The 71804-nt window shown below is 40.5% G+C and overlaps 1 protein-coding gene and 1 long non-coding RNA gene across 3 annotated transcripts; one reads left to right on the forward strand and one right to left on the reverse strand.

The window, feature by feature from the left end:
- Positions 1 to 11969: 11969 nt before the first annotated feature.
- Positions 11970 to 17852, reverse strand: LOC130264828 (uncharacterized). The gene is made up of 4 exons (XR_008842519.1): positions 17605 to 17852; positions 16606 to 16905; positions 13640 to 13733; positions 11970 to 12320 (listed from the first exon to the last, which is right to left on the reverse strand). It is a non-coding gene; the product is annotated as an uncharacterized LOC130264828 (long non-coding RNA).
- Positions 17853 to 17877: 25 nt separating this feature from the next.
- On the forward strand, positions 17878 to 50988 carry RAD23B (RAD23 homolog B, nucleotide excision repair protein). Of its 2 annotated transcripts, XM_056513375.1 has the most exons (10): positions 17878 to 18075; positions 30481 to 30562; positions 33051 to 33130; positions 35384 to 35631; positions 38625 to 38680; positions 42384 to 42511; positions 46820 to 46943; positions 47524 to 47651; positions 48129 to 48296; positions 50077 to 50988. In XM_056513375.1, exons 1-10 carry the CDS (start codon positions 18010 to 18012, stop codon positions 50188 to 50190), a joined length of 1194 nt encoding a protein of 397 aa, XP_056369350.1. In that variant the 5' UTR covers positions 17878 to 18009; the 3' UTR covers positions 50191 to 50988. The 2 variants fall into 2 exon arrangements, with proteins under 2 accessions (XP_056369350.1, XP_056369351.1); XM_056513376.1 differs by lacking the exon at positions 48129 to 48296 and having other exon boundaries at positions 17905 to 18075.
- The last annotated feature ends 20816 nt before the right edge of the window (positions 50989 to 71804 follow it).

A 71804-nucleotide genomic window follows, 5' to 3' on the forward strand; every position in this document is an offset into this window, starting at 1 on the left:
CTCTGCAGCTACTTCTGCAACCTTTAGCGTAGGGGTATAGGACCATCAGACATGCAAGAAAAAGAGAAATAAAATTTAAACTGAATAGATGAGCTATGTATAGGTGTTTATTTAAGTCACCACTAGAAATGTACAACAGGTTTGTAATCACACTAGTTGTTTTTCATTCATTGCACTTCTTCTGCAGAAACCAGAGGTGATCATAAAAATGATGTAAAGGCCCAGATTTGAGCAGGACTTCAAACTTCCATGGAAAGCAGTGCCTTAGATTAACATCTCCATCCTCTGTTTCACCATCTCTTGAATACTTCCATCAAGAAAAGTCCACCTCTTTTCTGGATTCCATGGCTAATTACTCTCATAGTGATTTTTTTCCCCCTCTGAAACTGGGGAAGGTATCTACATATATCCAGTTTGTGGAGATGGTCCTTAAATGAACTCTCTGACACATTTGTTGGTCGTTTCTTCTCAGCAGAGAGACCTGGGGGCTGATCTCACCCACGATGACTGATACGAAGAGGGCACAGAGTACTTCTGCTTTTTCTGTGGGCATTTTTAATTAACCTTCCATCCCCATTCAGCAGCACACCTGCAGCTTTGCCGTGCTTCCATTCTGTAACAGAGCAACAATTTGCTGTGTTTGACATCATTTGCCAATTTGAGCTCTGGCTGAATTTTTCCTCTGCTAACTACATTACTTCATGCAGAAGCACTATTTCTGTCTTTCCTTGTGCTACGCTCATCTTTTCCGTCTCTCTCTTTTGCATTAGAGCTCCTTCAGTAACTCACTGTTTACAGGATGCTCTCCTGTTATGGCTGTTCCTTTCTTTGATGAAGAGTGTAGGCAAATTTTATGCCTTGAAACTGAAAATATTCCAGTATTCCTGAGCTCCTCTGCCCTCCAAGTGGCACAGAAGGATTGGTGGCCAGGGCAGCACTGTACTGTTTTCCCAGCAAATACTGAGTTAGCTGGAGGAGGGACAGCAGCTTGCATGTGCCATTTGAGTGAGCTGCTGATAATTAGATGAAACCACTTCTGACAGAGTGGGGGAGGCTTTCTTGAACAAAGGCCTGAGAAGAGAGCCTGTCCTGCCCGTGTAGGATTTACTGTGCATCTGTACACCATTTTTCTAAGAAATTGAGACTGAGAAGCAAAGAATCAGAGAGGTGCTTCTGAGAGCTGGTCATTCCTACCTAAGATATGCTTAAGACAAATTTATGACTGTGGATGAGAACCTGAGGCTTCAAAACATGCAGGAGAAAAAGATCCTTTTCACAGACAATTAGGGAGGAATAGAATTATGAGCCTGAGCTACCTGCTAAAGGAACAGAGAAGGCCTTTTAATTGTCATTTACTCTGTGTATTTGGCATAGAGACAATGACAGCTGACTGAACCTTCCCTCCTAAGCACAGTTACAGTCCTGCTGTGCTGCCTCCAGGACAAAGAAAGAAGCTGAGGACACCAGTACAAGTGATCCTCACCTTTGTTTGACCCTCCCTACCTCTTCACTGACTTTGGTGACGGCAGAGAAAGAGCTTGCAGATAAAATGTGCTCACAAATCCTGCCAGCAGAACTGGTAATCTGGCTATTACTATTGTGAATTTCCTAAAAAATTGAACCTCTGGGGAAATTCACTGGAGCAGGAATTCTGCTGGAACAATACCAACTCTTTGTTATTTGTAGTGCAGCAGCACTGGGGGTTTGGATGGAGCTCTCTGACCATTCTCAGCCGGTAAACCCCATGTCCTGGAAAAGCAGTGAGCGGGAGGGTGAGGAGCTGCCCCCTTGGAGCTCTGAGATTTCACACAGACCACTGGCAGTGAATCCAAGTAGTGAGACCTTGCCCAGCAGCCTGAATCAAAACCTGGTTCAGACAGATTCCTCTCAGCTGCCATTCCTTCTTTTTCACACCTGCATTTTGTTCTGAAAGCAAACTTAGGCTTCTGGTAGCAGAACACTGAGCCAGCCACATGATCACCTAACTTGGCAGTCCTCAGTACTTATTCAATATTTAACAAGCAGCATTTCATATTATGTTTTCTACAGTTGTTACTTTTGTTCACCTCAATGGTGTAGTATCAATTAAATAATTATGTCTGTTAAGTGAATAATCAAATAAAATTAAATATTTTGAAGCATCATTCAAGAAGGAGTATTATTTGTTTTCTTGGGAATGTTATGCAAGTATGCAACCATGCAGATATGCATTAAATTAATCTTTTTAATAACCAACATATTATTTATTTACTAAAAATGTGATAAATCTGTCATATTACATATCTGAAAGAAACTATTGTTAACCAGGATGGATAACCTCAGTGAAACAGAATTAAGAATAGAGAATTAGAACAGTTTGTAAGAGTAGAGTCGATAACAATAGAATTAGAATTAATACAAGCTGTAATTTCTAAAGGTATGGAAAACAATCACAGAGGAAGACACTTGAATGTCCTGTACAACCTAAAAAATCTACTACCCAAAACCAAAGTAACACTTCAAGAACTCCTTAACAAATACCTTTATCACAGAACCTATGCCACTGAGGGATGGAAAAGTTGTTGATCCAAATGTTGTTGTTTTGCCAACATCAGTAACTGAATTTATAACAGATAAACTGGAACAGGCAAAAATTACTCGTCCAATGTCTAAGTACATCTTGAGCAACCCATAATTATGATACTCAAGAGAAATCCCATTGCCAGAAAAGGTTAGCTTCCTATCTAATTTAAGGCCAAAACCCCTAATAATTTAATAATTTTCCTTGTTCTGTTTGCACCTATTAAAAGTGCTTCCTAGGAAAGAAATGGCACAAGACACTTTCTATGAAGACTAGTGTGTGTGGTATTAGACACAGACAATCAACTGTCTTTTTCTATTCTGGAAATGAAAGAGAGAATGGGTTATACTTTACTTATCAGAAGAACTGAAATTCCTTTATAAATTCCTTTCTTCTAACAAAGTATAGAAATCAGAATCAACTTTGCAACTGATTTAATTAGACCTTCTATATTCACAATGGACTTTTTGTATTAGTTTTTTTTAAGATATGTAAGCAGTAGTTTTTTACTGAGTATTCAATATAAGTTATTGAATGCTATACATAAACTGTGAAGTCTAACATCAGGAACCAATACAATTTAAGAATAATATTACTTTAATACATTTGATTAACATCTGCTCTTTACCCAAATCAGCATTCATAATAACTAAACTTCTGGAGAACAGATATTATTCTAAAAAATTAACCTGAGAAATCAGACCTAAAGTGAGAAATAAAATGAATCCTCACTCGAAAGCATTATAAGAGAAATTCTTTTTTTTCTTATAAGTACCCTGAAGAAGAAAAGTAAATCAAACTTTCGGAGAAAGATCACCAAATTTTAAAAATGTTTACTTGTACTACTATCAAAAGGTTCTTAACAGCAGGCCAAATGGAAGCCTACTAAAATAATCACGTTTGCAGCAAGATGTCAAAGAACCAAAAGAACCTGGTCGAGGTTCGAGAGAATGGTGATGTTTCTGGAACTTTGATGCCATCTGCTGTTCGGGTAAAAAGAGTGTGGTGATCCCGAGATCCATGCAGCACTTCTCCATTCCCACATCAAAAACTAACCATGGGCTGGCTCTGCAACTGCCAGCTCCTAACAAAATTACAGCAGAATTAAAACAAAAAAACAACACCCCCAATAGTTTCTTGGGACAGGGCAGCTTTCCAGGGAATGGAAAAAAAAAGAAGGGTGAAAGAGGGATGTACAAGAGTAAACTGACACCTCAGTTCCATGCAAAGAGGGAATAACTTTTTCAAAAAAGAGGTAAGTGGGCACCAATTTCACAGCTTTCAAAAAAGTTTCTTCAGCAAGATTCCTTTCAAGAAGTTACCTCTCTGCTTGGGTCCTAAAGTTAGGACATGAGTCTATTTTTAAACAAGATGCTTACATTGCAAAGATGAGAGACATGAAAAGAAGCTGCAACAAAACTGCAAGTACACAGATGGTCTAAAATTTACATCTTACCTGTAAATGGCAGGATACTGACAAATAAAACTCCAGGGATAAAAGATTCCAAAGGACTTTATGTCCTTTGAAGGCCCACAAAAGTGAGATTTCTAGTCTATTTTACCTGACTCCAGATTTCTGCTGTGCAAGTTTGGACTTTCACACTGACAAGTTCTGTGACATTCACAAAGCAGTAAGGTTTCTGTGACACTCCCACTTCAGAGAGCAAATAGCAATGTCACCTGCCAGAGAAAAATGAGGCAGTGCAGTAAGTGAGCAGTAAGATTTGGGAATCTCCTACCTGAAGCAGCAATCAGATAATTGAGAAATGTATGTTGAGGCACCAGCTAACTATTCCCAACACAATACAGTCAAAATGTGCATATTAGAAAAAACAGCACTTATCATACTACAATTAAATTTTTACTATGGGGGTGAACAACATTGGCTTTTATAATTGTTTTCCTTGGGGAATGCAGACAAGAATCTTCATGCTCAGCCAAATAATCTCCACTGCAGTCTTGGCTGTGGAGCTTTTGGAGGGTCCTTTGCTCTGTCTTTTTTTTCTCCAGCAGGGTATCGAGAGTGTCTTCTGCAAAGCTGGAAGTATCTAATGAGATCCCAGAACAGCCTGAACCATGGCAACCACTGCAGCAACTGTACATGGCTGCTGTTTTGAATAGCTGGGGCTAATATCACTTGGGCTTCCATACAAAAGACAAATCCTCTGCCCTGTTCTCAGCAGGTAGAAGATGTTTAATGCATCCTGAGTGCATTGGGTGGCATGTGTACATGGATAAGCATGTAATTCACATGAGCTGACTGTCTCTTGTGCTTCACCTGGAAACATGAAAGCCCCAATCCCTTATAAGAAGCGGCACACTGCTAAGGGTTGTGGTTATTTGGGTCTTTCAGCACTCAATGTGAAGTGCTATTGAACACTTACTAGTATTGTTCCACTGCCAGGTTCTTTCTGTTTTCCCCATTCCTCTTCTCCTCCTCTCTGTAAGTGTGCACACCTGTGGAAGCAGGGTCCTTTCAGTCTTTTCTCTTACAGCAACCATGGAACAGCAATGATCATGGGAACAAATAATTTTTATAACTCCTGATAACTCCTTTGATTTCTCTCCTCAGTGCCAGTTAACTTGGACAGCATGACCTCTCCATAGGGTCTCACTGAAGCTTGGTTAAAATCTACCTGCTTTGCCTGATCTGAATTTTGACCTTTATGCTCCACTTGAATGACTTTATGCTTAGTTTTTTTAAAGTTCTTTCCTCAAGCAAATTATCCCTTTGAGGCCTCTTGCACTTCTAATAATCTTATTTATATGTGACAATTGTAACTACCAATATTTGTAACCTGACATGCAAGTGAACTCTGCATAAATCCTGAAAGAGAATTGCTGTTGTTTGGTCCTTTCCTTGATGTCAGAAAACACCATTTAGCCAAGAAAGTATGAAGACAACCCAGCAATACCAATCAAATTTGATTTTCCCCTTCACTGAACCTGTTTTCTGACAAACAATTAGTGAATGACTATTACTTCTTGTTCTCACTGGCGGTAATCTAATATCCTCTTTCATTTTAATTGAAAAAGAAAAAAATACTGTAAAGATAATTTTCAAGTCATTGCACTTTGCAGAGTCTGCCCTGATGGGAGATGACTGAGCCACATCCAGCTAAAATCAAAACCATTCACTGCCCATCTACTTTGGGCAGGATTTGCAGACGGGTCTTTTTACCCCAAGTCAGGCATCCTACCCACTTCTCTGAACCACTTCTTAAACTTGCAGTTGGATGCTACAGAAGAAGAAAAGAAGAAAATATTTCAGCCAGTTGGGAGGAAAGAGGAAAACACATGCTACTAAATCCCAAGGAAATCAGCCCTCTGCTTTATTCATATTTGATTCCACTGGTAACCATGGGAAACCAGAGCCAAACCTGGTACCCTGTTGTGTACTGCAATCCCTTACTACAGTGCAGAGACAGAAGAGCTGTAATGAAAAAGGGCATATCAATTAAAGGTGGCTCAGTTACCACTAGAAAAGGCTTTACCTGAGAGGTTCAGTAAGAATCCAACCCTATATATGAAGTGGCCAGGTGGACTTGAGAGAGACTGCAGCACTGCTTGGTAACAGCACCCTTGGACATGGCATTTTGCAGGGACCTGGTGTATGTAGCCTGATTAAACAAGTCCTGGTGAAAAGCTGGGTGTCAGAAACACATCATATACTATCTGAAGATGTGACACTGCTGTTGGGAGAGATGGAAGACCCCTCTGAGTTAAGAGACTACTGCTACCTAGAAGCTGAACCTTTTTTCCCCCAAGGTTGACAAGTAGAAGGAACAATCTGTTAATCTGTTTTACATTTCAGCCTTTCACAACTCTGTAATTATTCCGTCTGCCCTAGCTCAATTGTTTGATGAACCTTGAAATTTGGCTGGTAAGTAGTGCTCAACAGGAATGTGTGCTACAGCCAACTTAGAATCTATGCAGATCTCTTAAAGATAGGACCCAGCACACTTCTCAGCCACCTAATGAAGCAAGGCAGTGCTTCCCTGTGAGCCTGCTGCCCCATTAGCATTCAAGAACTTGCTGTGGCAGTTGTGTGCAAATATGCCTTCTTCAAAAATTACATTGATAATATAAAAGTGAAGTGCAGAACAGGGATGTGTGTGTGTGTCTGTTTGTGTATGTGTATATCCACTTGGGTGTTAGGAGTGTCTAGGCACAACAGCATTTAGTCCAAGTCACCTGAAGCAATCCAAAATATAAAAATAGTCTTGACACTAAGAGCCATCAAAAAATACTGGATATTCTGATGATGCCATTTGCATAAATGAAGCATTATCCACATAACTCAAGGCCATCTGAGAAATAATTAACATTACTGGCACGAATGGCAGCCAGTGCCATCGTAGTATAGCAGATAAGGAGCTGACTCCAGGAAGAATAGGAAGAGCAGGTGCAGAGAGAGAATCTCAGCTCAGTAGTAAGATCTTTGAGAAATTCTCCGAGTACTCGCTGTGAGTTTCCCTTAAATGACAGTGTTGCAAAACGTGGAAACACCTCGCAGAAATTTAAGCGTATTACCTAAAAGTTTAGAGGCACTGTTCAGGTGGAAAACGATGTGCCTCTGAAAACTGTAAGAATGTATATAAATGTAAGCAGCACAGACTCCCAACCCTTTGGCAGCAATAGTAAGAATTTCTGTGAGATCAGAGGTTGAAAATCTCTGAAAGAGACAGGAAAGTGTGTGAAACTGTGTCCTAAATGTCCTAAATGTATCACTAAGAAGACAGAGCTGTAAGAAAGTCAAGTGGTTCCACAGGGCAGGTGCAAAGCAAAATCCAGAAGCACAAGCCACACTAGTGAGATGCTGTGTCGGCTCCAGCTCAAGTTCAAGAAAGATTAAATCAATTCAGAACAATTGCAGAGAATCACAACTAAAATATTAGTGAGAAAGAAGGCAAAACTACAGAAATTTGGCATTTTTAGTCTCATAATATGCAAGCCAAGAGTAATAGAATTACTGTACATGAATAGAAATGAATGCTGAAAACCTTAGTGATTGTGCTGGCCCTAAACCAAACAGGTTTCATCACAAACACACTATACAGGAGACAGAAAGACATTCAGTTTCAGGAGAAGCAGTTTCTGACTCATCAAAATTAACTGCAAGAGTCATATGGAGTAAAATACCCTGAACAAAACAACAACACAAAACCAACAACAAAATCCCTGATTTTATTATGTCTTAAGATATTTCTAGGAAATATGGATTCATATTTGATATGCTGGCCCTGTCTCATATTCCTGCATTCTACATTTGAGATAGAGCACAGTGTGGGGGACAGTACTACAGTGTTCCTGCCACCCCGGTCGAATTTCTGGTCCCTAGAATTGGTTGTCCCAGGGGAAATCATCCTCCCTGGCACCTGCAGCAAGGGAAAGGCTATGAGGAAGATTTTTGGAGGATGTCAAGATAACATAGATGTTAGATGTACCAACTGGGATTATGCTGGTCTGCATGTGCTACCTAAAAATAAGGAAAAACTGGTATAGTTTTTATATAGGGCATGGCTGTAATGATCCAGACAAAGGGGAGCTCAAAATCCTGGGCCAGGGTGGAGAGTAGAAATAAAAGAAAAAGAGAAAAAAAAAGTATAAGTGTTGAGGAATATGTAAGCACAATGGAAGTTAGGAGAGGTTATGAAAGAGATTATATTATTCCTGCTAAGGTGTGCAGAGGTGCTAAGCCAGGGTTCAAGAAGCACTTCTGCTGCTATGTAAGAAGTAAATCAGGTAAAGAAATTATTGACATTGGCAGCAAATGCAGGCAAAAATTAGGTACTTGGTGCCTTCCTTCTTCCTCTCAGTTTCCACTGACACTGTTCTCAGGTGTCTTAGCTCAAAGGGATGAAGAAGTGGAGTTCAGGAGTCTCCTAGAATATTTTACCTTATACAATTCCACTGACCTGAGTGGGATTTGTCTGAAGGGGGTTGAGTGAGGCGGCTGATGACAATGTGAAGCCACTCTCTGCCATTTTCGAAAGGTTGTGGAGCTGGGGGAGGTCCCTGATGCTTTTATGTGCACCTAAAAGGCACCTAATGATTTTATGATTCCCAGGGCTCCATCAGATCACTCTGCCTGGGGCAGACAACTCCAGGCACATGAGTTCATTGGTTGATACCTCATATCTCCCTGGGAGGCTGCAGTGCAAAGTCCCACAGGCTCTCTCCACATCCCAGCACTTCTGGCCAGCCCTCTGGACTCCCCTGATTCCTCCCACGAGGAGATTTTCATAGAATCTTGGAAAGGTTTGGGTTGGAAGTGACTTCTAAGATAATTTGATTTCATCCCTCCCCTCCATCCCCAAGAGCAAGGATGCCATCCACTAAATCAGGTAGCTCTGGGCCCCATATGGCCTGGCCTATACGTTCCAGGTACAGAGCACTCAAAGCTTCTCTGGTCAAACCTGTGTCAGGGCCTCACTACCACCTGAATTAAGATTTTTCTCCAAATATCTGCCTTCTTTGAGCTTAAAGCTACTCCCCTTTGTTTTATCACTACATGCCCTTGTAAAATATCTATCCCTAGGTCTCTTGTAGCCTCTTTAGGTACTGGAAAGTGGTCTAAGGTTTCCCTTCACTTCTCCAGGCTGAACAACCTCAGCTCTCTCAGCCTGTGTCTCCTTAGCCCAGGTGCTCCAGCCTTCTGAGCATTTTTGTGGCCCCCTCTGGACCAGCTGGTGCCCATCTTTCTTGTGTTGAGGAATCCAGAGCTGGATGCAGCTCTGCAAGTGGAGTTTCATGAGGGTAGGGTAGAGAGAAGAATCACTTCCCTTGACATGTTGCCCCCATTACTTTTGGTACAGCCCAGGGTGTAGCTGGCCTCCTGGGCTGCCAGCCCACATCACTGGCTCATGTCCACCTCTTATATCTACCAGAACTCTGAAGTCCTTCTCCACAGGGCTTCTCCAAATGAATTCTTCTCCCAGTCTGTGCTCATACCTGGGATTGCCCCACCTGCAGCACCTGCTACTTGGACTTGCTGAACCTCACTAGGTTCTTTGGGCCCTATTCTTGAGCTTGTCCAGGTACCCCCTGATGGACCCATCCTTCAGGTGTGTTACCACCTCCCTCAGCTTGGTGTCAGCTGCCAACCTGTTGAGGGTGGCCCTGCTCTCCCTGTCTGTGTCAGTTATGAAGGTATTGAAGACCCTCAGTCTCAGGACACAGCCCTGAGGGAGACCACTCATCATCAGACTCCAGCTGGACACGGAACCACAACCACTGACCACAACTCTCTGGCTGCATCCATCCAGCCAACTCCTTCTCCAGTGAATCCTTCAAACCTAGGCCTCTCCAAAGGCCTGACAGAAATCCAGGTGGATGACATTGGTCAGTCTTCCCTTCCTGACCATTGCAGTCACTCCATCACAGAGGGCCTCAGATGGGCAGGGACAATTTTCCCTCAGTGAAGCCATGCTGGATATCTTAGAACATCCCCTTGTTTTCCATGTGCTTCCTACCATTGCTTCCATAAGGATCTGGTCCATGATCTTCCTAGGCACAAAGATGAGGCTCACTAGTCTATAGCTCCCTGTGTCTTCTTTTCTCCCAGTTTTAAAAAAAGGAGTGATGCTTCATCTTTGCTAGGCACCAGGGAATTCCCCTGACTGCCATGATTTTTCAAATATGATGGAGAGTGACTTGGCAACATCAGCCAGTTCCCTCAGGACTCTGGGATCTATCTCACTGGGCTCCACAGACTTGTACCTATTTTCTCTCCTATCTAGAGTGCAGAGAGGTGGGCAAGGGGATCCCTTCTTAATGGGAACCTGAAGGGTGGTTCCTCAGCACTCACCAGGCTTCATTGGGACACTGTGTCCTGTTTGGGGTCCCAGGCAGAACTGACAAACCAGAAGAGCTCAGGGGAGACCACCAGAACTGAAATAATCACCCTGAGAGGAGGATCTGTGGGGCTGGAGCTGGTTCAACATGGAGCAGAGAACGGTTTGGGGCAGCTCACAGCACACCCTTGTGCCCGTGGGGATGAGATCAAGTGGGTGGGGCCAGGGTCTTCCCAGTGAAGCACACTTCCCAGCAGGAGGGCAAGAGACAGTGACATCAGCAGAAACCAGAGCAACATCGTTAGAAGGGGAAAAAATTAGAATAATAAGCAGGAGCCAGAGAAGACTACTGTAGGCTCTCCAGAGGTTTTCAGTTTGGCTGGACAAAGCTCTGAGCATCAGGATCTGAATTCATCCTGGAATCCATTCTTCTCCTCCAAGTAATATTTCAGGGTAGAAGCTACCCATATCTGTGTCAAGTACAGTGCTTTTGTGGTCTGTGACCTAGGAGTTGGTATTGTTTTACGCAAGGTTTTATGTAGAGTAACAGAGTAAGTACACATCCAACAATTCCTGTTGAATCCAGAGGGCTCACACTCCCCAGCTGTCAGGTTACACATATGCTAGGAAAGCAATGTACTGTAGCAGCTACATTACTCCACAGCAGATGGCCTGTACAAGATATGAACACCATGACAAAAGCTTCAGAGCATAGCACTCTTTTATCTGGCAGTCAGTAAAGAAAGCAAAGTGTTGGAAAGTGCATGCTCAAAACCTAGTAATATAAAAGTCCATAGTCAGGTTTCTGTAGAAAGAACTGTTTTGGTGTTTAATTCCTCACACTGGATAGATTGGTCTGTGTGTATGGCTGTTCAGCTTAGGCCAAATTTGTTTATATGAGCTTTAACTGCATTTTGATTAAATTAAAATACTTTCAGATAACCACAGTGATGACTGCAATATGATTAATGACTCATGCAAAAATTATTGGATCTAATGTACTCGTAGTAGGCCCAGCTAGATCTGTAGGATCTGATTCACTATTTTTCAAATAAATATTATTCTTGGAATCTATGTTCCAGATTAATTGCTGATGATTCCTGATGCCATTTTCCTAGAAGCTTTATATAGAGCACTCAGCAATCCATTCTGCAACTGCTCAGTCCCATCCTGATGCTGGTAAGACTCACCCTGTGACAACTTTCAATAGCAATGGGCTATCCTGGCTGGCTGCAGTATTTGCCATTCATGGCTTATGCAATTCTTGGCTTTGCTTTTATTCAAATGTTTGGTCTTTCCACAGCAGCTCTGCAGAACCACAGGAGGACAATGTACAGCTTCCGGCTCCCGTTTGTCCTTGTTATTACAGGACAGGCAGGGACACAGACATGTCAGAAGCTCAAGCAAAGCAAAAAATATTAGAATAGCTGGCAAAGAGTCTGCACTCTGAAACACTGTAAAACTCCCCTAGAGCCACGGCAGCCCTTCCTGCTAACACACACAGACATCAGATAACTGTCTTCAGAGGCATATGTCAAATCCCAATCATTTTTATTCCCTTCCCTTTCAGCCTGGCACTCCAAAGAATACAGTGATTAAATAAGGATATTTTTCATGGGTAAAAATATTTTTTAATTGCCAGATAAACTCTCTTGAAGCATACAGAATTCAATACCTCCCTCTCTTAGATGTCATTTTTGCACACACAGATCTAAAGACTTTGATTCCAATCCAAATCAATAGTATGTTCAAGGCACTAACACTGCTGGGATATGCTTCCAAAGTCACTAGCCACAGCTGTTAATGGCTGAGCCATTCCAAAGCCTGGAAGACCTCTTCTCTGAAATGCTTGGGGCAAAGAAGTAGTATGCGGCCTGGTACTCAGCTTCAAGTCCCATTTGTCTTTCTCAGCAAACCTCATTTCCTGCAGTTGCAAAATGACACTGAAATGATGGCAAGGGAACCTATAAACAAACAAACAGACAAACAGATACATGAAGGGGTTAGATTCCAACTGCAAACTCAGTTGTGAAGCTGGACTATGCTCTAGGAATAGCTCCTGGAGGCAGCATGCCTTGCAGACACACCCTGGACTGAGATTCCCCTCCAACCCCTCATCCCTTACTTCCTTCACAAATAGTATAAAATAAATTAACAGTGATTTCAAATTAAGTTCATATACTTACTATAGTTACTCCTAAATCTCTATATAAATGAAATAAATTAAAGTAAAAGGCTTTGCAACTGAATGAGAACATTTATTATATGTTTAAGAAAAATTTGCAGTCAGCTGAGAAATCTTTTGTGGGTTTCCCCACACTTGGTGCTGATTTTACTGATGGAAAATATCTAGATATTCCTAATAAAATTACTACACCCACATAATTAGCATAATAAATATATAAGCCTGTCAAGATGATAGTCTAATGCACTTGCCATGTTGTTATTTTATAGTGAATTCTAAGTATTCTTGGCAGCTGTGTGAGTGTCAATCAGGATAAAAAAATAACAACAGGGAAGCAATTGCTCTCAAAATAAAAGACCTCAAGTATGAACCCTGCATAAAAGAAATTTTAGTCCCTTTTATCAATAAAAACTGAGTTTCATTTTGATCTCATACTAACTTTCCATCAGCGTGTGCAATAAAAATGGACTGTAAGTGCTTCTTTGCAGACTCCAGTGCTAACATCCATGGTGTCCAAGGGCTGATGGGAACTCGAATGGGAATTTCCATGCTTCTGAGCTTGCTGCTGAAAATGCACCCAATGATTTCCCTCATCCAAGGCAGTACCACTGCTTCAGAGTGTGATGCCTCCAACTCTGAAGGATCCAGCCCCTTTTGATGACCCTTTTTTTCAGACCATGAGGCATGCAGGCATGAGAGATTACAGATAAATCCAAAGAAAAGCAAGATCCAGACCTTCTTCTTCTTGCATTTGGTAGTGGCTGAAGTGGTTACAACCACCTTGCTGCATGTAACTGCTGCCTTCAAGTTCATTGCCTAATACCTCATGGTCTAATTAGCTGATTAACCTGCACAGCTGCACTTTAATTTTGAGACAAACTGTGTGAAGTTGCTTCAGTGTTAGTGCTTCAAAATAAATGAGGATGGTTGAGGAAGAGTGGTAGCAGTTTCACAGTGCAAGTAAACCCCCAAATTATTTCTGTACCAAAAGAAACAATGCTGCCACCAGGAGGCAGATAAAACTCCAGAGTGCATGTGGCATAAGTTTAAGGATGAATTAATGAGTTACTGCAAACTGGAATCTAAGTAGAGGTTCACCTGCTCCAGAGACGTACTTGCAGTTGATTCAGCCTTCACAAAAGGTCCGCTGGTGCTCAACTAATTTGCGATACGGGGAAAGCCAGTGGGAGATCTGTATGGAGACATGTGGAACAGCAGAGACCAATCAACTCAATGGAAAATCTCACCCTAATGGCAAATAAATACTACAGCCTAGGACACCTCTCATTAATTCATTTCTATTTCATGTCCACAGCCAGTGGGAAAAGCCTACTTTTGGAGTATTTTTCAGGGATAGGTCACTTATTGTGAAATAAGTGTGAAGTGCTGCCTTTCATTAAAGGTAAGGTCATGTTACTGCCGGTCAGTGACAGTGCTAAATTCCCTCAACTCTCCATTACCAGCATGTGTTCTATTTGATCCCAAGCCCCTCCAGACTGACCTTCTGGAGCTCTTCTACACATCTACCTGTGTAACAACTCTTCCTAACCACCAACAGCAGCTCAAAAGCTCACCTCTTCCTTCCATTACTCTGTTATCCAGACTGACAAGCATCTGCCTGGAGTACTGCCCTCTGCATGCCTCCTCCCAGATCAACATAGCCAAAACAAGTTGCTTTCTACACCTTCAGGGCCTTGTTCAGGCCATTTCTGTCCCTGCTGTCTTGTTTTTGTAAAGCCTGCACCCACCTCAGAAGGTCTGAAACAGAATGTGCTACTTTCTTGCAGGCACCATTTCACCCCTTGCTTCCCTAAACAGCAGTTTGGGGTGAGAGTCACCTTCATATTCTTTATTTGCCATCAGTCCTAGAATCTGGGTAGGACTTGAAGAAATTATAGCAATGTTAATAATGATGGGCAGCCTTAATTGCATACAGGCATGTAAGACAGTGGGATGACCCAGGTAACAAAGAGGGTGTGTGTATTTACTGCATCTTAGTGCAGAGGTTGAATTCACTTAGCGAGAGCACTGACTCGAGTCTTTGCCTCAGTGTTTGCCTCTGAAAACCACAGAAACTTTTCCCAAAATAAGCAGACAAACTGCAGTATCATGCAACAGGCACTTCTTTTGTGGCTGGAAAAGTGACATGCACATAATCTGAGGTGACAACACGCAGACATGTGCACACTGATACTGTTACAACAGGTTCCGTAACAACCAGGGCCCTTAAAACCACGAGTGTGCTAACAGCTGTGAACAAGTATGAGCAAAGCACAGCTCCTGGGAAGTCATGGACAACCAAAAAGAGCTGAGGAGGGCTAAGCCATGGCAGCACAAAGCTGGAGTAAGTGCACCAGAGAGATCAAGTTACTTGGAAGCAAGAATACAAAAATGCACCATCATCGTATGCATTTCCCACCAAAACATCTTTCTAAGTCTTTGGCTTCATTTCGCATCTCTCTCAAATCAATCCAAGTTTTTTTCCTCTTTGCATATGAGAGGTTTGTATGCTTTGAATCAGCATATAAACTGTTGTAAATGAAGCTAGCTAACTGTGATGCTCTAGTCTGAACACAGGGCAATTACTCAAAATACTTCAGACACAGAATAAAAAGAAAAGGAAAAACACCAAGAACTGGCTGTCAAGGAGAAAGACTATGAAACTAAATGATGACAGTACTCTGGGTGAGAAATTCTGCAACTGCAAGAAAGAACTGGAGAGCCAATTCATGCCAGATTTTATGGAGCTGAATGGGCTGAGATAGAGGAAATACCAATAACCTGTTTATTTATTATATTCCCCATACAGAGAGTTGTCATAAGTTCTTCAACCACTCAGAGGAAAAAAAAAAACCACAGCTTTATTTTTTTTCCTCATTCTATTTCAGAACTCAAATAAACAGTCAGGAAAAAACTGCATCCTTAGCCATTCACAGCCTCTGGAGTTGTTTATTAAGCCCCAGTTATTCTGGTGCTTTTAGAGCAGAGCTAAGCAGCCACTGCACAAATGAACCCTTAGCCCTGGGCAGAACTGCTTCACACACTAACCAGGAAACAGAAGTCAGAATGAGTAGTTTAACTCAATCTGAGCTAAAAGAGTAGCGAGACTGACACAGCCCCTCAGCATGAGGTACTTTAGTTTGCATGTGAAGCTCAGCACTTACATATCTGGACTGCTGAATGAAATGTTTAAAAGAAAAATCCCTTTTATCTTCAAAGTATAGACTTAGGTAGCAGGCAATAGTGAAAGTGAACAAGCAGCATATTTTAAGTTTTAACCACCCAAGCAAATTGATATTTTCTCTCCCTCTCTTTTTTTTTTTTTTTTTTTTTAATTTTTTTTTTTTTTTTTTTTTTTTAATTTTTATTTTTTAAATGCCTCTCCACACAGAGCAAGCAAGTTATTCTGTGCTGTCAAGAATGCTGGATTCCTACTAGAAACAGTCAGTGGTTTCTTTTTAGTTGCAAAAGCTGCAGGAGGCTCTGGCTGTCTGGCAGCTGTGTGTCATGAGCAATATACCGGCAGAAACAGCACCTCCAGCCCTGTGTGTAACATGTCCCCATTCCCTCACTCCTGCAGGGAAAGGGGTCTCCAACTTTCCCTCTGCCTGGCAATGCTGTCTGCTGGCTGTGCTGCTGGGAGGAAATGGTGAGAAAGCCAAGCCTCCTATAAAAAATCAGTTAGAAGATGGTTCTTATTACAAGCATCAAGCTGACAATGTGGCAGGCTAAAAATTCTCTGGCCATTACACAATCCTAGGAAATTTGGAGTTTAACTGCAATTAAGTCAGCCTGGCATCAGCACCCGCTTTTGCAGAAAGACAGCTTTTATACAAAGAAAATCCCTGGGCGATCCCACACCTGCCTACAGAAGAGGCTACAAGGAGATTTCATGCCTGATGATGGAAGAGTTAACACGGTGCAGGGGAAAGGGTCTCTTTTACCAGCACAGCTGGCTCAACTTTAAAGTTTATTTGTAGCAGCCCTACTCCTAAGGAGCACCAGAGCAAACACAGCCCTTAATAACCCATCAATGTATGTAAACTGCAAACTACTAAACTCACCAAGAGCCAGTAGCATGCGCTCACAGCCCAGAAAGCCAAATGAATCCTGGGCTGCATCCATGACCTGCATGGCCAGCAGGTCAAAGGAGGCAATTCTGCCTCTCTTCTCATTTTGTGAGACCTTCACCTGCAGTGCTGCATCCAGCTCTGGGGTCCTCAGCGTGAGACAGACATGGAACTGTTGGAGCAAGTCCAGAGGAGGCCACCAAGTTCATCAGGAGCACCTTCCCTGTGAAGTCAGGTTGAGAAAATTGGTCCTGCTCACCCTGGAGAAAGTGAGGTTCCAGCATCTGAAGGAGCCTACCGGGAAGTCAGAGAAGAACACTTTGTTGAGGACTATAGTGAAAGGACAAGGAGGGATAGGTACAAACTGAAAGAGGGGAGATTTAGGTTGGATATAAGGAAGAAATTATTTACTGTGAGAATGGTGAGACACTGGAACACTCCCCAGGTTTCCTGGGGGGGATTGTGGATAACCCAACCCTGGTGGTGCTCAAGGACAGATAGGACAAAGGAACCTTGAACAATCTGGTTTAGTGGGAGGCATCTCTGCCCACGGCAGAGGGCTTGGGACTAGATGGCCTTTTATATTCTATGAAACCAACACTGGTGGAACTTAGGTGCTATAAACCTGCCAGAGTGTATAAATAAACTTGTGTAACAATTCACAAGAGGTATGTCTGCTTCACTCATTTCAAGAAGGACATTGAGAGTCTGGAGCATGTCCAAAGAAGGGAACTGAGCTGAGAAAGGGTCTGGAGCCCCAGGAGAGGCTGAGGGAACTGGGAAAGGTGCTCAGCCTGGAGGTGAGAAAAGGAGTCTAGAGGGGCCCTTCCGGCTCTTCACAACTTCCTAACAGGAGGGGGATCGGGGTCTACTCCCAGGGAACAGGGACAGGAGGAGAGGGAACGGCCTCGGGCTGAGCCAGAGGAGGTTTAGGTTTGATAACAGGGAAAATTTCTTCACAGGAAGGGTGAACTGGACATCGGAATGGGATACCCAGGGACGCTGCAGAGTCACTGCCCCTGGAGGTGTCCCAAGCGTCACTCAGTGCCACGGCCTTGCTGACAAGGCGCTGTCCCGTCACAGGCAGGACTCGATAACCCACAATCTCTCAGTTTCACCCTCACTCTCTGTATCTCTCTCTCTCGCTCTCTCTCTATATATATATCCGTATTTCTGCGTCTCTTCCCGTGCCCCTCCTCCCGCTCTCCCCGCCCTCAGGCGCGTTCGCGCCTGCGCTGTGCCGAGGGCCTCAGGCCGCGCATGCGCGCCACGTCTCCCTCCCGCCCCGCCCAGCCCGGCACCGCCTCCCTCCTCCTCCTCCCTTTCCCGGCCTCTTCCCCGCCACCTCTTCCCGGGGAAGGGACGAGGGCGGCCGGAGCGCGGCACGTATCCGCCGCCATGCAGATCACGCTGAAGACGCTGCAGCAGCAAACCTTCCGCATCGATATCGACCCGGAGGAGACGGTGCGGCCATTCCCGGGCTTCCTCCCCGCGCCCTGTTCCCCCCGCCCCCACCCCCGAGACGCGGCCGTGGAGAGGGGTGCGGGAATCTGTGCCCTCGCTCCCCGGGAAAAAAGGAAGGACAGACCCCTCCGGGGGAGGTGGCCGGAGATTCAGTGAGGGGTTGTGGCCACGGGGGTGATGCGGTGTCCGCCCGGGGCGATTTTGGATTCAGGGCCGGGGGGAGGGGGTGAGCTGAGCCGGGGATGATGAGGGACCCCTTTTCCTTGGGATGCTGGTGGGTAAGAGTGACTTCCCATCGCCGAAGGAAAGGGGCTGCCGTGGCCTAACCTCCGGCGGAAGGACTTTTCCCCCCCTTGTTTTTGAGGAGAACGCCCCGGAGGTGGGAAGGGGAATAGCTCTGAGGTGGAAAGGAGAATAGCCCGGGGAAATAGCCCAGGAGGGGGAAAAGGGAAATAGCCCGGGACGTGGGAGGGGGTGTAGATATCTCACGTAGTCTGGGGGAGGAGAGGAGCGCTATAGGAAACGAAAGTCTTTCCTTTCGGGAAGCGGGGTGTCGTGGGTTAGCAGTCAGTGGGGCACAGATCGCTGCTGGTTTATATTGGGAGCACTGGGAGAGGGGATGTTGCGACAGCATCCTTTTCCCGGGGTGGGGCTCAGGGATGCAGCGGAAGGAGAACGTGGTGGTCCTATCCTCCCATGGATTCCCACACGGGAAACGCTGGGAGAGCTGTGGGGCTTTTCTTGCTGGAGCAGGAGCGTGATCTGGAGAGGGGCTGGTGTTTGCCCCCAGGTGCATTGCTGTGTGCCCAGGTGTGTGCTGTGGAGGTGGCAGAGTGCGGGGAGGGATTTTTGTTCAGCCTCGCGGGGCGAGCTGCAGTGATTAATCAGTCTGCACTTAGGAGGGGAGGGAGTCCAGGAGAGACTCTGCTGACCTCGGTGGAGCTGGTGTTGTGGTGTGTGATGAGGCTCATGACAGCCTCATGGCCCCTCCCTGATGCCTTTGGATGTGAGTGAGGAGGAGACATGTTTTCCTTCCAGGTGAATGTTTTCTTCTGGCACACGGGAGCCTGCTGGAAAACCCTCCGGGAAATGCAGCATTCTGAGATGAGAGGAAAGGCCTTAAGTGAGCTGGCAGGGTTGGAAGTTGCCTTGTCACTTGCCTGAGCAGGGATGGTCACTCTGATAGCCAAGTCCAGACACACCTGTGGCCTTGGGTTAAAAGATCTGTAGAGGCTCGCAACTTTCCTTTCTGGCAGCCTTTCCTGTGACAGGTGGGCAGTGAAGCTCTAGAAACTGTGGACCATTATATCTGCTTTTATAGAGTCTGTTGGTTTTACCCTCTTCCATCTTCTGAAAAATAAAGGATGACAGTTGAAAGTTGGAATACGAACTCATTTGGGTTACCATTGTGACTGATGGACATGGCAAATGCCTAGGAGAAGCATGGGTCGGAAACCCTCAAATATTTAAAGCATAAGTCTTTGCTGTTACTGAGAATTTTTTTTTTCTCTTGCTCTTTGCATTCACTAAGGTCCTGGGAAGTAAATTCAAGGAGAGGACTGAAGGAATGCTGCCAGTCAAAGCCCTCACCAATTTATGAGACAGCAGAATGCAATGATTACAAATTGGATTATGGGAAATGAGATGACACCCTCTGTTTATGAATGTATCTGCTACACTAGCTCAAAGTAAAAATGTTCCTCATGAGCATAACTTCAGTTTTTGGCCAGGAATGGGTGATAAGACAGAGGAAATCTGGTAGAATTTGAGGAGTACTTTGTTTTAAAGAGAGCAGGATAAAGACTTGATCTTAGTATTAGCTGTAGAGGTGAAAAATGTGTTTAAATTTCCATGGCACATTTTTTAGAAAATTACAAAGAAATTACTGTTGAAAATGTCAAAAATCATAGAACTTAGTAAAGAGAAGCTCAGCTTTGAGCCCTCAGTTGCAAACTGAATCTTTACATCAGAAAATGCTTTGAAATATGCTGTGGTTGGAAAGTGCTGCAGAAGTGTGTGCTTTGAAGTTCTGGGTCAGATTTTTTTGGAATACACAAATTTTAGCTAAGTTTGCTGATTTCTTAGGTTAATATCCTGAGACCTTGAAACATGTTTCATGGAGTTTGGGATATATTGCTCTTAGTCTTTGGGCAATGTGTGTGTTTCTCAGAGGTAGGCTTGTTTACTTGGATTTCTGCCGCATGCTGTGACTAGGCCAAAAATCATAGTTGCGATAGGCACAGGGAACCTGTTGCTCCAAAGTTGGATTCTGGTTCTGTAAAATTGCTTTTGTCTTCTTAGCAGTTTTTCCTCTTACTCTCAGTACCAAATAAATCTAGAGAGACTTAATGTTACTGTGCAAAGTAGCATTCTGGCAAGATTTAATGCTTGTAACTGAGAGCTGTTGTTGATAGGAGTATTTAAGCCAACCTCCAGTGAGAATTTGAAGCAATATACTTCCTAATAACTAATTAGCTAACTAATTAGCCTTGCACAAGCAACTGGTCTTTTCTTTTTTTTCTGTTAAATCACACAATTGAGTTTTATTCTTGTCTTTAATAGTGTGACTCTAGTTTTGTTTTGGTTGTGTTTTAAAACGTTGGCCAGATGAATATTTTGAATGAATAAAAACTGTACTTGAAGCTACTTGGTGAAGCACTGGGTGAAGACTGTCAGGTACTCTGACAAAAGAAGATGACAAGATGTATCCTCAGGCCCTATTATTGGGTAAAACATGTTATCAAATGAAATTTTTGCAAGCCTGGCTGGTTTTCCTTAAGTTTTGTGATGCACCCATCAAGTTCCTCACAAGGGTGGGTTTACCCATTGTGGTGATTCTGGTGTTCCCAGGGGGGCCAGGGCTTGAGTCTTCAGACTTAACCAGGGTGAATGAAAGCATGTATCCATCTGCACAAGCTGCTGCTTCTTTTTGTTGGCTTTCTGTGAGAAAGTAAATACATTAAACATTGTGTTAGGAGCAAATAATAAGCACTGTCTGACACTGATGTAGACCTATGAAGCCACATCTCTTGTCTGAGATGATACTGCTGACACTGTAGCCTTCTAAATGTAGCACTTCTGTCATAGTTATCACTGTGTAGACACGAAGCAGGGTTCTAAAAATCTTCAACAAACATTCTTAACTTTTAAAGTGAAACTCCAGGCAAAAGTTAAATCTGTCCTCTGTTGTTTTTGGCTCCCTCTGTGCTGTTAACCTAAAAACCTGCTTGTCAAAATGCAGAGAAGTGCAAGGAATATTCAGGATGTCAGCAGTCTTTCGGCTGCAGTCGCTGTGTCACACAGTATGGGCTTTCACATTTCGCTATCCACCACAGCACTTGAACACCCAGGAAAAGCCAGCTTGTTTAACACCATGTCAGCAGAACACTTAGTTGTGGAAATTTGAGCTTCTGCTGTGTTCTGATGTGTCCTTAGCATGTGTGTGCTTTATTGTCAAATGTGTTTATGGAGCTTTCTGGATGCTAACGTTACTGTGTCAGAAGAATTAACGTTGTAACAGTTCTGGAGGGATCAGAGACTATTGCTGAGTGAAATGGTGAAGGCTGACTCCAGGGCTTGTAACTTGTGAATGAGGTTGAACGTGTTCTTGACAACCGCCTCCCTACATGTGTTTCAGTGCAGGTTAATCCTACAGCAATTGTGAGAAAGAGGATTTTTGTATTTCCCTGGGAGTTTATAGTTTTAGTGGTTAGAGGAAAAGTGCTCAGTTCAAAATCCAGAAGCACTCTTCTAGGTTAAAGATGTTTTTCTGTTTCAGGTCTTGATATTTTTTTTTTTTAATTGATCTTTGGGTTGTACAGTAGGTATCTTTCTCCCCTTCTGGAGGATTGTTTTGTTGTTCTTGCCTCTCTTTAGGATTTTATCATTTTTGTGTGTGTGTGTGTGCTTACACAGGCAGAGGAGGTGTGAATTTGTAGGGCTTGTGCTTGCTGCTTGACACGATTGCAAAATTGTAACTTCAGAGATCGCTAGAATAAGAGTAGCTGCATTTTTTTTTTTCATTGTTTTCATACTTTCTTCACAGACTGTAGTATTTTGGAGTTATGGTCTGTTACAATTCATATTTGTTTAATTAACTCTCTAGGTGCTTTTTGCTACTGCTTTTCTTTGGTGGATAGTTATTTTTTGTTTCCTGGTTAGAGTTAGGATTTTCAAGCAAGGAAGTTGTTCTGATTCTTGGCTGAAGAGGGCTAGACCTTCACGCGTTCAGGAATATTTTCTTGAAATTTTAGTGAGTGTTTTAAATATAATTCCCAAAGAAGTTTGGGGTTTGGGCAGGATGACACTTTATTTTTTTTTATTTTTTAAAACTTAAATTAAGCATAAATTACTTGATACAACTAAAATTATTGTAATCATATTGTAGTATGTTTTAAATGTTACCCATTTTTCAAATGCTGTGGCTCTGCCCATAATTTTTCAACTATTTTGTTGAGAATGTTCTCACACAGTTTAGCTGTCAGCAAAGAAAAGTTAGCTTTGTACTTTTAATAATTTGGCAATATTATGTGCTGTATTTCTCAAAATCTAAACTTTCTTGGGCCACCATTCCTAAGATGGCCAATATACGGAGGAGTTGAATATAGAGATTGTACACACTTAAGAATGGTTTTATCCATGTATTTAAGGTGTATTTTTCTGGTATGGTAGAAAGCAAGGATTTCTGTCCTTGATACAGATAGCAACCGGCTGGAAGGTGTTCCCTTTGAAAGTTGGGGAAAGAGGAGAATACATTTTAATTAAAAATAATTAATATGAGCAAATGATCCTGCTATTGTCTGGAATCCCATTGCTGCACTTGTGCATAAATGGCTGTGTTTACTGACAAACCTTTCAAAAATATTTTCTTTGAATTCCTGAAACACAGGGAGGGGTATCAGTAGGTGTGAGGTAGGGGGGTGTAAACTTACAGTACTAAAGGGTACGGCTGGCAGTGTTTTCTCCCACCAAGGTTTGTGTCTGGTCACTATTCCTGTGGGAAACAAATCTCTCTCTATTTCACAGGCCATGGTGATGTGCAGCATGGCTTACCTGGAGCCTGCAAGGATGGCTGTCTTCTGCGTGCTGCCTACAGGGAGCACCAAAGAAACAGGAAAAGGAGAGGGAAGGGCTTGCCGTGGCTGTGAGCACGCAGTGCTGTCTACACACAGACTCTGGTTCTCCCTCTCTTTGTCTTTCCCTGTGTGTTTGTGTCAGAGGCACCCCTCCAACTGGCTGGTCAGCATGCAGTGTTGGAAAAGGGTTTTCTAGGTGTCTTTTTAGAATTGATTGAAGTGGCTTGTCAGTTTTCTTCGTACTCAAACAACTGTGTCACTTTTATACCTGTAAATTGGTTTGTGAGGAATATGCCTATTGTAAAAATTATCCACCCGAAGCTACAGGAGGACTTTTTGAGCTAATCAACAAGACCATGCAAGAGTCATCACTCAGAATGTAAGCTTTCTTCCTGAAACAAGCCTTTGTGGCTTCAGAGGCAGGACTGTCTGTCTTGCTACTTTTCTTCAAGCTGCAGATAGCTGAAAGCTCTGGTTTAGGTTGAAATTTGTGCTCCTGTGTTAATACAAAGCTGCATGAATGCAGCTGTTTTAGTCACCTTTTTGTATCAGAAAATTGGCCCAAATCTTGGTCTCCTTTTTCAGGCAGGGCTTAGATCAATTTTGAAATGCAGGCAGAAGTGTGTAGAGGCCTGGAGGCTAGCTTTGATATTAGAAATTATTTCTATTGATCTCTGGTCAGTGCATAGCAATTACTAGGCTTATAAATTTCACTTTTGTGTAGATGAGCTTGATTTTTGTAGAGATAGTAGCAGAGAAAGTAAATGTCAGGGCTAAATTTGAATTTTTACCTTGACGGTTCCAGACTATTTTTCTTCAGAGTATGCTTCTTCTTTCTTTGTATGTAAGCTTCAGCAGCAGTAAATACAAGAAGGAAATAAAGGACCTTATGAATGTTTTATCCTGTCTGTTTTTGAATGCTGGAGTAATTATAGATGTCTTGTTTATTTGAGTACAACTGGGTTTTTTCCAGGCATTTACTAAGCTTGTAAACCTGCCTGGATTCACAAGGCCTTTCCTCTCCTGCGGTTTTTCCCAATTAATCTATCTGTTATGCCTTTGAGGCCTGAAGTAGGGCAGTGATCTGTTCATGTAACCACCATGATTGCCTTCTGACTAAATACAAGTGTCCTGTTTAGAAAGACAATATAAGAGAGCATTGTAAATGGAGTTTTGTGCCAGAAAAACCTGCTTTTATAATTTGTAGAAAGAAGTATCTGGAACCAAATGCATTCTTTCCAGTAAAAGTACTGTAAAGCATTATGAGCTTAGTAGTTTCTTATCCTCTGCATGTTTTCAGTAGTATGCACAATATTTGTCATTAATCAGTTGCTGATCATGAAGTTTGATTAAGGACAGTAAAATCTGTTGCACTGGTCAGCTTGTTGCTTCATTAGCAGGTTTATTGTCTGATACATCTGCGTTGTCCTCACCTAACTTTGAGCAGTGTCTATATAGCAGTATAACATGTGGTAAATATTTTTGCAAGGCCAGTGGTAGGAGAAAACTTAGGAATATTAAGCCTAAATTCTAAACAAGTTTTCAGACTATGATGCCCTCCCTTAGGGAGAAGGAAAAGAGCAAAGCCCCTTGTAGTAAAAGCTTTTGTCCTTGTCTAACTATGACTTTTCCCAAAGTCTGGGAGAAACCGGTTAGCTTGCTATAGAAAAAGCTGAAGAGTGGTAGAGAATTATAATGTAGATTTAAAGGAAAAAACCCTCTGTGTAGCATTTATTTACAAAGAGAAGCAGTTCAGCAGTAGGTAGGTTGATAGTGAGGGTCTTGCAGAGTTGGTCTTGGGAACCATCTCTTCACAGTACTTTAGTTCATTTGATAAGAATTTGAGTACAAATCCACAGAAGCAAGATGGCATTGTCAAACACGAATTTTAGCAGTAGTACCTGGATGCCTAAATGAGGGTCAGACTTTGGTAAACTGCTCTCAAGTGAGCAGCATGGATTAATTGGAATCAGGTTCATTGAAAGGTGAAGCTCTGAAGATCATGGATCATGAAACGTCCAGGAAAAGTAGTGATGCTATTCTGCTTCAGGTGTGCTGGCCACCTCTTCCCAAGGGCAATGAATTTCTGCCTTTGGAAAGAAGTGCCTGGAGCCTGTAGAAAACTGTGACTCTGACATGAAAGAAAACTAAAGAGATCTACTTAGCTTAGCTCACAAGTTCTGGTGAAGCATTGTGTAAATCCTTTACGCTGGCAAGCGCCAAGGGGTGTGGGAAGGCTACTCGTGTAAATTGTAACATCAGCATAAGAACAAATCAGTATTAAATGAGTGTGCAAAATAATTTGGGCTGGAAATTAGGAAAAGCCTTGCAGTAATCAGGGTAAACTTTGTAGCTGTGTTGTGGTAGATGTAGCAAACAACCTTTTCTGTGGGTGCATCAAATTCATGATGAAGATTATGGCATGGAAGATGGGTTTGTGGCTTGATGTCAGAAGGGATCCTTTCCAGTTTTGTATTCAGTTTCTCCCAACATCCCAAGAAATTCAGCAATTTGTCTTGCCTATGTAATTATACATAATATGTATTACACTTTTTCATTTGGATTTATAAAATGGGTCTCTGAATAAGCTGATGATTTTTGCCTCTTTTGTGTTAGCATTTATATGAGGTAGGAGAAATGAAAATTGCTGTGTGAGAGGGAAGGGGGAGGGTGTGTCATCATTGGAAGCTATTTGCCCAGATGGAACCCAGCGTGCCCTGCTTGCTTGCCTGGCAAAAAGTGACTCCAAGGAACAACTGGGAAACTCAGTACTGGTGATTTCATGAAACCCATTTTTAGATGCCTGTCTGGGATGCAACTGATGACTGGTATTTCTTTGGAAGACCTCAGTTTTTCAGTTAGGAGTTGATCAACTCTAGCTCTTTATTAAACAGATTGCATGGCATATATTCTCAAGGACATTGTATTCAGTTTCTGAGAAGTAGGGAGTGTTTCATGTCTAAATTCATAGGGGACAGAACAAAATCATCTTGACTTGTAAGTGTGCTGTTGCTGAATCTTTAGGATAGCGTGTTGTAGGTGAATTAATGCTCATTCTTAAAGGTATCGTCATAAAGTACAGGCTCTGTTTATTGTGCTATGAAATTTTATAATGGCACAGGAAAAATGGGATTTGGTGAGGACTGAAATACATTGTAACCCCAGTCAGATTGATTTTTCTCATAAAAACAGATCCATAAACCAAACCTTCAGTCTTCCTAGCTTTATTCAATCATTATCTATGAATGGTTTCTCATTTTGACAGATCAATTTGCTGGGTATACCAATGGTAGTGCTGAAGTCTAGGTTCTCAGCAACCTAATTTGCTAGAGACAAAGTTTAGGTTGTTGCTTTGTTCAGCAGTTCACTGCAACAGCAGCTGGAAGATGCAGCTGTCTTTTCTGAAAAGCATTGAGAGGGCTTCTTTGTGTTTTTAATTCCTCCTTGAAAATGGAACATCTATGGTTTAAATCTAAATGAAGGTGGATCAGACTACTGTCTGATATACAGGTTGTTGCACCATCATGCATTTTCTCCTCTTAGCAGAATTAATGGCACAGTAATTTTTTGCTATGCCTTCAGTCACTCCAGTTAGAACTACAGGAAGGAATTCTTTGCTGCTGGAATGTTACTGCTGAAATTTATGTATCTGATTTTTTTATTCTGAGAATTGAATGATGTATTTCTGGCCTCCTAGGCTGGCCAATGATGAAAGCCAGAAAAACAGGCAAGTGCTTTTTATTTTAGCCTGAGTGTTTCTTCAGCTCCTGTCTCTGATAGGAGAATGATGAAGTCTGCAGCTGACTGCATTTTCTTGCAGGTTCAAGCTCTAGTAGTTAAGAGTTCGTTTAAATCCTCTTGTTTGTTCCATTGAATAGGTGTGATGTGATCAGTTCATTGTATTCATTTGAGATATGACAGATTCCCTTATCTAAATCACTATTCTTTATAAAGCAGTTAAGCAATGCTCTGAAATATTCTTGAATCTAATCTGGAAACTACTTGACTATTTGGTGTATTTTCAGTTTTAAAGGAGCAACTTGAATGATATTACTGAAATTTAATTTGAAATTCATAGCCAATGGTGTGTTACTGTTAGTTACCATAGCACATTGGTATCTTTGGATGGCAAAAGTTTTTGAATAGGGTGAATGTCCATTTAAATGAGAGACCTGTATAAATGATCTTCCCCTTTGCAAATGGCAGAGTGTCCCTGGGCATAGATAGCAAAATACTGTAAATTGGCTCAGTTATGTTAAGCCTTATATTTCTTTTAGATTTTTGTAAGGTGTCAGCTGGAGAACTGAAGTAATTTGTGTTCCACTTTCAGATATAATCTCTTCTTAAACTGATTGATGTATGTGCCAAGAATATAGGGGAGAAAATAAAGACCAGCACTGGAAACTAATGGCCTTTTCTCCTCAGGATTCCAGTCTTTTCAAGAATTAAAAAGCTAATGGTCGCCTCTGTATTGGCAAGCTTTAGCCAAAGATTGCCTCTGTTCTTTGGGAGCAAACCTGTAGTTTGCTTTTATGTTCAGAACCACCATGGTTCTGTAATCTCATGGTATTTTTTTTTTTGTATTGATAACTACTTCAATAAATACCAAATTCCTTCATGTGGATCCAGCTACTGCATATGAGTTAGTATATGTCTTTAGTCTGTTCTGACCTAGACGACCACAATAATAAAAATTCTGTTAGTATTAGTACGCAGAGAGGATTTTTGGATTGTGGGAGGGGACTGTACAGCTGAAGCACAGTCACCTGAATGTCCCAAAAGGCTGAAACTGCTTGTGGCTGTGGAGTTAATTTTCCCAGGTGTAATCCTGTGGAACATGTGGATGCCTGTTCTTGGTGGTCCTCAGCATGTGGAAAGTGTGGACCTGCTGGAGCTGGTCCAGAGGAGGCCATGAAGATGTGCTGAGAGTGAAGTACCTCTCTTATGGAGACAAGCTGAGAGAGCTGGGGTTGTTCAGGCTGGAGAAGAGAAGGCTCTGGAGAGACCTTGGAGAACCTTCCAGTGCCCTTTCCAGAGGCTTGTAAGAAGGAAGGAGACAGACTGTTTAGTAAGCCTGTTAAGAGTAGGTGTAAAGAAGGGATTCTGTACAGTGAGGATGGTGAAACACTGGAACAGATTCCCAGAAAAGGTTTTCTTCTCGTTTCCCTTGGCCCCATGGTGTAAATGGAAGTTTGCCTACATCTGGAGATGAATGCTATCTGCCAAAGGGATGAAAACATAGTTTTTTGCAGACTTATGGAAGGGGGAGCATTACGAGAGGTTTTGGAAGAAGGCAGTGCCTCAGGTCACTTGCAGTGCATCAATCACAGCACAGTAATAATAAGGGGAAATGCTGCACACAGGTGGTCAGCAAAGGCAAATGAATTCTTGGATCCTCCTACAGTAAATATCCTAACTCTTTTTCATGTATCCAATTATTGTGTAGTAAATCAGTATGTGTGTTCAGTGTGTCCTGACCTAAACTTTTAGCTGTTCAAACATTTATGTTTGAGAGAACATATCTTGGTTTTGTTTGTGAGGCAAAGACTGTTGTCTGGAATAAAACAATAGAAAATGAAGAAGATGAAGTAGACATTTGAAGCCAGTACCTTAATGGATGCAGTGGCCATGAAACAAACTTTAATTTTCTCCCTCAAAATAGACTGCACAACTTGGTCACATTGCAATATTTGTTACAGATCTATGGCAAGCATGGTAACTGGGTATAAAATAAGTGGCCTTGAGTCAGTATCTTTGAGTGATTTGGTACAAGTAAATAAGTATAGAAATACATAAGGAGAGTGTTACAAAAGAGACATTTGGAAACATAACAGGCTTTTAACCTTTTTAACCTTTTTTAACCTTTAACCTTTTTTAAATCAAGGGATTAATTTTCCCTAGTGCATGCAGGACTTAAATTGAAGTTGTGTGAAATATTAGACATTATTATTAAAGTTTAGGAAAAAAATCCTTGATGACTTATCTGTGGTGAAGGAGATTGTTCAGTAGCAATGTGACTTCCATCCTTAAAACTGGGGGAGGACTTAAGAAATTATATTTTTAATTTTCAAGAAAGTATGCATTGAAGTATCCATCTAAGGATAGGACAGACTGTTGTTAAGTAAGTGCATGGGAATGATTATGCTTTCAGTACACTTTTGTCAAATTCAGCTGTTCTCAGGACTTAGGGGTCCTGCTGCTCTTAGTTTTGCTGTGGGAAAGCAGCTGGTTGGAGATTGATTCCAAAGCATTTGGCAGGTGCTGGGATGGCATGTATGACACAAAATACCAAAAGCATCCTTTCTTCATCTGCTGGGGAAAAAGAGCTGGCTCCCTATTTTTGTTTAGTTACACAGAGGGAAACACTTTGTTGCATTCTGTATCCCTGCAGTTTCATGGAAAAGGTTTTATGAATATTCAGGAAAAAAGCCCCACAAACCTTTAGAAGATGGTGATAACTTGTAGTAATAAGCTCATAACAGGTTGGTTGTCTTTGTTTTCTGTACACTTGTTTGTCTGAAAGATAGCAAGAATTGGTTGTGTGTGCAGGCAGTTTGTCTTAAAACATGACTGCAGATATGTCAGTACAGGAATACTTTTACAGGAGCTTATTTTACCTCCTCAGGGTATCATTATGGAGTCTTTCTGGAGAACTGAGAACATTCTTTAACATGACGACTAGCAGTGCCACTTAAGCTATTGGTGCTGTGAAAATGTGGCTGTTGCATCAGTGGTCCATGCTAGCAAGTAAATGTGTAGGCTTAGAAATGCTATGTGAAGTTCCAGAAATTGTGTGGAGGGGGAGGAGTTGAAAACAATTTATATAAGAAAGACTTCTGAATATTTTGCACAAGTCCTTGCATATGGGGACTTCAAGGTTGAATGCCATGGTGATCTTACCAAAAAAAAAAAAAAACCAACAAAACCCAGGCATTCCCTGAAAAGTGATTGGGATGATGAAAACCTTCAGCTGTGTTTATAGCAGATGTACCCTCTGCATTCAGGGAAAGAACAGGGCAAATGGGTCAAGAGATGAAAACATTTCTATTCCCTAGATTTCTTAATTTACTTTTTTACTGTGTTGTACACTCATACTAATAACTTCTCATGGAAAAAATAATTACCTAATTTGATTCAGCTCAGGAGACTATTTGGGAAAGGGACATGTTGCTCTGCGAAGTGGGTTACAGTGACATATTCAAGAAGACTGATAAACTTGACATAATCAAGGCATAATTGAAACTACTCTGCAGTATATAAAACTTAAGGTATATTTAATTAGGTTTGTACTGTGAACTTTGTTTTCATTAAGACTGTTTCTGTGCTTTAGGTGAAGGCACTGAAAGAGAAGATTGAATCAGAAAGGGGGAAAGATGCCTTTCCAGTAGCTGGCCAAAAACTAATTTATGCAGGTAACAAATATTCTGAAGATAACTTATCTGGACATGTCTTTTTTTATGTTGTTGTTTGACTTGGATGTGAATGTTAAGACTTCTAAGAATTCTAAGAACTGAAGTACAGACAGGAAAAAAATTCTCACAAACACAAAAACTCAATGTGAAAGGGAACTCTTAATTTTGAATTAGAATGTATTAGGTTTTAATACATGTGTGTATGTCATCTTTGCTCTTGTAACATGGTGTCTTGGGGATATGCTGAGTGAAAAAGAAATAGATTTTGTTACAAGAATTCAAGATTTAAGCAGGACAAAGCTGCTGTTCTGGCTTAATTCTTTTCTTGTTCAATTTATGCTGTGTGTAGCTGAAGCATTGCTGTATATACCTCAGAGAATTAAAAAACCTTTTTTTGTTGTTGTTGTTTTTTTAGTTTTGTTTTGTTTATTTTTTTAATTTTTATTTTTATTTTTTATTAACAAAAGAAACCCACCACCAAATCCTCCTGTACAAAGGTACATTCAAAACTTCTAAGCTTCGTCACTAGAAATGTGTATTATGTACTAGCAAAAAGCAGGCTAATGTCAGCTTAAAATATGAAATTAACTTTATTTGAGCTTTATTTTACTTGCCTGTTCATTCTGGCGCTAATACAGAAACCCATTTTTTTGTTCTCACTTCATGTCAGAACTTTGGTGCTATTACAGTACTCCCTCTAGTGTTTTTTTTTCCTCTAAAACTGAGCTTGAAGGAAATTTTGGTGGACTTTTCACTTTTGTCATGTACTGCTTTGTAAGAAGTATTGTCTTTTTCACTTATAATAAGCTAAAGCTACTGTTAACAGTGGAGAAATGCTAATGGGAGATAAGTTGCGAGTCTCTGTGTCTGTACAGCTCCTCTGGACTATGTCTCATATCAGATTTTATGTCCCTGTATCAAGAGCATGAAGGTCAAAGTCTCATGCATAACCAAGAAATGTGAACCAGGCAGAAGGCTTTGTGCAATGTGTGCAACTGAATGGCACTCTTAATATTGTGTTTCTGTGATTGCAAAAATCAAAGATTGCATGAGATTCTGTGACATGACTTGATTGTTTTCTGAAGCCAGAATGTATCTGGAGTATTGAATAATCCTCACAAGCCATAGGAAATACAGGAAATATGATTGAGAATGTAACGTTATCCAAAGATGGATTCTCTTTTTTTTTTCCTTTTTCTTGGACGAGAGATATGACAGTATATTGATGACATTTTTACTTTTAATAGAATGAGTGGTAGAATTTTTGTAGTTTGGTAAAACAAAGTGATACCCCCAGCTGACTTTGATTAGAGAGGCTGACATTTACATTAGAGTGAGGTCTGGAAATACTAAGAGTGGTGTGCTCTGAGAAGAGAGGATGTCTGTATATATACTTTCATAAAGTATATATATTACATACATATTTATTAAAGCCCTTCCCAAAGTGCCTATAAAAATTTTTGAGTAAACCCTTGTGGGTTCTGAATCAGATGCTACAGATGTTGCTATTACTGCACTACATGTAATACTCCCTTGAATGTTAGACCTGCAAGACTGGTGGAACCAGTCTTTTAAGTCCTGAATGCCATAAAGTGTATGTGTAGCTTGATTTCCTTGCAATCATCAGGATAAGAATGTGTCCTAGTTGCAGTCCACTAGACAGTTAGTGAAATGGAAGTAGTTTGTAGCACATCTTCAGAAAGTTAATCTGTTTAAATTGTAAAATATTCCCTGAAAATTCTGTAGTAGAAATCAGTGCTATAAAACTCACTGAAATGTAGACTTGATTTCTGATTTGTCGTGCTACCGCTAAGTCAGCTTATTCTAAGAAAAGGCAAAAAGTATGTGACTTATTGTGTTCCTAAGTTCTTGTAGAAACGATGCAAATCTATTTTGTCACAATACGACTTCTGGTTATGTAACATCAAAAGTCGTCGTAAAGCAAATGTTTCTCGGTTTGCCTGATAGCTTTTTCATCCTTCTGTCAAGGTGGCAAGTTATAGAATGGTTCTAGCCTTGTCTAATGTTTTAGCCTTGCAAATTGTTAAAGTTGCAGGGTCATACACTTGTAATTGCAGGTAATGCTCTTATCTGGAGAACAAATGGAAGATAAGTAGAAAGGAATTTCCCTTACCGTGTAAGCAGACATAAGTTACTTGGTTAAGCTTTTTGTGTGTTAACACCTTTCCTCTGTATTACATGTATCATTGTTAATGATCCAGTGAATCTTTCCAGATATAATGCTTTTTTTTTTAAATGGTTTTATAGCATTTTCAACACGTAGGGCCACAGCCCTCAAGCTATCCACTACTCTGTATATCATATGAGCAAAATTGTAGCTCTACTGCCAAAACTTAATGACAAAACTGCTTTTTGTTGGGTTGTTTAACATTTATAAGTCTGCATAAAACATGTTTTCATGAGGAAATCCCAAGATCACCTATTGGTTTGCTAAACAACTTCTTAATTTCTGCCTGTTTAATTCCAGGTAAAATCCTTAATGATGAAACTGCTCTTAAAGAATACAAGATAGATGAGAAGAACTTTGTGGTGGTTATGGTGACGAAAGTGAGTAATCATTCCTTTTGAATAGGAAGCTTCATTAATTTAATTCTGTTTTTTCTTGTGATGAGTGATTGTATATGCCCATCCATAAAATCAGTGGAATTTCATCATATATAAATTCAGGTCAACAGTAAAAAGCTTGTGTGAATAGATAAAAAATATTGCTTCACAGTCTTTGTTTGCTTAGGCTGATTTTTCCTGCTACTCTGTGCTGAATGTTTGTAGCAAAGAAAAAATTGCTAATGGCTGATTTTACTGTTTATTCTTTCTTGTCTCTCTGGTTTTTTTTTTCCCCTTTTATTATTAAAAGGATGAAGACAACCTATGTAGTTTGTTGTTAAATCCTCTGTATGGGGCTCTTCCAGTCTTGCCATGTTGCTTTTCACAGTTCATGGCTTTTTCTTCTGTCAAGCTCAACAGCATAAACCAGTAGAGACAGGGTACATCTGGCAGTAAACAAACCTGTAGGTTTTGAAAGACTGCAAGTGCAATTTACAGGGAATGACTGTGACACGTGTTTGAAGTATTTCTTCTCTGAACCACTTGTCAGGCTGCTTCCAGGAATCAAGCCAGTGATTTTCCAGGCATTCCAGACCACTGCAATCTGAATAAAACTGGCTTCATCTCTCTTTTGGAATATGAAATTAATTTTGAAGCTAGAGTTCTTCCTCCTGACAAAGAAAACATATATTCTGCTGCCCTTTATCTCTATCTGGCAATATTAAACATAATTAAACATGTGGGCTTGTTAAAGATAACTGTTGTTGCTGTTTTCCTGAATGAACAGGTTTTTAGTCTGTGGTTTGCCACAGAGGCATTTATCAGTACAAGAAAACCGACATAGATCAGATGTCAGAGTCCAGTTTTTCATTTTTTTGAGAGCAGAAGACTCCAGGGAAGTTGTGTAATTGCCACTCGTGGAAGCATTCAAGAAACGTGTGGCTGTGACGCTTAGGGACACTGTTTAGTGGTGGATGTGGCAGAGCTGATTAAGATTCTATCATTTTAGAGATCTCCTCAACGATTCTACAATTCTAAACACAGATCTCGGTGAAGAATTGCAAAATTCAATATATTCTGATAATAAAGGACCTGTAGTTTGAGCATTTCTTAAGTCTTACTATCTTTTTGCTAGTCTCAGAGCTCAATGCCCTTTCCTCATTCTGTTGTAGGTAAGACATGCCCAGTCATGTAGACACAGACTGCTAACTTTCGCTGATGCTCAGGCATTGCTGTATTAAGGCTTTTGGAATACAGCAGAAAATAATCTCCCTTGCACTCCAACTCTATCAGTGTTTTTCTTTGAGTGCTGATTAAAATGTTTGCTATGCCCATCATGTTGGAAGCTATTAATTCTTAACCTTGCGTCTCCATGCAGACAAAAGGAGGAAGTAAATGTTTTCTTCTTCAACCAGGCAATGTCTGAAAGTGGTGCACCTTGAATAAGTAGTTTTGTTAAAGTTCAGCTGTTTCTCTTGGAAAGGCAAAGATTGGGATCAGCTTTGTCAGTCCTTGGGACTATTTCTGTATAATGGGATTAATACTGCACCCGAGAGAAATTCAGGTTTCCGATAGAGATGTGAAGATGATTTCACAATTGCATACAAGTATTATTCACTCTAAATATTCTGCTGTAAATTTGGTAGTCCTTCATTCAGCTGTATACTTGGTGTTTATTTCAGAACTGAAGTATTTGAGATGTTACTATAGTGCTTTGAATACAAAGATTACATAACTAAAACGTTTTGTGGGTGAAGTTTAATTTTGTTTTGCATCTTGTTTTCCAGCAAACATCATTCATAATGAAATGTGATTTCTGTCTCAATCACTTTTTTCCAGATCTGAGTGGTGAGAAAAGCTTACACTTGTTCTGCAGATGTTCTTTTCGCAGTTCACTTGGTTTCTTCTGCAAAATGTGCTTTTGTAAAACACAGGATTGTTTTCGTACAATATTTTAGTTTGTTTATTGTTTTAAAATGTTGCGGTCTGTAAATATTTAGATCTTAGCATTTCTCTTTATCCTCAGAGTGTGAGCTCTCAGGTGTGTAAGTACTTCAGTGATGGTCTCAGTTGCTTGTTTAAACACAGTGAAGGGTGTTAGAAATTTAATGTCTTGCAATGTTTTAATGTCATGCTTGATGTTGAGGCAGCAGTATCAAACACAAATGGTCTTAACAGGACTTAGTGGGTTTCCTGTAGAGAGCCATGGATTTATAGGCTTTGTTCTGTGCCTGAACTCTGTTGTCCTCCCCATAGCCCAAAGCAGCAGCTGGAGCGACTCAGCCATCAAATGCCACTTCCACTGTTGGCTCAACAACTGCAGCTCCCACTGCGGTTGCTGCACCAATCCCTGTTCCTGCCCCTGTGCCAGCTCCTGTCCCTCCACCACCAGCATCAGATGCAGTGTCTTGTGAACCTGCATCTGTGAGCGCTCCAAAAGAGGAGAAGCCAGAAGAAAAACCACCTGAGGCACCAGCTCCTGTCAGTCCATCATCAATTGACAGGTATGAGTAAGCCTCCAAAAATGGGTTCCTGTTTTTGTTGCTTCTAGTTTTGATTTTGAGTCTCTCCATTCTATATAATTTTTCTTCTTTCTTAAATGTAATTTCAGTCTCTGACTGAGGTAAACATTACTGATTATAAGAAGCACTGCTCCTTGTTTCTGCCTTCTCTTGTGGGAGGTGTGGTCTTGGTAACAAAGCTGTGGAGGGGACAGTTAAATGGTACAAGACTTGTTAGGCATTTCAGAGTTGGTATCCTGCCAAGTTTCTATTCAGACTGAGGATATTCACCTGCAGTGGGGATCTACTGCTCACAAAGCTCTTGAAGTCTTAAGAGGAATGTGTCCTGGCCTGCTCATAACCCTCTGATTGTGCTTTGGATCATGTTGATCAGATTCAAACCATAAATTCTTTATTGCTGTATGAGTCTCATAATATCTGGAAAGAGCTTTTTCTTACGAAATGTAGGATGTGGTATTGTTCTTAATCATATAATGCCTTAAAGCAACAAGGTTGGCTTATTTTTCTGAATGTTCCTCAGACCTTTTTCAGGAAAACTTTTCACCTCGATTTTCCACAATTGAGAAAATTGGGTGGAAGTTAGGTTTTATCCCTGTTGTAGGCTGTTGCCTTTTTTTGCTTAAGTTGCTTAAGTACTGAATGGGATTAAAATATTGTTAACTGGAATTTAATGGTCCCTGAAGTGCTGCGTAGCATCAAATCTTCATTTTTCATACTTTTAAAATTATTTGTTTGTTATTTCTGGGAATAATGGTGCAAAGACAGTATTTTTCAAGTGATTGTATTTAAACACCATCAAATACTGATTTGATGATAATGAAGCAAGACTTGCAATTGCCTATGTCTCGAAAAACTCATCACAAATTTCTTGCACGAAATACACAAATTGATTATTTAATTTTGCAATTCTGAGAAATTAGTATCTCTTAGAAATGGAATGCAAATGAAGCTTCATTTTTCAGTCAAATTAACTTAGTTGTTAAAAAATACTGATTAGTGGATTTTTTCTTCTTTTCCCTGCTCAGTTTGTCCAGTAGGTTCAAACATCAGTCTTCCATGCTGAAATAATGTTTTTCATGTACAGGTTGCAGTTTTGTAAAACTGCAGTAAGGAAGCCTCAGTGTACACACTTAACAGGGAGAAACAAAATAATTTAACATAGACATTAAAGTTATCACCTGCCTTGATTTCAGTGAGTAATGTTTGCTTCTGATTTGCTTTAGAAGTTAAATTACTAAGGCAAGATTTATTGACCCAAGGCCAGGCCAGCTGGTGTCCTGCTTTGCCTTTGATCTTTTTTTGATTGTAAATCTTAACCACTGACAGATACTAATGAAGCATTATTGTTGGAACAAATTATTTCTTGCATAAATCTTACAGACATCTCTGCAAGTGCCTTGTTGGATTTTTAGTGGCATCTTCTGAAAAAATTCAGATCAATCTGAATTGCCAGCTCTGGTAGCCTGATAAATGTGAGGCTTCTGCAGCTCCATGTCTTCTAGTCTCTCAGGTTATCAAGACTATGTATTCCCAAAATATAAACACTATATAGATATAGATATATATATATATATAAATATATGTCTTGCTGCTTAGATCTGCTCAGGCAGGGAAAATCCCAGCACTCATACAAGATACATCAGCCACATCCTATTCACCTCTGGCTGTTTAGAGCAAAGCCCACTACTGCAAAATGAATATGTACAAAACACAAATGGAAAATATGAATTTCTGTTTTGATAGCTGGCCCCTTAGAGTATGGAAAGTATTTGGTACAAGGGCATGGGGACTGCCTGAGCCCTGCAGCCCTATTCCAGGCCCTGATACTCAGATTCTCATTGCCTGCACATGCACACAAATACACAGAGGGCTCACCCAGGACCTGGCTGCAGTCTGTGGCTTTCAGACTTACATAGTGTCTGATCTCAGCAGTTGCTGGTTCCACAGGTGTCCGGATCCCCCTGACTCACCATTTCCTGTTCCTGTGAGCACTTAGAATTCCACATACACACATGCGTGTAAAATAGAGACACACACACACCCTACATTATGAAAAACCTTTAGAAGTAGAATTTAATAAAAAGACAGGATGGGTGGGTGGTGAGGTGCAGAGCATGGCCAGTCAAGTGTTTCTTGTATATGACTGCCCCCTTTTCTCCTCTTTTCACTCTCTTGACCCGTGCTTTTCTTCTGCCTGGTACCTTAAGCTTTCCTTTCCCTGCATTTGGTTCTTCCTCTGGATTTCGCCCCAACACTTTTTCCTGGCACCCCACAGTGAGTTGCACCACCTCTAGGGTATCCTTGAAGGAGCCCTGTTGGCCCACCCTGGGTGTCACCGTGAGAACAAGGGGCTGATGCTTTAGTTTTGCAGCCCTGGGAATGGGTCACCTTGGCTGTGGCTGATTAAAACTGGTATACCTCTGCCTAGTGCTGTGCCTCTGTTCCTTGCTGTTCATGGAGGTGAGCCTTTAATCCTGTAATTTAACAACTTTGATAACTTGAGATAGAGTAATTGCAAATTTTAGGAGTTTATATTCCTGGGAAAGTAGTATACTGAGATTTTAAGTGCTTGCCACTGACCTCTTTGGGTCCTCATTGAGGTCAAACTGGTGACTGTGGGGAAGCAGTTAGTGAGACTACTGTGTGCTTTTGAAAATCCACCTTGTTCTCCCACCCTTTAAAGCATTCAAGCAAGCAGATGGCTAATCCCTGAGCAGATGGGCAAGAGCCAAACTTCTGTGGGGTAGTGGGGGGAAGGTTGGCCTTGTTTTTAAAAATGCTAGCATTGTAAGTTTGCAAAATCTATTCTCACTATAGGACCAAAAGAGAGCTCTTTGGAAAGCTTTGTTGGTTTTTTAGAAACAAAAGGGGCTGTTAGAGTTACAGCTGCTGCTGCTTTTTTTTTCTGCTTTTTTTTTCAATATTGAGTTTTCCAAAGTTTTGTAATTACCATTGCACTTGTCTTCATCTTACAGTACAACAGGTGATACATCTCGATCAAATCTTTTTGAGGATGCAATAAGTGCACTTGGTAAGTGGAGAGTTTTTTTTAATGTAGACATTATTTTGGTGCAGCAGAAACATGACGGATTAGCAGATGTTGACATTTTCTTCTCTCTCTGTCATTGTTAAAGTTATAGTCATAGTGCTCTTCTCTATGACCTGAAGTTGATATCTTGGAACCAGCTTCAAGAACTACTTTACTGAAGAATTTTCCTCTTTATGTATTTTTATTGTGTAAAAGGAAGATCCTTGCACTTCTGCTTTTTTATGCCATTTGCTTTAATTTCTCTTTTAACTATTAACTTTGAAGTAGCTTGGATAGAAGAGTAGATTTAAATTGTGTGCGCTTTTCACTTTTGCAACCCAGAGTGCAGGGCTGATAAAATGGCTGCCTTTATTATTCACCTGTTCCAGCTTTGAAACTACTTTGCTTTTTGGCATGTTGAGATTAGATAATTCACCAGATCTGCTGTCTGGGCTGAGAAATGAATGCCTTCATGTATTTGCAGTCAATTTACTTTTATTTTGCCAGTTTAAATAATCTTTGTTTTTCAGTGGAATACACAGAATAATGACAACTGGAAGGTCTGCCCCTCATTTATGCTGATTTGGGTAGCTAGGGAATTATTAGACAAACCCAAAACTCCTTACTCCTGCTGAAATTTTTGGACTGTTTTGGAGTATAACAAATTTAGGAGGACAAGGAGGACATGGGGTTTTTATTCTGTCTTTTGTCTTTGAATATGAAGCTGCAATTTGGTACAAAGAATTAAACCAAGTAAAGAATTTCACTTACATGTTGATGTTGATATATTTGGAGGCAGGTGCTGTGATTAGGCAGCCCAGGGTGATTTAGAAGCAGCAGTAACATTTTACATAAATTAATGGTAGCTAGTAGATTGAGTCTGTCCAGCTGCAGTTTAGATCTCAGGTGTGACATACTGTTTTAAATTGTGTGATCCAAAATAGCTGCTAGATACTGATAGCAGGAGACAGAAATGTAACAACTAGACTGGTTAAAGTGATTGCTGCTACCAAAGGTGCTTCCTTAACCATTCTTAGTATCTTAGTAGCCAAGATGAAGTCATCACCTACACTCATATGTGTTAACAATGTTGATCAGCAAGTTAAATGAAGCTGGTGGTCTAGATTCAAATCTCTTCAAAATTGGGGAAAAATCAAAAATATTTCAAGAGCATCACCTCACAATCCATTTTATGTGAGTTCTTTGGTTGGGTTCTGATGGAGTAAACCCATGTGTCCCTGACATGTTTGGAAATAAGACGTATTGAGTGTGATTTTCTGGGTGAGCATACTATAAGTGTTATCAGGCAAAAAATTTTAAAGGGCAATAGGCATGAACTCTGTGGTTCTTTGTCTTTAAAAACTGTCCTGAAGGGAATTTGCTTCCACAAATGGATGGAGTATGTTTTCATATCTTAAGTTGGATCCTATATGTATTCTAAACTACATTATCTAAAATTAATTTGCTTGTCTTTAAAAACAGTGTTTCTGTGATTTGCTGTTGTTTTCAGTTAAATGCTGAAAAGTGATGTGGCTTTTTGTGCTATGTGAAGATCTACATGTCTTGCAGTCCTTATGCAACCACATCTTTCACAGGAGCAGCCTAAGATTTCTTTAGGGCGCAGGGTGAAAGTTGTTGTGGGAAGTGTGATGATCTGGATTTGACAGTTAATCCAGCTTTAAAATGTTACCTGAAGGATAAAAACAAAGAGCAGAATAAATTCAGTATTGACTTCAAACATTTCCACTACCACTAGGGACAGATGGGCCTGACTCTGTATCATGACATTGCTGGTGTGCAACTTCTGAATTATTATTCTTTTGCAACTTGTGAAGTAGGCTGTATGGGGTACATGTACCTACATTTTCAGTAATTCTGTTTTCCTCCTTTGAATTTTAATTATGCCTTAGGTAGCAGTCTGTGTGGAGCAAGCCAGCCGTTTTGCATCTTTGCATCAAATCTCTTATATTGTTCTAGTCTCTACCTTGCTGATATTGAAAAAGCAATGCAGAAGTGTTCGAGTAGCAACCAATTACATCACCAGCTGTTTTGTTTGCTTGGTTAGTTTCTTAGGAGTAGTAAGGGTAAACTAGTGATGTGGAAAGAAGAATTTGAGAAGTCGCAAAATCATTGTGTTGGGATAATTATTGGCTTTTTGCTTCACTGAAGATATGTGTAAAGTATGTGTCTTTATAGCAAAGCTTAGGTGATGTTTTTTATTTCACGTCTGAAAAATGCAGGTAGATGTGAAATGAATGATCTTGTAATTCTGTATGAAGACATCAGGAACTTACCATTCCTTAAACTTAGGTTGGCACTATTACTTTGAAGCCCAAATAATAAATACTAAAATTATCCATTGTTTATGGATAATGTACATGTACCCTTGGGCTAGGACTGTTTTATTGTACGTTCTTTATACTGCCTGAAGTCATACACCCACTGATTATTTAGAAGTACACGTTAAGAAACAGGCAGTAGGTTGTATTAATGTTAGCTTGAGTTAAATACATTCCCTAAGGGAATAAAACATCATGTTTTCTTTGGTTCTTTGAACTATGATTTACTTGCCTTAACAGAGTAACTCTTGTATTTGTTTCCTTGGGGGTTTTTAAAATATTATTATTAATATTTTTTTTATGACAACTGTTAATTATTTAACTTTCTGTTGCTGCTAGTTGCAGAGTCAGTCAGCAATAGGATTTCACTGAGATGAGGAATACCTTTATCCAGGGAAGGAGCTGCCTGGGTTTGTTTGTATTTTTTTACCCCCCAGGAAGATTATCTTGAAGATTTGCCTGATTACAATATATAATAGAATAGTTACCTTTTTTTAAAATTATTATATTTTCTGCCTGCTTTTGAGACAGGAAAATTAAATTAATTATATGAAAAGAGATAATAATCTTCCTTACAGTGACATTAGTGTAGTGAAAGCCCTTAAATTACTCCTATATAGTGTGTGTACCTTTTTCTTGATTGCTGCAGGTGTGGGACAGTTGTCATCTATTTTTGCTGTAAGATGTGGGGGATTTGATGTGATGGATGTCTAGTCAAATGTTAAATTGAGTGAGACAAGAATTAAGTGAGAACTTGGTTTCCTGAGCCCCCACTGAAGTCTTGAGTGACTTTCCTACATCCAACTTTCAGGTCTTTTGCATGATTTGAGTTGGTCCAAGTTAAGTTGATTAAATTACTTTAATCATCATGGCCAGCATGTAGCAATATATAGCAATATAATGGTCATCACTAATTGTCATCTATCTAAAAACAGCATAGCAGAAAGTCTTTATTTGGAAAATCTTCATTGGCTAATAATTTGACAGGTAGATTTCAAAATAATACATTTTCAAATGTAAGCTGCAGGAGACTTCTCTTGATTACATCAGGAATTGCATATTAGCTGTGAGGATGCCCTTGACCTTAAATGAAAACTGGAAGAGAGAACAATACTTCAATTACAAGTACAGAAGTATCACAAGTTTTCTTCATTACCCTCCACTATTTCCAATCAAATTCATAATGAAACCATTGAATATATTTGGAATTAAAGCCACGGAACATGCATGTTTAGTATGAAGTACTCTTTTCAATGAACGACCAAAATCCGGGTAAAAATTGCACTTATCCATTGAAGCTTTTGTGTGTGTGTGTGTGTGATTATTTTCATCTTATTTCCTTAAAATGGTGGTCCTGTGACTTCTAGTGACTGGTCAGTCCTATGAGAACATGGTGACTGAGATCATGTCCATGGGCTACGAGCGGGAGCAGGTGATTGCAGCACTGAGGGCCAGCTTCAACAATCCTGACAGAGCAGTGGAATACCTCCTCATGGTGAGCACTTACCTTACCTGCACCTTGTTCTTTGAGTTTCTGTTTTCCACTCTATATCTTTCACTTTGATTTTGGTTTTACTTTGAACGTTACCCAGTCACTGAGAGTGGCGTTTGCCATCTGGAAAGACGAGATTGAAATTTTGACAGACACAGTGTTATAGAACATACTGAAGTAATCCCTAACCAGCTCTGCCACTTTGCTTTCATTTTTTGTTGATTGATATGTGTATGTCTGTAAAGTATGTCCACTTACAGTGATAGCTTTAACTGCCAATGGTTGGCTCAGTGGTTTTGTGTCACCTCTTAGTGACAGCATTAGTTGATTAATTGTACTTTTGTATCTATTTCTTCACCCTTCCTTAGCTTCCAATTCACTGTTTCTGCTAATAAAGCACAGTGTTCTTAATATACTTTCCAAACAGAAAGGTTTGAGAGGGTTGTTTTTTTTTTTAACTTAGCTTAATTTAACTTAATTTTTCCTTTTTCATTTCAGCAGTGTTTTAGATAAGAAACAATTGTCATTTGATAAATAAAGCTTGAAGGTTTAAATAAACTTCATTGGCATGAGAGGAAATAGAAGAGTAATTTCACTTTAATGAAAACCCTGTGAGTTGTTTTAGGGGATTTTTGGATTATTTCTTGTATACCTTAATCTGACAAGTGAATTGTAGCCACCACACAATCTGTCTTATTTGTTGCTTAATCAGTATTTCCAGTACATTTAATTTTCGCTCCGGCATACAGTTTTTTTCCCTGATGAGGTTTTTCCTTTTCAGAGAACTGAACTTTATTAAAATCTGGCAACCAGATATCTTGACCTAATTATTGCAAAATACATGTGGATTGAATTTCTGATTGATTGATAAGAAATCTGGCATATTTACTCTCCAGTTATAAGACTTTAATTTTGTTTATGAAGTTTTCCTTAAGTAGTTACAACTACAAGCATCCCTGGCATGCTTCCTACTTACATTAATGTTCCCAAGACTTTGTAATCTTCAGATTTTAAAGTGACAACAAATATTTGGAGTACAAGAATGTGAAAACTAGCATTAGGCTGAGCAAGGGTGAATGCAATAGCTTCCAACTCTGTCATAAGTCTGCAAGTTCAAATATTTGTTTTTCTTGTTGTAGAAATATTGGGTTTACTGTTCATCTAGTCTGTAAATACACCATGAATTCAGTGCCTCCCCTAAGTGTTGGGCCTGCTGTGTTTGTGGCAGTCCTATGCAATGTGCAATTCTTGTGCACAGTTTCTGGGATTTCACTCCTCTAGTTTATTTCTATTCAGGAGCTCCAGAATAGAGATAGAATATCCCTGTGATGGAGCTACATGTCTGCCAAATGCATTGGCTGCTATGAACAATTAATTTGTAGTCCTTCAGTAGGTTCTGTATATAAAATGAGTCCCTCTGTTACATAAGGTGTCCTTTTATGTTTATCCTTAACTAGAAATACCTTTTTTTTTTCCTTCCTCCTGCTGGAAAACAGAGTAGGGAGGAATGGTCTTGCTCTTGGAGACTGTATTAGATGGCAGACTTTTTGCTGTCCTTCTAGGAGAGTCCTTTTGCTGTAAATGGTCTTTATAACTGTTCTGATCTGCTGGGGTCTGAAGATGTTCCTTACTGTCCTTCTGCATAAAAAAAAAAAAAGTTCTTTTTTGTTACTATTTATCTGATCTGTTGATGACACTGTTCTTTGACCCTCTGTACTTGCCTGCAAACTATCATCAGCACTATCTTTTATGTAGTCTGTGGAGTAGGATTAATACATTGAGATCTATAAATTTAACAACACTGTCCAGGTTGAAAGAACCTGGGTACAGCAAGGGTAAGGTGTTGGAAAGGGCTTAAACTGTAATTAAAGCACAGATGTTCTTCAGATAAGCCCTGAAGATTCTACTTGTCTATAGCTCTGTTGGCAAGCTCTTCAGTTTTCATGACTTGATCATTGAGGATTATAGATGTAATCCTGCGTCTGTGACCTGTGGTTGTAGAAGGTGTTGCAAAAGATGATCTTTATTTTTCTATGCCCCAGACTCATCTTTGGAGGCATTTACATTCAGATCTCTCTTTCAGCTGAAGATTTCCTAATCTCTAGTTAGGAAGGAGTTTTGTCATCTCTTCAGTAACCAGCTTCTTAGTTTGGGTATTTTTTGGGAACATTTCTTTAGTGTAAGTATAGTCAAATACTGAACATAATTCCTAGAGAGAGGTGGTCAATGTCCTGTGCCTGTCAGTGTTTCAGAGGCATTTGGACAGTGCCCTTTACAGGCTTTAACTTTTGATCAGCCATGAATTGGTCAGTCACTGGGACTAGATGATCATTGTAAGTACCTCCCAACTGGAACTATTTTGTTCTCTATTCTGTCCAGAAGCTGGACCTGATGTGATTATTGCCCGGCCGAGAGCAATGTCAGCTAACTGCTGTACTGCTCAGTTAAACAGTAAACAATTGTTTCATTCACCATAAGGCAGCAATGGACTTTTTTGCTGCGTAAGCAGTATTTGCATTCGGAGTGGCTTGTGTGTTTTAACACCATGCTTTATTTTGTTGTGTAGCTGTGTGAACAAGGTCCAATACACCTCACTGGCATTGTCTGATTACAACTGTACAGTCTCTGTTATTTGAAGAGTGTTACTTCAAGGTTGTGTTTAAGAGTTAATATGATGCTCAAGACGATAAATAATTTCTAAGTAAATTAGTTTGAACTAGTTTACACAATCCTTCCATTCAAGAGCAAACTTAAAAGTTTAAACAAGCACATGTTGTTTGATCTGGACACAGATTGCGGTGATGACTTATGCCTGTGAATAGGTGAAATCAACTAGTAATTTCATAAGATTCACCAAGTTGTTACATTATACTTGAATTGCCAGAAGTGACTAATTGATGGAAAAGATATTCAGTGCTCTGTAAGCCACACATAAGGGAGAGTTACCTCAGAATTATACCATGAATGGAGCCCTTCTCCACCTCAGTGAAGGGAAGGATGTGCAGCAAACTTACTGAGCCATGTGCAGGTAATGAAGTGTATGACAGGGAAATCTTGTATTTATTCCCCTGAGTGGCTTCAATGTGCACTTGATGATCAGTTGATTTATACCTTGATGTGCTTCTTAATAAACTGGTAAGGCAAGGAACATTTCTTGGAGCACTGTCCAGCTTTCTCTTTCTAGATGTGCCCTTTATATTAGCTGTATATTTGTGCTTTTTGTTCATGTGTAGTGATGAGCATACCATGTGAAGATCATGTTACAGCAGGACTTTTAATCTACATTACCTACCAGTGATTTTTATGGTAGGCTTGACAAACCTCTTCATTGTCTGGTTACCTATAGTTCTGTAATATTTCCACCCACTCAGTTCCTTATGTTTTGTGGTTCCCCGACACAAGGGTGACCCTCATTTGAGTAACTTCTCTGGGCTGTTCCAACAGGGTTTCTTGTAAACAAATCCTTTCTGTCTATCCCATGAGTAAGTTTCCGGGCTTCAGAAAGGTTGGTTGAAAGGACAGACTTGGTGCAGGAGTTCAGTGACAGTGAGGAAGGCAGGGTTAGGGTAGGAAGCTTGAAGGATTTCCATGCAGGAGAAAAGTAGTAGAGTGAGGTATCGTGATTGCATAACTTACATTCTGGTTTATCATAAATTGTGTTTTAGCTTTGTCCATTTCAGCCCTCTAAACAGTCAGTTCCTTTATAAAGTACTTGCACATAGTAAATAATGGGCAAGTTACTTTTTTTTTTTTTTTTTTTTAATATTTTATTGCTAAAGCTGGGTGACATACAAATCTTTTCACCTTTAAGATACAGTAAATGACAGCTTTTCATTGAGGAAAGAGGTCCCAAGAGCTGTGTTCTTATATCTCTTCTCAGTTTTTTGCCAGTTGTATGGAATTGTTAATCTTAGTTAGCATTTTGTACTGCAATTTGTTGCTGTAATGTCACTTTTGCGAAACAGTATAACATATTTTTTAATTTAACTTTTTCACTCGTATCAAATATCTTTAAACAGGATTCAAAGCAAGTATTTTATATTGGACAAAGTGTGTTTTAAAGCGATGCAGGGCATGCTTTACTGCCTTTTTATACAAAACACACTTTTTTCTTGACAAAAAATAAAATTAATATTTTCATGGTGTTCTGACAGTTATAAATGCATAACTCACAGGATCTTGTCTTGTATTTGCAATGAAAGCATTAAGTTGTTTTTTTTTTTTACCCTTCATTCTGAAGCTCAAATACTGCATGCAGTTGAAACATATCTGTTAGAATTCTGTGGGTAATGATGTGAACTGTGGCTTTAGGGTATACCTGGAGATAATCAGGCTGTGGCTGACCCCCCTCAACCACCAAGCACTGGTGCTTCTCAGTCTTCAGCAGTGGCAGCAGCAGTAGCAACCATACCCACGACTACTAGCTCACTAGGAGGTAAGAAAGGCTGTATTTGAGAAGATGTGATAAACAATGTGCACTTAATCTCTTTTTCAGTCAGTTTTGAGTTCCAGGTGCTCATGAGCTGTTCAGAGGGAATTGTATAAGAGCTGTTAGCGTGGAAATGCCAGGCGTGGCACTTTCTTTGGACAAGTGGCTTGTCAAAAAATTCAGTGAACTTGCACAATTTCTTAATTCAGTATTCTGCATTCTTAAGTGCAAGACCACAGATGGGTATGGTAGAAATAGTGCGCAAGACACAAGAGTCAAGACAATGGATAGATGTCTCTGATTGAGATTAACCAGAGATGAGGCATCCAGAGGAAAGTGTTGGAGATAAGGACAAGGCTCTTGGTTCTTAAGAGAGGACTGAGGGAAAAGGAAATGCATTGTTTAACCTTAGAATAAAGAAGTTTTGCTTAAAGCTAGAGGAAGGAAATTCTTCTTCTCTTCAGTGAGTGGCATATTATCCACTTTCATGTCCTCTTTCTATCTACAGCTACAGTGCAGGTATGCATTTAATTAAGATCCTCAGTAACTTTATAAAAACATATTATTTCACTTGTCTTTTTTTCAGGGCATCCACTTGAGTTTTTACGAAATCAGCCTCAGTTCCAACAGATGAGACAAATTATCCAGCAAAATCCTTCTCTGTTGCCAGCATTGTTACAGCAAATTGGACGGGAAAACCCCCAACTACTGCAGGTGGATCTTAAAACAAGAAAATAATGCTTTCGAATTCTGACTTAGCTTTAAAAGAGAGTTGTATGTTAATGTTGTCTGGGATATATGTTAATATGTATCCCATAATGATGTTATAGGATATATGTTATAATACATTACTAACAATTGCAACATTCTATTGCTGGCTTTTCAGCAGTTGTTGCTGCACAGAATGTATTTTCTATGATATTGGATACAAATTTGAGATTTATAAGAGGTGCAGAGGGGGCGAGGAAGATGGAAGGATCACTGCAGTTGAATTCCAGTTGAATTGAAACATTAAAATTGCATTTGTTATGGTTAGATTTACCGATTTTTTTTATTTTTTTTTTTTTTTGTGCACTTTTAACACATCTCTTTGACTTCTTAATTCTCTGAAAACAGATATTTTTACTTGTTGGCATGCTTTAACATCAGTTGTTTAAATACGTGTTTCTTTTATTGTTCTGTGCAACACAGCAAATAAGCCAGCACCAGGAACATTTTATTCATATGTTGAATGAGCCAGTTCTAGAGTCTCGCCAAGGCAGTGACGATGGTGCCAGCACTGGAGGAATAGGAGATGCTGGGAATGCTCATATGAATTACATTCAAGTAACACCTCAGGAAAAAGAAGCTATAGAAAGGGTGAGCCTTTCTTCTTTGAAGTTCTTGTTGCTGTAGGGTGTTGACTCCAATGCGTGCTTAAGACACACCTAACTTAAACTTTGTTTAGCTCAGTAGTTCTTCATCGTATTTGGTGTTTCAGAGCTGTTCTAGCCTTATTTCAAGTCATATCTCTTCTTGCTTTATAGCAGTTGAGTCTAAAATATCTTAAATCAGTCTTACTGAGAAGAGGCAGAATATTTTAAGTGATCAGAGACCATCCTGGCATAATTGATGACAGAATGGATTTCCCTCAGAAATTATTCGGGAAGTAATTCATCTTGCAGAAACCTCAGCCAGTATTGTTCTAGATCATGCCATGACAAGCAGATCTGTATCCTTGAGCACTGTGTGCAAAGTATTTGGAAAGTAAGAACACTCATAGTTAAGTAGATTAAAGTTGGAGTCAAAACTTTACCCAGTTATGTCTGTCTATGAGAGTTAGTTAATTATAGTTTTCTAAAATACTGGTAAAGCATGAAAGTATAGTCTGGGGTGGTAATATTGCATTCATAAATACTGACTAAATATGGATTTTCATAGATGGCAATGCCTCAGATTTTTCTTAGGACAAATTGCAAGAATTTTGTCATACTGTGGTGGTGGTTTGGTACCCCAAAGACAACACTTTTTCGTCTGGCAAAACAAAAGTTTATGTAAGGATCATTAGAAGATACCTATTTGAATATAGGTGTCTATTCACTATATCTTTAGGAAATTGGCAATTAATAAAATTAGTCTAATAAAATTATTTGTCCATGTACTTCTTCACATGTTCTCTAGTCTGTTGCATTTCCTTTTAAAGCCATTTTATCCAGTAGAGCTTTATTACCTCTACAACCTGTTCTAAAACCCAGCAGAGATCTATCTCTCTGCTTCCTTTTCTTTCCATGAAAGATTAACCTTAACATTTAATTGTCTTTGTATCTCAGCTGATGCCTTCATGCTGTTTGTGGGCCTGAAATAAAATCTAAGAATGGCTGGTGAGGGATAATAGGACACAGTTTTTCTCAGTTGTTCAATCTGCCCCATACATTAAATGCCTTGCAGGTGCTGTGAGGATTTTAAGAAAATCTCCAAATAGTAGAGTGTACTGACCTTTGGCTAAAACAAGAATTCATTTGCTGAATGCCCCTAAGTGCTGGCTAAACCCTTGGCACAGTAATAAGTTCTTCTCTTCTCATGCCCTGTTGTCACTATGTTCCAGACATTAATTCCTTAACTTCTGAAAACCAGATTGCTCTCAGCTTATTTGTCTTGGCTGCAGTGTGTAGTTAATTTTTTAAAATAAATAATTGAAAATATAGCTTAATGTAATGTGCTGGACAGCCTACAGAAGATCACAGGCTGGGAGCTTTTGTTCCAGGCAATTTTTTGTTAAAAGTGCTTTGGAGCTTTCCATAATTGTTTAAAATGATCATTGTTTGAAGTTGGGTTTTTTTCCTGCAGCAGTGTAATATGCTGTTACTTCATGGAAATACTGTGACCCTGGTCTGTTTTAGATTTACTGTGTCATTAAAGAAGTGACAAGTTTTTTATGGGGCTTCATTAGATTTAATCCAATCACTTTTTCAAGTGAGGATCCTCTTTACTAAAGGCAGAAGTAGCACCTTATTTTTTACTTGCTAAAGTCTGCATTGAGCTAGGCAGCAGGGTTATTTTCAAGAAGGCAGTAATTGATTAAGTGACATTTTAAGACACTAGACATACAAAGAAGCCTAACATGCAAAATATACTTCCTAAATATGTTTCTTTTCTTCAGTTAAAGGCATTAGGATTTCCAGAAGGACTTGTGATACAGGCATATTTCGCTTGTGAGAAGAACGAAAACCTGGCTGCCAACTTTCTTCTACAGCAGAACTTCGATGAAGACTGAGAGAATTCTTTCTCTATTTCACACCTCACACCAGTGCATTACACTAACTCTGTTCACTGGATTGTCTAGGATATTTGGGCTTATATTCATAATGCTTGGTGTACGGCATATAGGGGGTGGGTGGAAGGGAGAACATAGGAAACAAAGCAAAGAAAGCAACAAGTTTTAACTTTCTGTTTAAAATTAGCAGATGCAGAAAATCGCACAGTGTAAAAAAAAATATATATACAACCAAAAAATCAGCTTCTGCAGATAGTTAGTTCCTTCTATAAACTGTAGGTTAACTTTTTCTAGGTTTTCACTCTTACTGTACTAGTTCCAGAAATGTAGTGTAATGCACTGCTTCATGTTCCTTCCCACTTAGTATTGACATTGGAAGTAGCCTGTGCTACCTAGATTTTACAGTCTGTATTTCATGACAACACTGGATAGCAGCTTTGTGAAATCTAAAAGATCTGAGAAAATGTAATCCTGAATGCCAAGATAGGGATGTTCAGGTTTTTTTCTTCAGCTGTGTTAAAGTAGTGCAAGAAACACAGTATTTTTGTCTAATGCTGAAGTAGAACAGTGTTGGCTTTTTTCTTTTTTTCCAATGAAAACCTATTACAGTTAAGTGTCCTGATTATTGAGAAACACCACCCCCTCCTTTGTCCCCCTGAAATGATCTGAGAAACTATATACATACAGAAAAAAATTATTATCCTGTTTACATACTTTCTCTTTGGGAAAAAAAAAATTATAGATATCTAATTACTGTTCTCTTAATGTTATCTTGCAGTAAAAATTTTAAAAGCAATAGATTGCATGTTTGGTTTTGTTATATGCACTCTAGTGAATTGAATATTCTTTTTCTGCCAGCAAACAAAATGCAAGCTTCATTTTTGTCTGCTGCAATGAGATTTAATCAAATCAAATTTCACCTTCCCAACTTTGAACCAGCTTTTATAGTGCAGCTGTAAGTGTTCTGTTGCTCTTGAGTATATTGTAGTGTTCAAGCTATTTCTGTTAAGTAAGGACTTTTGGGGATTTATTCACTTTATAAGGAAGAGAAGTTCAAAACTTGAGATATCAAGCAAACTATCAATTTATTCCAGTGTAAAGAAATTGACACTCAAAACTTTCTATTGAAAAATAAACTCTGGTTACAGAGTTTCAAATATTACTTCTCCATACCTACTTGCTATTTATTTTGTTTAGTCATCATAAAATGTTAACAATCTCTTTTTTTTTTTTTTTTTTTTTTTTCAGTACACGTTTACTTTTAGAGGTAATTTTGCCCATCATTGCAATACTAGGAATAAAGACAAATGTAAATTTAATCTAAAGCTGTTCTGTGCAACTTTACCTGAACACAACATGGGGATAGTTTGATTTTTCTACTGTTGTAGTCCAATTACCTGGATTACAAATTTACCTCTACAGTAACCAGGATAAAATATTATTAGTGGTACAGCACTGAACTTCTGTACAACTAATGATTTTAATGATTTAGTGGTACAACTGAAAAATTATTTTCTGCTGAGTATATCTATCAGTGGATTAACTACTACTTAAGCGCAAAGTACAAGTCAAGTGTCTTGAGAAAAAGAGCTAAAAAGACTGAAACATTTGTATCACGTTTCTTCATTGATTGGCTGTAGTCTGTAAAAATATCTGCACAAAACAATGAAATGTATCAAAGCCTTTTACTTTTTTTCTATTCTTATACATCTGTGATATTTTTCCAGATAGTGTGTATTTTAATTATTCAGATTTTATTCTTTCAAAATTTCTTAGTTGTATGTCATCTAAGTGATCAGTAGCACAACCTAAATCTATCAGTAGGAGATGTGATACTGCTAAATAGGAAATAAGTATTTTATCATTTTAGAGAAGTTAACATTAATACCTGAGTCAGCTAGTAGACTTCATCTAATAAGAATTCTCAGTTTATCTGTGAACTGGGAGAGATGGATTTTGATTTAACACTGCATGCCAAAAGGGGCTGTTTGTTAACTGTAAAAGGACCAGCTGTCAGGTACTTGAAAAACACCAAATTGATACAAGGACTTCTTGAATGTACTTTTACTACATAGCTAATACCTAACTAAGACAAAAGCTTTTAGTTTGTGGGAGTCTTCTGTACTGATTAAACTGCTATGAGAAATAACCATTCCTTCTCTAGGAGGGTGGGGAATAAAGCAAGAATGTCTGGGTGTTTCAGTCCACTCCCTCCAATTTTGATTTTGAAATGTTTACTTATTATAAATGTATTTGAATTAAAGTCTATTGAGCTTGTTCTTTGTAAAAAAGAAAAAGAAAAAAAAAAAAAGCTAGTAGCTTTGTTCATTTGTAACTTTGTATGCTGAGTGACTGAGGGATTTATGGCTGCTGTGTTTGAAGCCTTACTAGTCATGCTGTTCCCATTTTCTCCAGCAGTGAAACAGTGTTTTTGTGACTTCTGATGAACAACAGGTGTCTGACCTTACATGCTAGCAAAAACTGTTACCTGTCCAATAGCGGGATACTTGCCAGGGAGAATCATGTCTCTCTTTGTAGTAGCTGCCAAAAGGGAAGAATACATGGAATTCATGTGGTGTTGAGGAGGTGTGACCTGAGCAAGCTGCCTAGGTATGTTGTGCCTCGTTTTCTACCGAGTACTACCGGGAGTTGTCTGCACAGAGTGCTTCTCAGCTTCTCTGCTGCACATCTCTTAGGGATTTGGGGATCAGTTTCCTCAGGGCTTTCTGAACAGTAGCTGAGAAAATAAAGTATTTCTTCCTAAGTTTTGGTACTGTAGTCCTTACCTTTGTTGTTAAACTTCTGAATATTTGCTTAGACAAAAGCTATTTATGATGCACTTTTAATTGGGATTAAAAAGTTACTCTGACGTCGTATTAATTCTGTAGTTGTCTGTTCTTAAGTCCAATCTACAGCTGCATTTTAATGTTGTGGTTCATTTACCTCATCCAGAGTTGCCTGATGAGTCCAGCCCTGTTCTTACCCCATGCTAACAGAACTTTTTAGGAATGTGAGATAATCACTCCTGAAGTCAGATTGTGACTCTGATTTTGGAGTGCTGTGTTGAGCTTCACTTCAAGAACATGCATGAATGAACCAGACACACAAAGCCAAGTCCTCAAAATATGTATGCAGATCTGTCACCGTGGTTTCACTGGATATTTCATTTGATTTTATAGAATTTTGGAGGCAGCCACATCTTAAATCCAGGTCTGTGCACAAAACTAAGCTAAAATTTCTCCACTTGAAAATACTCTCTAATTCAATGGAAACAATGAGGTGGGAGTGGGGAGAATCTTTTGTCAGTAACCTTTAGAATTCTTCTTCCCTGCCTCGTTTGGGATGTCAACAGTGTTCAACATATCATCCTTTGAAAACATTATTTTGACACAGCTATAACCACAACTATGTGGTTACGAAGCCACAGTTTACAAAATTTTGTGTGTCCACTAAACCATCCAGAGAAGCAGATCACTAATCCAGAAAAGCAGATTTATTCCACCTGTGATTAAGGGATGTTTGGAAAAATTTATGTATTCAATTACCATAGAATACATGAGTGATCAGTGCTGATGATGCCTGTATCTGCAGACTGTAGCTGATGCTGCTAACTTCTAATTTTCAAGTGCCAGTTCTTCATATATTTCTTCATAAAATATATGGCCTATGAGCGGGGGGGATAAAACAGTCATGAAATTTCTTGGTTTCTCAGGACTCAACTTCTTTCCTCCTGTGCAAGAGAAATAAATGTTAAACACACAGTTTAACTCCGGTTCTAGTCACAGCATGTTTTCATGAAGACACTAGTATCTCTGGCATTTGCTGTCCAAAATGCAGTGAAACCAATAAAGACAAATTATGTGCTCTTCAATAATGGTAGTAGTCTGGAATAATTAATAGAGGTAGAGTCTGAAGATCTTCTCTCTGCTTCATCCCTTTGCTTTGGCATTTTCCTTTGTGAGCTGTTAGAAAGTGTTATCTGCTGTGTTCTTCATTTGCTGAAGGTCTGGTACTGAAAACAGTCCTTAAGGTTTTGTGTTCTGTTTGCCTCATGCAGTTGTGCCTCAGAGACCTAGAGTGCACAGTGTCTTTCAAAATTGGTATCTATCTATTTTTATATGGCTCCACACATAAATGTAAATACTCTGTGGTACTGAGGGCAAGGAACAACATCCTTGAAATTCTTGTTGCCTGAGATAAGAGATTTAAGTTGTGATAGACATCAGAGTAACCAGATATACCAGCAGGCAGCTGTTTGCCATCCCAGGGAAAGAGTTGTTTGCTGTCCTTGTAATGTGAAGCATTTGATTTTAAATGTGCATCAGCCACAGATGAAAAACATGCTGATTTCTTCCTGTCTCCATGCTAAAATACCAAATTTCCCTTTGGCAAAGGGCAGGCTTTTGCAGGACACTCTTGGAGCAATGCTGCAGAGTCCATTTGGACAACTGTTCCTGATGGGATTGTGCCTTTTGAGCATGAATATAATTTGTGATCCATGAGTGTCCTAAAATCTAAACTGTGACCTGTGGAAAGCTGAAAAAACCTGGGAACATTCAATCTTGGAAGAGCAGCAGGGTTAAGATTAGAATCTGCTGGGATATATTAAATATGATTGTACGTCAAGAAAGTGCTAATTTTTTTTCAGCTGCAGTAAGAAATTGTTGCTAAATGTGTACATAGCCGTATTTTTCACATTTCATTGAATTTGCAGTAAATGACTCTCTGGTATACAAACAGAAAGAAGGCAGAATGCACAAAAAGTAATTTTCTAAATCTAATTGAAGTGTGCCTAATTTGCCTTCGAAACCTGTGGCAAATGGTCATTCCTGGACCTCAGTTTGCCATGAACAAGGGTGATTTTGCTCCCAGGCAGGGGCAGCAGGATGGAGAGATGTTACTGCTAAAATCAACTCTTTGCTGTGGCCACCTGTGGGAGAGGCTTGTAAATTCATCTGCTCTTGACAAGAGGGAGCCTTGTGATCCCAGCTCAGAATTCCCTTTGCTCCAGGGTTTGGAAACGTTTGGAAACGACCTGTTGCTTTCCAGATTTATCAGTGTGGCTTTTGTTACTTGTAAGTCCTGCCCTGTTTAAAGGGGAAGGTAGCTAGGAGCTAAGAGTGCAGGTGAGGAGAACAGGGAGGATATAGCCAGTTTTTGGGAAGTGTCATGTTATTTAAGCATTCTGATGCAAAATGGCTGGGAGTTGAAGCCATGCATTTGATTCACATGGTGTTCATGCTTTCATGTGGCAATTTTAGAGGAGAGAAACACCTTGTTGGAAGGTAGGGCTCCAAGAAAAATAGGTTTGCCTAATGGGGCTGCTTCTAGTGCAGAATTCTGCTGGTTTTATATTTAGACTTTGAACATGAAGCCACTGATGCTGCCGTTTTGTTTCCTTGCTGCATAGCTGAAGGTTGTAGTGTCTTTAGAATTCTGTGTTTTTCCCTAATAAGCGTTATCCTCCCTAATAATACATTCTGAATGGCTCAGATGTAAGTGATTAGGCCTGTGCTTACATAAATTGGTGTCTCAGTGGTAAGATGTTATTTGCATGATTGTGGTTTGTAGGTGGAGAAGCTGCAAGCCTGTTACCAAATTAGTCATTCCAGCTGAAAAAAAGAATCACTCTGTGGCTGTCACATCATCATAGCTTGTGTGAGACAATTAGTGTTAATTTACAAGGGACCGGATTTTTGTCCATTTTCTTCTCCCTGAGAGTTTTGTTCCATGATGAGTGTGCTGGTTTTGTCTGGGATGGAGATAATTTTGCTCACTATAAGAAAATTATGGTAGGAGGATGTAGTTTGGATTTGTGCTGTGAGCAGTGTTGATAACACAGGGATGTTTTAGTTATTGCTGAGCAGTGTTTGCACAACAAGGCCATTCTCTGCTCCTCTCACAACCCTGGCAGCGAGGGGCTGAGAGTGCTTAAATTTGGGAGGGGACACAGCCAGGATAGCTGATCCCAACTGATCCAAGGGGTATTCCAGACTGTTTGACATCATGGCCAGCTTAAGAAGTGGTGGGGATACAAAGGAAAGGCAGGGGACACAACCATTCAAGGGGTTTGTCTTCCCAAGTGATGGAGCCCAGCTTTCCAGGGGATAGATGTGCAACCTGCCTACCTGTGGGAGGTGGTGAATGGATTGTTTGATTTGCTTTGTTTGTGTGAGTGGATTTTGCTGTCCCTATGAGGCTGTCTTTATCCCAACCCAGGAATTTAGTAGTTTTTTACCCTTCTGATTCTGACCCCCATCCCACTGCTCAGAGGAGGAGCAAGTGTGTGTGTGGGGATAAGTTGCTGACTGGAGTTGAGCTGTGGAAGTGAGGACAGCATAAGCCATTTAGAACACTGGGACAAATCTTTACCTTTTCCTGGATTCTGCTAATACCCAGTCCTGTGTGTTTGTGGACACCCCTATGCTCTGGAAAAGGCTGTGATTTTTTCTTTGCTAGGAACAGAAGAAGGGTCAGCATTATACAGTGGCCTTATTCAGGTGGAAATACAGGTTGCTTGGTTTTAATCCTGCTCTCCCTTCACCTCTGAGCCCAGCCACAGTATTGGTTGTCCTGTTTAACGCTCAGATTTTGCAATCAGGAATTGAGCTTCACTAGGGAGATGGAGAATGAGCAGCTCAGTTGTCAAATTAAATCAGCATTTAGAGAAGCATAGGCAGAGTTCACACATAGCTGACCAGGCATCTTGCATGGTTGACTGGCAAGGTAACTGGGAGAAACAGGAAGAAAAGGGGAAAAAGTGATTCATTCTGCACTTGGGTTAAGAGGAGAGGCAATCCTTGCCAGTCTGGAGAGTTCTGTTGGGGCTGTAGTGCTGAAATCCCAGGTTTGAGAGTCTGAACAACACACCAGTGAAGTGTCTGGAGAAGGGAGACACCTGAAGAAACCCTGAAAGGTTTATGTAGCTGGCATAAGGGTTGGCTTAAGTAATTCCAGCTCACAGCTGTGTCACTTTTGCCATGCAGACTTGGAGTGTACCAGAGTGTCCATGGAGACTGTTATCCCAAATCTGAATATGTAAATCTGAGCTGGGTGTAGAGGTGGGAAAGGCAGTCATGTGAGTTTGGTCCTGTGCTTGATCACTAGTCTGCTTATCAGATACTTGCAGTTTAAACAGTGTGAAGGACTAGTAATTTCACCAGGAAAATGTCATGATTGTGAAGGTGGTAGGATGAAGGTTTTTGAAAGATTTTCCATTCTGATATTTTGTAGAACTAATCATAATCTTATTTATATCCTCTATTCTAAGATTTTTCTCATCTGTTCTTTCTCAGTTTGCAGCTTTAAATGAGCTGGAGGGAAACTTTCCCATGCTTGGTGTGTGCCTGTGATTATGTTTTGGTTTGGGGCTATTTTTGGGATTTTTTTTTTTGTTTGGGGTTTTCTGTGGCTTTTTTTTTTTTTTTTTTTTTTTTGTTGTTGTTGTTATTTGTTTGTTTGTTTTTGTGGGGTTTTTGTGGGGGTTTTTTTGTTGGTTTGTTTTTGTGTTTTGTTTTTTTTGGTGTGGGGGTGTTGATCATTTGTTTGTTTTTAATATTTCAGATAACAAGAGATCTTACTGTTTTGGAAAGTAGAACTGGGGACAAGAAGAATACATTACTTTTTCAAATTCCAATTTCCTTTCACTGAGCAGAGGCATTAGGTATCTAGATGTTATTGGATGTGGTTTCTATTTTTCTCTACATAGGAGCATGAGGCCAGGAAGAGGAAAAATATAAGGGTTGATTTTTTTCTCTTTGTTTTCCAGTGCTAAGTGCCCAGGCAGAGTTTCTGTGATGCTGAAAGTCTTGGCTGTATCCCTTGTGCCCATGCCAACAAACCTGAAAGCTTGCATGTAAAAAGTTAATGCTTCTGATCTTGTGCACAAACATTTATCTGAGCTGTTCTGAATATCCTGGTTTTGCTGTTCATTCACAGCACCCCTGTTTATTGCAGGCATGGAGAGCAGGTGGCTACTGTGACAGCTTAGAGCATGTGGAATCTGTAGGCTTGTTGAGTTTGGACCACTGCAAAGGAATAGACTAGAGTGAATCAGACTTTGGTTAAAAAGGCAGTTTTAGAGCCATTTGGGGCCAAACCAAAGGCAGCTAAAACTCTGTTATGCTCCTTCAATCACTTCCATTTACAAGTTTGTAAAACTTGAGCTCTCCGTTAGTGCCATTGTTAATAATTTCATTTTTCCTCACTTTTTGCTGTTTTTTTGATTTTTTTTAATGTCCCATTTCAGTTTGTCTCATCTCGTGATCCTGCCTGCAGGTCCTGTGCAGATCACAGGGTATGAATCACCAAGCTGTGGCACATTGAACTCTGGAAACAGGTCCTCAGAATCTGGAGCATCGTGTCTTCTGCTGACAGCAAGTGTCTGTGAAGGCTCCTGACAGAGTTTGTGTCATCTTGTCCCTATTCTGCTTGAAGGACAATATCCTGCAAGCATTATTAGCTGCTGCTTTAGATGGAGTGGAAAGCCTGTGTGGCTTTGACCATCATCTGTGAACCACAAAGGAATGAAATCTGATTAGGTTTTTTTCATATGGGCAGCCTTGACTTCATGATCAAATTGGCAGAAGGATGCACTGTTCACACAGAATTTTTTTCAGGTTTCAGTGATGTCTAAGCTTTTCTGAGCAATGGAGGACATCATTATTAACAGAATGAAATAAGATTTGAGTCACATATTGGAGCAGGTTGTACTGTCTCCATATTTGGAGGTTTCCAAGTCCTGGTTGAAGCCATGAGTGTTCTGATATAATCCTATGACTCCTCCAGGATGACTAAAGATCTTAAGAGGTCCCTGGCTGATACAGGTCCTCAAAATTAATTATTTCTGTCATGCAGCCTTACCATTCCAGTGGAGATTTATCTTCTGTGAGAGCTTATCCTCAATTTCCATATCCTGCCCTTCCTTTCATTTTTTTTTCTTTTTTTGAAGTGTAGAAGCTGGCTAAACACCATTAGAATACTAAATTCTGACACTTTCTTTTCATATTTTAAGCAGACCTATAGAAATTAACAAAACAAACTTGTCTGACATTGTTAGCTCTTTTAAAATCCATCACTGGTGTCATGACAAATTAAATTAGACATAAATTTATTTCTTTCTTAGGTCCTGATAGGCAAAGAAAAGAATTTGCAGGATCAGGAAGAGTTAGCTGACTTATCCAATGATAAATTGGAAAGAAGGATTTTCTGAGCTGGTATATAAAATACATACCCTGGATTATTTACTGTGAAATTTTGTTATGTCCTTTATTGTTATGGAAGCAGCTGCCCATTTGTTTATTTCAAAAACACTATTTCTACAGTGGCCTTACTTCCCCTTCACCGCCTCCATCTAAATGCATCTATTAGTGTTTGTGAAAAATTTTCAGGAGGCAAAAGTCCTTCCCAAATAAACACCCCTAATTGCATGGCTTTTTAATTTTTTTAAATTTTATTTTTCTTTTAAAACATTATTCAAATGAATAAGAAAATGAAGTTTTAAAAAGTGTAAACTGAATAGAAAATGTGACTGGAAAGCCCTTATTTTTTTTAATGTCAACCATACAGCTCCTGTTCATTCTTCCAGGGTTGGGAAGAAGAGAGTAGAACATATCATAAATACTGGATAGATTTCAGTGACCTGAAGTCCCAGGCTTGGTTTCCTGCTATTTCCTTTCATCTGGGACTGCTGTGGTGGATCAGTGGGATGGGTTTGTTTACTTTGTTGGGATAAATTTGTTGGAGGTACCTAAGCTAGTCTATTAATATTGGTGATTAAGGGGGAAGTAGCACCCTGACATTTCTAAACAGAACTAATTTTCTTTGTTATTAAGTTTTATCTTTGGGTGGAAGTTAGCAAGAGATGGAAATCTCTCCTATTACTTTTAACACCTGGTACTGAAAATTTAGCAACAGAATTGATCTTTCACCACTAACAAATGTGCAGTGACTATTCCTGTCGCATCTTCTCAGGTTTTGTGCTTTAGAACTTGCACATTCCAGCTGTCTAAAATGAAAAGTGAGGCTCTTGTTATCCTGAACCAGTCTGTCACACCACAAGGTGTAAAGCAGTCATGTTTATCAAGACCTTTAGAAGCCAAAAGGTCAAAGCCGCCTTTCATCCATTAAAATACTTCTTGGGACAGGCTTGCTAAAATATCCAACTGGTCCTTCAAGGCAGAGCTGCTTTGGTCTCCATGCCACAATGTGGAAGCTCCTCTGAGGATTTGTCACCTTGTAATGTCTGAAGAATTAAGGGCAGGTTAGGGGTAGGAGGAGGAATTCCCATTCTGGAGTGACAGGGCAGGCCACAGCACCAAATGAGGCACCCAAAACTCTGTTTCACTTCAAAGGGCCCAGTCACCTACAGCCTTGGAGTTACCAATGCACCTTTTGAGCTGAGAGGAAACTGAGGGGTAGAAAGGAGCTTGTGCTTCCTAACCCTGCCTCCCTTCTAATGGCTCAGCCTGGGCTGTCTCAAGCCTACACAGCTCTGAGCTCGTTTCTGATGATAAAAGGGTCTTGACAAACCAATGGACAGTGCTTACTGCAGTGGATGTGGATGTGGAAATAAATATCCTGGCCACAGAGAAAAGAGGTCATTTCTCTCTGTTCCCAGAGTGGAGACCTGCATTTCGAGTGCCTACTTGCCCACTCTGTCTAAATCTGAGTTTGAGCAGACTGAAAACCATCCTTTTGATGCCTGGAAATAACCTGAGAGGCTGAAAATTAACTTGCCTGCTTTTTAGACTTTTGTGCACTATAATGTAGTGGCTTGTTTCCATGGTGCCTGTTTTCTGGGTGGCTCTCTGGTTGTATTAGCAAATTAAAAACCTTGGATTTGCTTTCTTTCCTTCCATCCTGGACCCAGTGTTGAAGATCACTTTTGAAGCAGTCACTCTGATAATAAATGGAGTCTCCATGGTGACTTGCAGGTGTAAGTGATGTAATGAGGCAAGAAGGATGTTTTTCTCAAACTTCCTGGTCAAAATAACCCAGGTGCCCCCCAGATCACCTCTCTGTTTCATTGTGGTCAAGCCTTGTGAAAAAGAAAATAGTGCCTATGTAAAAATGGGGGTATGATTCACATCAGCTGGTCCAAGACAGTGTAAAAGAAGGACATTGTTATGCTGGACCTCTTCTGGCCCCTGCAAGTCTCCTGTGATCATAATGGGAATCTTGCTCACAGAATGCTCTTCCACCTGAAAGAGGAACCATTACCTGCGTGACACTGGCCAAAGTGGAGCTTTTTATGAGACAGATTGAATGTAGGTTTGAGCATTATGCTTCATACAAAGCCAGAGAACTTTCAGTGCCCAAATGACAGCAGAATCTTTGTTTGGATGCTGGTGAGGGTTTGGTTTCTTCAGAAAGTTTTTAGTTCTGGAAAACGTTTTTTGATAGTGGGATGCTCAAACTGAATTTTTTGGCAGATGGATTATTTGTCATTGGCTCAGCACGGGTAACTTTAGTCGCTTATGGCAAGACAAAATGTAGAAAAAAATTTAGGTAGGAATTGGCTGTATGGGAGTTTGGACTGACAACACCTGCCAGGAAGTCCCTTGAGTGACAGAAATATTAAAAGCCTGGTTTACATGTAGGTTTGTGGCTCTTGGTGTACATTGACCCCTCAGAGCACTTTTCCCTATGTTGAGATTCTTATAAAATGTTGGTTTTTTTCTTCCCCCCATGTGAATTTTTTTGATTTCTAACTGCATATGGAGGAGTTTGCATGACAGTCTGCTTCTCTTCCGCATGACAAATCTGTCTTTGGCTGCTTTACCCCCTAGGGGTGCTAAACCTCTGTCCCAGTTAAATCTGTTGAACAGGTTTGGGGAGGGAGTGGAGATGGCTAAAGAGATCTGTGTGGCTGTGACATTCCTCAATATATCAGTGCCATTGATTCAACTTCTGAGGAAATGAGGTTGTCTTCAAAAACCTGATGGAAAACCTCAAACCCTAGGAACTGAGCTCTAAATCTTAAGTGACATCAGTTCCCTGTGTGTGTTATTTTGGACACCTTCCTCCACACTGAATGCCTGAGCCCATCCAAAATTCAGATTAATGGCCATTACTGAACTGTTCTTTTATTTGGAGGCAGATGAAAATCAGCATTGAAAAAGCAATATGCTTAGGTTGATATAAGGAGCATTAAAGCATTAAAAGCATTTAAAAAAAAAAACATTAAAAAAATTAGAAGAAGCTTTGACTTTGTTGCTAGTTTGGGAATGGGTTTCTAGCAGTGTGATGGTCAGGTAGCCTTTTAAAATCTGAGGCTTTTTGTTTGTAATTACTGTGTCTACATATGAAATGAAGTTAAAAATAACACAGACTAGTGCCCTGCTCCTGCAAATGCTCAAGTGCTCTCCTAAGTGGAACCTTGGAGTTCAAAGGGCTCTAAGGTCCTTACGCGAGCAATCTGAAATGCAGAATTTATATGTTTTAATTCTCTGTTTTTCTGAGTTATTTTCTCCTCATGCAACTTGGGGTGCTTTGTTTTGAAAACCACACCAAGGACATCTAGAAATTCCTAGGGTAATCTAATTACCTGCTAATAAATAGCGCTTTTTTTTTTTTTTTTCCTTTTCCCCCCACTTTCCCATTTCCCTCCCTCCTTCACTCCACTGAGTAGATTTTTTTTTTGCTTTTATTCTCCTCCCCCCCCCCTCCCCCGAGTGTTTGTGAAAGGCTGAAATTAACCTCTGGCCAGGTGACAGGCAGCTTGGTCAGGCATCAAGTCACAGATGTGGCAGGCGTGTTGCTCATCTCCTCCTAGGTGTGTCACTGAAAATGTGGAGTTTAGTGAAACTCCCTAACACTATTTTTTTGGGAGCTGGCACTCCTGTATCCCATCCTGGGGAGCATGAAGGAATAGCTCCACCTAGGTGCACACGGCTTTCAAAACTTCCCATTTATTCATGCACTTTAGGCAAACAAATTACCATCCATTGGCTCTAAATTACATATTCTCTTTATTAATCTGTATTATCTCTTCTGTTGGTTAATGTGTTCTCATTCCTCATGCTTACTTCATCCACGTTTTTCTGTGTCTTTTCATTATCTTTCTTTCACAGGCAGGGAGTTTCCAGCGTATTTTGTATTGCCTTTGATTGTCTTTTCTTTATCTTCTGGTCACTCCAGCATGTCCTTGGAGGGCTATAAATTCTGGATTCCAGGTGTCCAGGGTTTAGCTCCCCCAGGCTTTTTTCACTGAAGCTTATCAGGGTTAGTTTAGCAAAACTTAAAAAGTTTCAGTGATCTCATAAACCCACTCTGAAAATAATAATCGGTGGAAAAAGCAGAAGTGGAAAATTTCACTGCTTAACAACTTGTGGATAAAATACACTGCTTATGATTAAGTGCAACAATTAATTAAAAATTAATTAAAAACTGTTAATGAGAAAAAAATAATTAGGGACGCAATGTAATTCCCAAACAGGTGCAGGGGACATCAAAGGCTGCAAGGGGCAGCTGGGTTGGACAGGGACCTCCCTCTCTCTGCTGCATTTTTCTCACTGATGCTCCAGCCCAGCTCTTGGGGCTGGGCTGGGGGAGTGCAGGGAACAGGGGAAAGTGGAATTGTGGACAGTAGAATTGTGCCCTGGACTGGCAACTGACCAAACCTGTCTGAGTCAGGGCTGTTTGTACAGCTTTAGTCACTGCTGTATTTTGTATTCAGAAAACCAACAGGGCTCTCTGAGGGTAGGTTCGTGTGACCCAGCCAAGGCACATTACAGCTTGGCTGATTCAGCCCAATTAGCCCTGGATGCCAAAAGCACCAGATTCCAGCGAGGCTGTTGTGAGAGGGGAGTTGCTTCCACTGCTTCCCACTGAAGTTTTGTGTGTGGCTTTGTGTGCAGTGCCGGGGAATGGGGAGCACTTTGCTTTCTAAACTATATTAGAAATCTAGTTGCCCCTTCCATCTGCAGTGGGCTGCTCTTTCTGTCTGGTTCTGATGCTTCCCAGGCCTCCCTGCAGGTTTGCATCCATGCCTCCTGCCTCACAGAGGTACACAGCAAACAAGTCCTTCCTTCATCTGATTCCCATTTAGGTTAATGAGAATTTTTCCTCTCACTTTAATGGCAGCTGGAGCGAGTCTTTCATCTTCCTTCTCAGAAACGGGCTGGTCAGGGTCCCTTTTGTTCTTATTGTGCTGGCCTTTATCCTTATCATCTCTGACCACTTCAGTCAGCAGTAGATTGCTCTGTCTTGTTCTGGCACTCTTATTCTCCTTTGGGGAATAATAGTGTTCTGCATGTCCCCATCTTCAACCAAGGCTAAGCGGCAAAGATGAAAGGACAGATTTTCAAGATGTGGATGAGAGTCTGCCATGGTTTTTCAAGGGTATTTAGAAGCCTCGGAAACCACCACTTTGTTCCTGTTCCTTTAAGCCCCATAAGTGTCCTGAGAAGACCCAGCATGAAACAGGTCAGAAAAGGTTACAGGGGAGATTTTTTGCTGCAGAAGGGGCTGGAGAAGCATCAGCTCCACATCTGCCTCTGAATGTTCCCTCTTCGAAAACCTGCACACCTCCCAGTCTTGGGCTTTACCACACAGTGGCTCTACAGGCAGAAAGCCACCACAGAAGGTTCCTACCTAGAAAAGCCTTTCTCCTAAAGCACCTGACAGTGGCTGTGGGCTGATTTCAGCTTCAAAGGCTTCCCTGCCTTTCCTTCATTACCATTTTTCATTATTTAAGGGTCCACAAGCTAAGGAGATCTAAACAGAGTAATATTTCCAAGGCCCAAAACATCCTGGGGTGGCCACTGGGTGAATCTAACTTAAGGTTTCAGAGGAAAAGAACAACCCAGGGATTGTTCCTCTGATACGCAGATGTGATAGAGGCAAAAAAACCCCAGAACAAACCAACCCACAACACATCTGCAAACTACTGCCTTGTTGACACAACACAGCTCAATTTCAATCCAGAAAATTGTCTGCTTTTCTGGCTGCTCTGAGGAGCTCAGATATGCACACTACAGCAATTAGTTGTGCCAGCAATAATTTGTGCCTCCAGAAAACAAAGTCCTTCATTAAGACCTGGCCTGAGATGTCAGAACTCAGCAGTTCACCTGGAATCTTTGAAGTCTTTGAATGTTGAAAGTCTAACAGTAATAATGTGTAAACACATAAATGCTTCCCTGCGATGTCACAACCACATGAAGGGCAGACTGAAGCATGTTGGTGACAGTGCAAGAAGCAGCAGGACAAAAGTTCAAAGATTTTGACTGCACATCTTTATAAAAAACATCATTATTTCAATAGAAAATATGTCCCTTTGACTAATTTTTTTTCCAGTTACTCAGGTGAACATTCACGGCACTTGATAGAGTGACTGAGTCACTCAGATTACAGAGCAGGACTGGTATTCCCTGGGGTGGGCATGTATAGACTGGTCATTTAATGATATCCTTTGTATTAAAGTGTTGCTGAATGATTGCTTGAAAGGTTCAAAAATTATATCATTACCACCTTGGCTGACAGATAGGAAAAGATCATTGAAACAATCTCTGCAGTATGGCAGTGACCAGGCTAGGTTCCGCAAACTGCTGTATTAGGTAAGAGACTGAAATTTAAATAAAATAAAACATTTTTCAAAGCAAGTTTGTGGCTCATCAAGCTGAGGACATTTTGGGCAAACACAGTATAAATAGGAACACTGCCATTTTGGAGATCTTTGGAGTTGATGGTAGATAATTAGTTATTGCTGAGCCTTAACAAAGCCATCTGCAGAAAGGCATTATGCCCTTTGTCAAATTATACTGATATGGCACTGACACAAGAAAAAAAGTTTTGAGCCTTCCCAAAGGAAACACTCGGGAGCTGCCAGTCAGACACCCACAAGTTCTGCTAGCTGGCAAATTTACTGCTCCAACAGCCCTCCAAGATGGGGACAATAAGTTTGTTATACAGAGCTGAGACCAAAATGATGTTTAATGGCCTGTGGCAAGCAGCTGTGGTGTGATCTCCTTTCCATGTGCTCCTTGTTTGTTGACTTTGATGGACAAGGGAGTGGCAAAGGAGAGCGAGATCTTAATGCTAGATAACTTATTCTTTTCAGGACAGACAGAAGTCAAGAGCAGAAAATTATTTTGATCCAGAAAGGTTCTTTTTTTTAATTTTTCCCTGTGAGAGGTCAGAGGCAGAGGGAACAAAACATGCCCATGAACATGGTCTTGTCTGCTCTCTCCTGTGGCTTGTGCAGCACCACACAGATGCTCCAGGCTGGAGCAGCTCTGCTGTGGACACAGGCTGAGAGGTGAGGCTGTTCAGCTGGAGAAAAGAGGGCGCCAGGGAGACTCCAGAACCCCTTATATCACCTAAACAGACTCCAAGAGTACTGGGGAGGGATTTTTTTAGATCAGATATAAGGAGATAATTCTTCCCTGTGAGGGTGGCAAGGCCCTGGCACAATTGCCCAAAGAAGCTGTGGTTGCCCCATTGTTGGAAATGTCCAAGGCCAGGCTGGATGGGGCTTGGAGCAGCCTGGGATAGTGGAAGGTGTCCCTGCCCATGGGAGGGGGTGGAATGGGATCATCTTAAGGTCTCCTCCAACCCACACCAATCCATGATTCACATACTTCAGGTGCAGAAGTTGGATGATATCAGAGCTTACCTTCACCATTCATTTCCTGTGTATTTTGGGGTAAGCCCTTTGCTTTTCTAAAGCAAGGACGGATGTTGTGTTTCTGAGCCTGGGGTGAAATCCTTTTAAGTGGAAAGCTGTGCTATTTTAATTTTGTTGTGTGGGTGAGATATAATCCTCAGAAGAGTGAACAGTCCTGTGTTTACTGCCCAATGGCCATTAAGGTCTCTAAATAATTACAAAGCCAGGTGGTGCTGAATAAAAAATTAAATCTGTGAGGTGTGTCCAGAGCTGAGCCAGTGAAACATTTCCAGGCAATCTGAGATTTTTTTTTCCTGTGCACTTCCTGTGCAGCACAGGGTGTTGGACTTTATGGCACTGTGAAATTACTCTGACCACAGACACCCAAATTTCTGTGACCTGTTGGCTGGGGAGAGGTTTTTGGGAAAATTTAGCCTCCTATGAAAGTCTGAAAGCTTTTTTTTTTTTTTTTTTTTTTTTTTTTTCCCCAGGAAAGAGACATCCTAAATGCATTACTTTTCAATTTGTAGCTGGGCTTACAGTTTAGAGTAGACAGCATTTTGCATGACAGGGTGAAGTCTGTGAGTAATTATTTAGTGGACCATACTTTCACTACAGAGCAGAAAATTTTTAGAAAATTGCTTGGATAGACTTTAGCAAGGGGTGCCAGACACACACTTATGGAAAATCTTAAGTTTACATGTATGTAGCTTCCTGAAAATCACGTATCACTTTTGAAAATGTAGGTTTAGAGCTTCTGGGCTGTTCAGAATCCCCAGGCCCACACACCAGTTCCGCAACATACAGAGCTGGAAACTGGAGAAACTGATAAGCATTGCAATAAGAGACTTTCGCTCTCCTGCCAAGAATTTCAAGCTGAGTAAAGGTATTACCCTTCTCAAGGAGATAAATTATGGCACATACCACATATAAAGACCCAGGTACTTGATTTCTGAGATTTAGACATGGGATCCTTGCTGAAATCCATGTAATTTATTGCAGGAGTCAAATGCCCCATTTACTGTGTCCATGCCAACCCGAGCTACTGTAGGGATGTAATTTCTGCCTCTTCATATGTCTAAGTTGTCTGTGGAGTTTTTTGACTTCTCAAAGTATAATAACAGCATATTTCTTCTCACCACCAAGTCCTGGCTGGTGTTAATTTTTTCTGTGTGTATCTGAACTTGAGCACTAAACGCTTGTTAAAGAATTGGAAAGCATAAATGGAAAGAAGAGAAATTTGTATTGTTTATTCAGATTTCTGGGGTAAAACAGGCTGGTATCTTTCGATGACAACATGCAAATCATGCATATTGCCCAGTTTTTGCCTGCAGCTGTTCCTGTTGTGCTGGTGTCTGGGCTGAGCTGTCTCAGCCACAGAGGTTCCTGTTCTCGCTCTGTACCCTTTCCCCACAGCTTTCCTCTAATTTGCAAGCCCTCTTTGCTCATCTTCCTTTGTCTCCTGAGCTCCTTAGAGTGTGGATTAGCTGTAAGGAGGCACCGGCCAGCATCCCACTCTCTGCCCAGGGACTGTGCCCATTTTTCAGCTTCACAAAGACAAGTTGTTGTCATCTTGTGACCATTAACCAGTTTCTTCAGTTCACCTCCTGAAGATGTCCCATCCTCCTCAGGTTTTCCTGCCCCCACAGCCTGTGAGTCATGGCCTGAGATTGCCTGTGGAGCTCTGATGTCCTTGCCTAGATAGTGGGCAGTCAAACAAAACAACATTTCAGCAAGGATCCCGTCTTGGTAAAGAAGACCTGCTTGTTTCTCATGATCTCATCAGCAATAGCAGAACCTGGAACACCTGCCACCTCCAGGGGAGAGTGTTTATCCACCTCACATCTTCCCCTCTGCCGCCAGAATTACATAATGCGAGGTCTTACAACAGGCTGTGGGGTTAAAACACCTCAGAAAATTCGCGTGTATCAAGAGGCAGAGCAGCAGCCTTATTGAAATAAAATGTTTGTTTCATAAGGTGTGCTGGCTGGTTTTAATTTTATCAGTTTAGGCCCTGCCAGCATGTCCCAGGCACCACTTCTGCTTTGCTCCCTGAAGGAGGTACTGCCCTGAAGCATTCCAGGAAGGAATTTTGCAGATTCTTACAGAATTAGACCACGTTTGTAACTCCTTTCAAGCACAAATATCCCCACACCAGCCACTTCCCTTCTGCTGCAAATGCCCCTGGGTCAGCTACAGATGACTGGGGGAGGACATCCCAGTGTTCATCCACCCTCCTAGGCTGGCAGTCATTCATGCCAGCACTATCCTTATGTCAGAAGGGCCTTGGCAGTCCCAAATTGTGCCTCTGAACTGTGTAGGATTACCAGTGGCAGACTCCTGGGAACATTCCTCAGCATGTCTGGCTGCCTCTGTGTGTGTTTGCAGGGTCACAGGAGGTGCTAAGCCCTGCTTGATTCCGTCAGTGTTGCCACATCTGAAATTTACCAAGCAGACTCTGCTGCATACCTTGTGCTGCTTTTTATGCTACTTCGTTTTCCAGTTTCCTGCAACTGTAATTTACTCTTGCCAGCTCCACTGCAGAGGAAGGAAAAAAAAAAGCTGAAATGTGGTTCATTGCTAATGCTTAGTGAACCTCTTTTGTAGCCCTGTGAGATATCTGCATATGACACACAAACTACAGAGAAAGAATTCAGCATAATGTAAATGAGCACTTTTTGCAGGCTTCATTTATCTCATAATGACCCTTCATCAGGGAGCAGGTGATGTAAAACACCTAATTAGGGCCAAAGATAAGTGGTGATACCCAAGGACTTCCAGTAACTTCTTTGTGACTGCTTGCAGAGCTCAGCACCTGGCAGTACCTTGGGCCAGATTCTCCCAGGATCTCAGCTGTTTGGAAAACCAAAGCACTGATTTAGGTGTAAAGTTGCTTTGATACTGGTTTCCAAAGGAAATCAGGGACCAGGCACCCCCTCTCTGATTGTCTTTGTCCTTGAGGACTCACCCCTGGATAACTCCTGAATCCATTTGCTACCTACAGGCGACCCAGCAGCAAACAGTGTGAACTCTGCATGGTAGCTGGCTTTTCACACAGCAAGGTGGAAGGGCTGGTGAAACAGTCCCTTAACCACTGGAGAATGAATCAACACTCCTGCTGTGAATTAGCTTCTGTTTGCTCAACCCTAGGGGTGAAGGAGTGTGAAGATGGAGGTGGTGTCATTGATGCCTTATTTTGATGCCTGATTTAGGTAGCTTATTGGGGCTACCTAAAAGCAAAAGCCAAACAAAATGAAGGGAATACAAAGAATAACTATAACTATAACTATAACTATAACTATAACTATAACTATAACTAATATAAATATAAAATGTTACATTTATTGAAGGGCCTTGAGGTATATTTTGGGCAGATGAAGCCTCCCCAAAGGGCTACATCCAAAATGATCATGAGTTTTCACACTTTTATAAGTTTGGTCCAATTGCATATCAGGGTTAATCCTCCAATTACAGCTTCAGGTAATGAAGTCATTTACCCCAAGTTTGCTCCCTGCTAACTGACTTTTGTTTCCATCTCTCAGGGCCTGAGACAGTGAGACATCCTTGATTCCCAGGCCTGGAGAGGAATTGTGTCTGACCAAATGGGAAAGCAGCATCCAACACTCTATATGAAATTTAGAGTTATATACTAAAAAATTGCATGTTTACAAATATATGAAAAAATATAAAAGCTAAAATCCTAAGGCACCATCACAGCAAAAGGGAACAGGAGGTAGGGAAGGAATCATTCAGGTAAGCTGAGCCCACACCCCTGGTCTGATCTATGTACCAAGGCTGGTGGGGGCTTTAACACCCTCAGTGATGAGGAGATTCTAAATAAAGCAGCAGCCCAAAAGGATAAAGGGATGTCTGTGGGACCTTTACATCTTCTCCTATAAAATCAGATGTGGACATTCACAAAAAAATAAAATGAGGTATATCATTAGTGTGTACTGTAACTGTAAAAGCTGTTATAGACTAAAAACTGAATCAAGTCAGTCCTAATCTATTAAATTTCTTTGAGCAAGCGACAGTAAGCAAATAACGCTGGGCGGCCGGGAGTCTGTGCTCCACCAAACAGCACGCTTCCCTCTCCCACCCATGGTCTTTTTATGCTGCTCTATTTCAGCTGACATGTCCTTCCTTGGAGTACTCTGCGGCCCGTTGCTGAGGGGTCATAAGTCTTGTCTCCTGATGGTCCCAGTGGGGGGAAAGCACCCGATTCTTTCTTGCTGGTTCCTCCTAGCCTAGGGAAGAATTCTTAAAAACCGGTTAAGCAACTGCCAGTGTCAGCATAAGTTATGCATACCATGCTCAGTACCCGTCTCATCCCCTGCTGTAATTCATTGTTCCTTACTAGGAGTTTTAATGAAGAAAGTGCTTTTCTCTTTTACCATTTTCTTCATTAAAACGTTTCCGTTTTCTATGACTTATGGCAAGGGTTTCAATTACCTCTGGATCACTAGGTATCTGCTCATATTTAGCTTGAATGAGTATTAGGTGTGCTGACTCTAGTAATCTTTTTACAATTTTTATGATTTTATTAAAGATGCAGGGGCCAAAAGTTAATCCTAATACTAGGAGAATGATTGGTCCTGCTATGGTTGACAATAGGGTAGTGAGCCAAGGAGAATTATTAAACCAAGTCTCATACCAGCTTTGGTGAGCTTCCCTTTCTTTCTTCCTTCGCTCTAGCCCTTTTCTTAGCTTGGCCATTGAATCCCTTACAATGTCTGTTTTATTTGTGTACGTGCAACACTCTTCTCTTAAGGCAACACACAATCCTCCTTGTTGTAAAAAGATTAGAACTAGACCCCTTCGGTTTTGTAACACTACTTCCAATAGTGACCGAACATCTTGATCTAGAGTGGTTATGGATCACTCAATGTGGGCAAAGTCTGCATCTACAGCTGCCCTTAGGGAATTTAATTCTTGATTTTGTTTGACCAGTGATGCTACTCCGGTTTCTACCCCTGCTCCTCCAATTAGCATTAAATTGGCTACGGTT

This window comes from Oenanthe melanoleuca, chromosome Z (assembly GCF_029582105.1).
Source record: "Oenanthe melanoleuca isolate GR-GAL-2019-014 chromosome Z, OMel1.0, whole genome shotgun sequence".
Classification (NCBI taxonomy): domain Eukaryota; kingdom Metazoa; phylum Chordata; class Aves; order Passeriformes; family Muscicapidae; genus Oenanthe; species Oenanthe melanoleuca.

What these genes read in the sequence shown, in the direction of transcription:
- RAD23B (XM_056513375.1), top strand. Translation starts at nt 18,010, where the DNA reads ATGCAGATCACGCTGAAGACGCTGCAGCAGCAAACCTTCCGCATCGAT. An exon ending in GACTACTAGCTCACTAGGAG is followed by an intron (nt 46,944 to 47,523) that starts GTAAGAAAGGCT and finishes TCTTTTTTTCAG; the next exon opens with GGCATCCACTTGAGTTTTTA. An exon ending in AAAACCCCCAACTACTGCAG is followed by an intron (nt 47,652 to 48,128) that starts GTGGATCTTAAA and finishes TGTGCAACACAG; the next exon opens with CAAATAAGCCAGCACCAGGA.